This window comes from Gopherus evgoodei, chromosome 16 (assembly GCF_007399415.2).
Source record: "Gopherus evgoodei ecotype Sinaloan lineage chromosome 16, rGopEvg1_v1.p, whole genome shotgun sequence".
In the NCBI taxonomy this organism is placed as follows: Eukaryota; Metazoa; Chordata; order Testudines; family Testudinidae; genus Gopherus; species Gopherus evgoodei.
In genome coordinates, this window is record NC_044337.1 from 266,937 (window position 1) to 338,285 (window position 71,349).

The window sequence follows — 71,349 nt, forward strand, 5'->3', positions numbered from 1 at the left end:
TGTTTCTCCTCCCAACTTTAGTGTCTTTACTCAGCTGCCCACTCACTGGGGTCTCCTCTCTCTCCACAGCTGGTCACCACTAAAGTCTGCATGGGTGTCACCAGAGCTAAGGTAGTTCAGCTTTGGAATAGTCTTACAAGGGGGGCTGTGGAGTCTCTTTCCCCAGAAGTTTTTAAGAACAGGTAGGACAAACCTCTGTCAGAGATAATCTACATATACTTGGTCCTGCCTCAGTAGGGAGAGCTGGACTTGATAACAGCTTAAGGTCCTGTCCAGCTCTACATTTCTAGGATGCCATGAAATATATACGTATACAAACAAACCATACAGAATAAAAACAAGAACACCACAACATAATGTCAGGCAATTCAGAAAAAACAACAACAACAAAATATACTCCACAGCATAAAATGACAATACAAAGGAGAAGAAAACAACACAATGCAAATTAACACAGCCTAGGGTAAAGTACACAATGGGAAAGAGCTTAACTCAAACCAACACAACACAGGCACTAAACAAGCTGAAGCAAACAATGCACCATAAAGCTATGCAACATACCATGGTGCAATCCCAATTCCAAATGGCACCATGTAAAACAGCTCAGCGTACAACAGGGCATAGCACAAAAGAGAATTATTTCAATGTAGGCCTGGAAGGGATCTTGAGAGGTCGTCTACTCCAGCCCGCTGTGCTGAGGCAGGACCAAGTACCCCTAGACATTCCCAGACTGGTGTATCTCTAACCTGGTCTTAAAAACCTCCAGTGAAGGAAATTCCACAGCCTCCCTTGGAAGCCAATGTAAGGCAAACACAGACCAAAATAACACTGCACACACACACACTGGGCTTGAGGTTACGGGGAGAGGCAAGAACTGAAACAATCTGGGTTCAGTTCCCAGTTTGCCCCAAATTCTCCATGCAAATGTGAGCAAATTACTTCAGCTCCTGAGCTTCAGTTTCCCCATCTGTAAAATGGAGAGTCGCCTCCTACCATTGGCCTATTTAGCCTTTGAGCTTTTTGTGACAAGGCCTCTCTGTCCCTGTGGGCATGTCGACACTGCAGTCAGACACCGGCGGCTGGCCCGTGCCCACTGACTTGGGCTCACACGGCTCAGGCTGTGGGGCTGTTTAATTGTGGTGTCCATGTTCCGGCTGGGGCTGCTGCCCAAGGTCTGGCACCCTTCCACCTCGCAGGGTCCTACAGCCTGGCTCCAGCCTGAGCCCAGACATCTACACTGCAATTAAACGGCCCCTTCCCCAGACCTCAGTCAGGGATTCTGCAACTCCTGGTATTACAGGATCCCTGATTTTGTTTGGGGTCCCTGCAGCATCTGGCAAAATGTGGGGGCAGGATCTCTATCAGGGTCTGTGCAGTGCCCAGTACAGTGGTGAAGCGTGATATCGGTCGGGGTCAGTGCAATGCAAGGTCCAACGGAGACACAGATCTCAGTCAAGGTCTCTGAAGTGCCCAGCACAATGGACGCATCAGTTTGGGTTACCGTCATGCGCTGCCTGGCACAAGGGGGGGCATGATCTTGGTCCGGGTTGCAGTTTTACCTGGCACAATGTGGGGTCTGATCTCACTTGCAGTCTCTTCAGCGCCTGACAGAACAAGGCCCAGATCTCAGTTGGGGTCTCTGCAGCATCTGGCAGAAGAGGGCCATGCTCAGTACGATAGGAGCCCTGATCTCAGTCACACACCTGGAGAGAAAACTGGGAAGATTTTTGAGAATTCAATATCTGCATTTCAAAACTGAGGAGAAAATGGGGCACAAACTAAATATTTGCCAATATAAGGGACAAGCATCATGTGGGGAGATTTTATGTCACCATTCAACCACTCAAGAGAAAAGAGGGGAAATTTGAGGGGATTTTACAGTGGTATTGAATCAATAGAATGGGATGGATTCTTCTTGCCTCACATTCACATGGACAGCAGGGAGCTCTGGGTGATGTGGCCTTCAAAGGGAGAGGAGTGGGGCTGGAGTGAGGTCACTGGCTGTGGGGATGGGCTGGCAGCGGGATCTGGGAATGTGACTAGTACAGGGGTCGGCAACCTTTCAGAAGTGCTGAGCCGAGTCTTCATTTAGTCACTCTAATTTAAGGTTTTGCGTGCCAGTAATACACTTTAATGTTTTTAGACAGTCTCTTTCTATAAGTCTATCATATAGAACTAAATTACTGTTGCATGTAAAGCAAATAAGGTTTTTAAAATGTTTAAGAAACGTCGTTTAAAATTAAATTAAAATGCAGAGCCCCCCCAGAAATGTGGCCATGAGGGACACTTGCTCCTCCCTCCCCTTCCTGGCCCTTCCCACACCCTGTTGCCATGAGAGTGGCCCCCTCAGCCCAGAGGTGTCCCTGTCTCAGGGCCCCCCCAGCCTCTGCCCATTAACCCTCTGCCCAGTTCAGAAATCGCTCCAGGGAACCATTTCCCACCCACACAAGGACAAATCACTGCAGGTGAAAATGGGGGGAAACACCCCAAACCTGAGATTTGAACTGGCCATTGGCGAAGGGGAGAGAAAATGGGGCACAATCGGGTGAGGGGAACAGGGAACTTCTCAGGGATTTGAGGGAAGGGGGGGTCACCCTGAGTGTTGCTCGTTGCTCACTAGGGAGAAAAGGGGCAGAACGGGAGAGGAGGGGGAGTCAGCACGAGAGGGGGCAGCGGTAAATCCGAGGGGATCTCAGCCCCCCCCTTTCTCTCCCCGCTCCTCAGGGGTCACCTGCTCTTCTCCCCCCCCCCCGGCCATGTCCGGGCTGCACAGCCATTTCCCACCCGCCCCTTTCCCAGCCCGGTCTCACTCCCCCCCCCAGCCCCCAAGCAGGGACCTCAGTGGGGCCGGGCTCCTCCCCCCGCCACCCCCCGTGGGGCCCCAAGGCAGAGCCTGGCCGGGCCCGGGGGGCGCTGGGCTCCTGCGGGGACAGCAGCTCTGAGTCCCCCGCGGGCGCTGCCCCCCCGGGAGCAGATCCCGGCGCTGCAAGATGCCGGGTCCCCCCCCGGACACTGGGGCAGAGTCACCGCCCGGCCCCGCCCCCGGGGCTCGCTCCGGGACCTGGAGCTGCAGCTCCGCAGCGGGGCGGGCAGAGCCCGGGGCGGCCCCAGGGCGGCTCCAGCGGGGCAGGACCCGGGCCGGGCACGAGGGGGTTAATGAAGGGCTCTCCCGCCGCGATCTGCGCATGCCCAGAGCCCCAACGACACAAACCCTTCTCCTGCCCCGCGCGAGCCAGGCAGAGCCGGAGCGCCCAAGGGTCCTTCGTAGCGCGGCTCCGCCTCCCGCCGATGTCACTTCCGCTCCAGGGAGAGTCAGGAACTACATCTCCCAGCCTGCCTCGGGGCCGCTTCCCCTCTCCAGCCCAGGTAAGGGGGGTTCCCGGGGCCAGCCTGAGCCTCCCCCCACCGCTCATCCTTTCCCCTGGCCCCGCGCCCTCTCCCAGCCGGTGCCTCTCAGACCCCCCCCCGCCTTTTCCCAGGGAGCGGCAGAGCTGGGGGGGGGCTTGGGACCCCCATGTAATAACCATCCCCCCAGCCCTGACCCCCCCCGATAGAAGCGTCCCCGCCCCCCAGGGCCCTGCCGGCCCGCGCTGCCCGCGGGCTGCAGGGCTGGATCAGTCCCCGCGCTGCGCTCGCGGCCCGGGCCCCGGCCCTGGCCCCGCTGCCGGTGTAACGACAGAAAGGCTGGGAGAGGGGGCGGGGCCAGGGGAAAGTATGAGCGGTGGGGGGAGGCTCAGGCTGGCCCCCGACACGTCCCTTCTCTGGGCTGGAGAGGGCGGAAGCGCCCCCGAGGCAGGCTGGGAGATGTAGTTTCTGACTGTCCCCGGAGCGGAAGGGACGTCGCTGGGAGGCGGAGCCGAGTTGCAAACGTGCGCGGGCCGCTCCGGCTCTGCCTGGCTCGCGCGGGGCCGTTGGAGCCTCTCCCGGGGCTGGAGAAGGGTTTGTGCCGTTGGAGCTCTGGGCATGCGCAGATTGCGGCGGGAGAGCCCGTCATTAACCCCCTCCCCCCCCCGTGCCCGGCCCGGGTCCTGCCCCGCTGGAGCCGCCTGGGGCCGCCCCGGGCTCTGCCCGCCCCGCTGCGGAGCTGCAGCCTCCAGGTCCCGGAGCGAGCCCCGGGGGCGGGGCCGGGGTCTGGGCCGGGCGGTGACTCTGCCCCAGTGTCCGGGGTGGGGGAACCCGGCATCTCACAGCGCCGGGATCTGCTCCCCGGGGGGGCAGCGCCTGCGGGGAGCTCGGAGCTGCTGTCCCCGCAGGAGCCCAGCGCCCCCCGGGCCCGGCCAGGCTCTGCCTTGGGGCCCCACGGGGGGTGCTGGGGGGAGGGGCCCGGCCCCACTGGGGTCCCTGCGTGGGGCCGGGTGGGGGCTGGGGGGGTGAGACCGAGCTATGGGGCTGGGAAAGGGGCGGGTGGGAAATGGCTGTGCAGCCCGGACATGGCCGGGGGGGGGAGGGTGAGAAGAGCACGTGACCCCCTAGGAGAGGGGAGAGAAGGGGGGGGCTGAGATCCCCTCGGATTTACCGCTGCCCCCTCCCGTGCGGACCCCCCCTCCTCTCCCGTCCTGCCCCCTTTCTCCCTAGAGAGCAACGAGCAACACCCAGGGTGACTCCCCCTTCCCTCAAATCCTTGAGAAGTTCCTTGTTCCTCTCCCCTGATTATGCCCCATTTTCTCTCCCCTTCGCCAATGGCCAGTTCAAATCTCAGGTTTGGGGTGTTTCTCCCCATTTTCACCTGCAGTGATTTGTCCTTGTGTGGGTGGGAAATGGTTCCCCTGAGTGATTTCTAAACTGGGCAGAGGCTCAGGGGGGCCCTGAGACAGGGACACCTCTCTGCTGGCAACAGGGCATGGAAAGACCCAGGAAGGGGAGGGAGGAGCAAGTGTCCCCCATGGAGATGGCCCAGCCCCAGGTTTCCTAGTCTAGCTACTCCTCCCCCTCTCCCCCCATCACCTGCTAGTCATATTCCCAGACCCCATCGCCAGCCCCTCCCCACAGCCAGCGACCTTCTGACTCCAGCCTTTCCCCTGTGAAAAGACATCACCCAGGGCTCCCTCCTGGCCCTGTGAGTGTGAGGCAAGATGAATCAGTCCCATTCTGTTGTTGATTCAATATCCCTGTATAATCCCCTCCAATTTTCCCCTCTTCTCTCTTGAACTGTTGAATGGTGACATAAAATCTCCCCACATGATGCTTGTCCCTTATATTGGCAAATATTTAGTTTGTGCCCCATTTTCTCCTCAGTTCTGAAATACTGATAATGAATTCTCAAAAATCTTCCCACTTTTCTCTCCAGGTGTGTGACTCAGATTAGGGCTCTTATCGTACTGAGCGTGGCTCTGTTCTGACAGCTACTGAAGATACCCCAACAGAGATCTGGGCCCTGCTTTGCCAAGCACTGAAGAGACCCCAGGTGAGATCAGACCCCACTGTTGTGCCAGGTAAAACTGAAACCTGCACCGAGATCATGGCCCCCTTGTGCCAGACAGCGTACGACTGCGACCCAAAGCACTGCCTCCATTGTTCTGGGCACTTCAGAGACCTCGACTGAGATCTGTGACCCAGTTGGGTCTGGCATTGCACTGACCCTAACGAAGATCACACCCCACCACTGTACTGGGCACTGCACAGACCCTGATAGAGATCCTGCCCCCACATTTTGCCAGTTGCTGCAGGGACCCTAACAAAATCAGGGATCCTGTAATGCTGGGAGTTGCAGAGTCCCCAACTGAGATGAGGCTTCCTATTGTGCAGGGCTCTGCACAAACACTGACCAAGATCAGAGTCCCCATTCTGACAGGTGCGGAAAAGACACCAAGAGTATCTCTACCCTGCTGTCAAAAATCACCAGCTGGTTCCATGCCAGCTGACTCAGGCTCACAGGGCTCAGGCGAAGGGGCTGTTTAATTACAGTGTAGATGTCTGGGCTTGGGCTGTAGCCAGGCTGTAGGACCCTGTGAGGTGGGAGGGTGCCAGACCTTGGGCTGCAGCCCCTGCCGGAACATGGACACCACAATTAAACAGCCCTGCAGCCTGAGACGTGTGAGCTCAAGTCAGCGGGCACGGGCCAGCCGCCGGTGTCTGACTGCAGTGTGGACATGCCCACAGTGACAGGCCTTGTCACAAAAGGCTCAAAGGCTAAACAGGCCAGTGATGGGAGGCGACTCTCCATTTTACAGATGGAGAAAGTGAAGCTCAGAGAGCTGAAGTAATTTGCTCAAGTTTGCATGGAGAATCTGGGAACTGAACCCAGATTGTTTGAATTCTTGCCTCTCCCCTTAACCCCAAGCCCAGCGTGTGTGTGTGCAGCGTTGTTTTGGCCTGTGTTTGCCTTGCATTGGCTTCCAAGGGAGGCTGTGGAATTTCCTTCACTGGAGGTTTTTAAGACCAGGTTAGAGATACACCAGTCTGGGAATGTCTAGGGATACTTGGTTCTGCCTCGGCACAGGAGGCTGGAGTAGACGCCCTCTCAAGATCCCTTCCAGGCCTACATTGAAATAATTCTCTTTTGTGCTGTGCCCTTGTCATAAACAGATAGTTAAGGGTTAATAGAACAGGAGTACTTCATGTCTCTTTTGCCTGTAAAGGGTTAACAAATTCAGTGAGCCTGGCTGTCACCTGACCGACCAGAGAACCAATCGGGGGACAGGATACTTTCAAATCTTGAGGGAGGGAAGTTTTTGTGTGTGCTATTAGTGTTTGGTGGTTGTTCTTTCTGGGTTCTGAGAGTGACCAGATGTGCAACCAGGTTTCTCTCCAATCTCTCCGATACAGGCTCTTATGTGCTCAGAATAGTAAGTACTAGGTAGATCAGGTGAGTTAGGCTTATGTTTGTTTTCTTTATTTGCAAATGTGTATTTGGCTGGAAGGAGTTCAGATTTGTATTTGGCTGAATGGATTTTAATTTGTACTTGTATACTTAGGCTGGGAGGGTATTCCCAGTGTCTATAGCTGAAAGACCCTGTAATATATTCCATCTTAAATTTACAAAGATAAATTTTACTGTTTTTCTTTCTTTAATTAAAATCTTTTCTTGTTTAAGAACCTGATTGTTTTTTTATTCTGGTGTGAGACCCTAGGGGGCTGGGGCTGGATCCACCAGGGAATTGGTGGGGAGAAAGGAGGGAAGGGGGAGAGAGAGGTTAATTTTCTCTCTGTGTTAGGATTACTTTCTCTCTCAGGGAGAGTCTGGGAGGGGGAGAGAGAAGGAGGGGGGAAGGTGAATTTTCCTTTCTGTTTTAAGCTTCAAGGAGTTTGAATCACAGTGATCTTCCAGGGTAACCCAGGGAGGGGAAGCCTGGGAGAGGCAACGGTGAGGGAAAGGGTTTACTTTCCTTGTGTTCAGATCCAGAGGGACTGGGTCTTGGGGGTCCCCGGTCAAAGTTTTGTGGGGACCAGAATGTACCAGGCACTGGAATTCCTGGTTGGTGGCAGCGCTACAAGTTCTAAGCTGGTAATTGAGCTCATGCTGGTAATTGAATTCATGCTGGTACCCCATCTTTTGGATGCTTATGTTCAGAGTGGGGGTTTAAGCCATGACAGCCCTGTTCTACGCTGAGCTGTTTTGCATGGTGCCTTTTGGAAATATGATGCACCATGTTGTGTTGCATAGTTTTATGGTGCGCTGTTTTGCCTCAGCTTGTTTGGTGTCTGTGGCCATGGCTACACTGGCACTTTACAGCGCTGCAACTTTTGTGCTCAGGGGGGTGAAAAAAAACCCTGAGCGCTGCAAGATACAGCGCTGTAAAGCCTCAGTGTAATCAGTGCTGCAGCGCTGGGAGCACGCCTCCCAGCGCTGCAAGATACACCTGTAGAGAATGTGGTTTACGTGCAGCGCTGGGAGAGCTCTCTCCCAGTGTTGGCGCTCTGACCACACTCACACTTCGAAATTTCAAGTGTAGCCACACCCTGTGTTATGTTGGTTTGAGTTGAGCTATTTTGCATTGTGTACTTTTGTCCTAAGGTGTGTTAGTTTGCATTGTGTTGCTTTCTTCTCCTTAGTGTTGTGTCATTTTATGCAGTGCAATGTAGTTTTTTTTGTTGTTGTTTTTTGAATGGCCTGACATCATGTTGTTGTGTGGTTTTTCTATGTATGTTGTTTTATACGTATATATTGCATAGCATCCTAGAAATGTAGGGCTAGATAGGACCTCAAGATGTCATCAAATCCAGCTCTCTCTGCTGAGGCAGGACCAAGTATATGTTGATTATCTCTGACAGAGGTTTGTCCTACCTGTTCTTAAAAACTTCTGGGGAAAGAGACTCCACAGCCCCCGCTTGTAAGACTATTCCAGAGCTGAACTAGCTCAGCTCTGGTGACACGCACACAGATTTTAGTGGTGAGCAGCTGTGGAGAGAGAGGAGACCCCAGTGAGTGGGCAGCTGGGTAAAGAGACTAAAGTTGGGAGGAAAAACATTGATGTGTGCAAGGTCTGTGACAGAGCTAGAACTAGATCTCAGTTCTAGTCCCACTGTGCTGCTGTTTTGGGTACTGAAGATCTCTGCCACACTGGTGTTTTAGGCACTGGTGCAAACCCTTAGTAGAGACAGAATTTACACTAGTGCACTCTGGCACTGGTGCACCGTGTCCCTGTTTGAAGGTTTAAAGTGGTGGGGTGGGAGGGGCAGTAACCTTACTGAGGCCTGGGTCTGGCTGACCAGTGCAGCTGGTAAGGGAGGGGCAGCAGTGAGTGCTGGAGGGATGAGCCAGGAGCACAGCCACACAGGACTGGACACTGAATTCTCCTGACCCATGATACACACACCCAGCTGTGTGCAGGGACCGCAGCTGAGCTGCCCTGCCAAGACAGCCTGTGCATCCATGGACAAACCACCTCTTCCTGCAGCCTAATACAGTGAGGTCTGGGGACCTTTCCAAGCTGCAGGTGATGTGGCTCTGGCGTTAACGGGGTCTGTTCCTGGCTTTGTCCCTGACCTGCTTGGTGACCTTGGGGAAGTCACAGCCCCTCTCCGTTTTCTTCCTACCCATTGTCTCCTTGGATTGTGATCTCTTTGGGGCAAGGACTGTCCCTCTCTGTCTGTGCAGTGCCCAGCAGAATGGGAGGCTGATCTCAGTCAGGTTCTCTGCCATGTGCTGCACGATGGGGCCCTGTTCTCCATCAGTGTCTGTGCAACACAAGGCACAGTTTATAGACTCACAGACTTTAAGGGCAGAAGGTAGAGGTGTATTTCAGATGAGGTCTCATCGGTGCCTTTTATAACAGTACTAACCCTTTCATGTGTCTGCTGGAAATACCTCACCTGATGTATCCTAGGACTGCATTAACCTATTTCATGGCTGCATCACATTGGCAGCTCATAATTATCCTGTGATCAACCAGTCTCTTCCTCTGTCACTTCCAATTGACAAATCCCCAGCTTATTGCAAAATTATGCACTTGGGGACTAACAACTAGAATTTGTGCACTATTCATTTTCATCCCATTTCTATTACTCCAGCTTTCAAGGACATGCAGATTTTCTTGTATGATTTTCCTGTCCTCCTCCATATTGGCAATCCCTCCCGGCTTTGTGTCCCACTCCCACTTCTTGTGCCAAGATCACTAATAAAAGTGTTGAGTAAGATTGGTCCCAAGGCTGATCTGAGGAACTCCACTAGTAACTCCCTCCAGCCTGACAACTCACCGTTCAGTATGACCCCCTTGTAGACTCCCCTTTAACCAATTCTTTACTGACCTTTCGATTCTCATATTAATCCCCATCTTCTCCAATTTAACGAATAGTTTCCCATGTGGAACTGTATCAAAAACCTTACTGACATCCAGATCAGGTGTCTATGGCACAATCTACCTTTTGTAACACCATGTTTTATTTATTTATAGTGCAGAAGGCTGGGAGGAACTGTTAGCAATAGGCTGAGAATGGCTATGTGGAGGTAGGGGAGGGGATGGCAGACAGTGGGGAGGCAGGGGGGGATGCGGCATTGGAGGTGTATCTGGGAATGTGTTTTGTAGGAGTCCATGTCTCTGCTCCCTGTGGCTGTGGTGCATTCCGTACCAAAGCAGCATGTCAGCAGAGCAGACGCACAGACCGTAGCTCTGCCTGGAACACTCAGCGTTCACTGGCAGACGGGCTGGGCAAATTTTCAGGGACCCAGCTTGATATGCCTGGCTGGGGTGGGTTCAGTTGGATGGCGGTCTGGGGCTCTGATAGTTTGCGGTGTTCCTTTTTGCATAGTCAGTTCTTTCCCTTTATTGTTTTACCCCCACCTATGCCCGATGCTGCTCTCTTCTTAACTTGCTTCAGTTATTTCACTTCCAGTTTTTAAATGGGATCTAAGAATTGCAAAGCTGAATGAAAGATAAACAAACAGAACCATTTGAATGTTGGCCCATAGCTGGTAGAACTATACCTAGTGACAGTCGGCTGTAACGACCGGGTTCCCTATAGCGTTTTCTGGTGGGGCGGATAACGCAACGTCAAAGAGCCAAAAGCGCATTTTAGGGTGAAAGGGCTCGTCAGGTGTTAGGTCTCTAAGGAACATGTCACCGGCCAGGGCTGGCAGTCTTTCAGGAGAGGTGCACTGGATTGTATTTAGGAATCATAAAATAAAAGATGAAGATGACTGGTTCACAGTATCCAATGAAATCTTGCAAACAATTATACAAATGAACCCTACTGCTGTTAAAACAACATGGTATTAATACTGATTCAAAACTGACATTAAAATTATGAGAGAAACGCATGAGAAATAAACTGACACCTACTTACCATTTCTTAATGCCTAAAATTTTGACACTCCTTCATACCATCTTTTTTTAAAAGCGATGCACAGCACAGTCAAGTTAATGAATGGAAGCACACCCATTATTGACTGCTTTGTGTTGCATAAGCATCTGATTAAGCACCTAATTAAAACTGTACCACTGTAAGTGGAAATGCATCAACCCAGCTTAGCTCCAAGGTGTTTAGATGGGAATGAAAAGTTTCTAAATTAAATACATGGCAGAATGGTTAATGGAGAAAATACACTGAAATGCTTCTACCCAGTCCTGTTGATTTCTTCTCCCAACCCCCACATGAGTTCTGGCCTCTTGGTCAACTCAGCTCCCAGTCCCACATAGCTGTGCTCTTTCCCAGCCTAACCCATTTCTACTGCAATTGATCACCCTCCTCATCCAGGCAGGGGGTTGGCGCTGCAGCCTCTAAGGTACCTGTGTTAGTCACTGTCTCATATACTGAAGCTATTTAGATTTCAGGGAAAGATTCTCAGAATTACTGACTCTGGGAGGTGGGAGAGAGGAGAGGCTGAGAGGGTGTTTGCTCTTGCGGCCCACGTTCAACTCTGGTAGCTTCCATGTTACCTTGTCCTCCACCCTCCCCCATTTGTCTCTGCTCATGTCAGTGTGTCACCTGATCATAATGCCGCTGGCTTGAGCAGAGCTCCTAGACAGGAGCTACATCAAGAGGGGGTTACAGTACTGAGGGTAAAATACATCACAGGGAGGCTGTAACTGTCCTGAAATGAAACATTCCAGTCTAGGAAGTGAAAGAATTCAAGTACTTCATTACTTAATATTATGCTTGAAAGGATTGGATTTTTATGAATAAATTGCAGTAAATGTTAATTTCACTGTACACACAGATGAAAAAATGTTTATATGGGTAATATACAGAAATGCTTCTGGTGAAAGTGGAGTTTGATTTAAGGATATTTACACTGTATATTTTGGGTGTGACATTGACAATTTCTCTTTGAACAGCTATATGATTTGGCTTTTGGAATCTCAGCAGTTACTGTTATTAAACAATTGTTGTCTGACAACCCCCACAACTTTCCTCAACTCTGAACATTGAAATTGTAAACATAGAAAAAAGGGCTTAAAAATAAATATTGCTATCTGTTGAAATTAAAAGAAAGAAATACACAAAATGAATTTTGTCAAACCCACTTAACAGCAGTTGCAATATGCTAGTGGATGGAAATTCACAACTGAGGCACCAACCTTAATTCTGCCCTGTAGTGACACCAGGCAATTGCCGTAGGGCTATGAATTAGGCATTTTAGTGTATATTGTTCCAGATTACAAATCGGTATGATCTAAAGACACATGAGATCTTTTCCTCAGGATATCATCGTCACTGGGTTGTTTCTCTTATTGGTAATTCCCAGAAATGAACAGATTAATAACATTTTGTCAGTTATGAAGTGACCATTTCAGATATCTGGGGAGTGTCTGTTGTTTTGCGCTAGGGGCCAGGTCCTTGGAGAGACGGAACCTTGGTTTCATTTAACTTCTCCATGCTCAGCAGCTTCTGGAATTTGGTTCAAAGTATTTACATGTTTCCCTACCCTGTTCTTAAAAGTGCTGCTGTAGAAAGTGGGGAAGGGCAGGAACTGACTGCAGGATCAGTAGCTGAGTCCCTTAGATATTTATAGCTCATCGGAAGGAGGACGGGGATTGGTGGGTGTCTGGGGATTTAATAATAAACACAAATATCATTGTTCTTAGTGAATTTTCATCTTCTAATTCCCATAACCTACTGCTTATCCCTGGTTGCCCTCAGCAGTCTGGAGAGGGAGAACTAGTAAACTCTTGTGGCCAGTGTGGAACCGAAGGCACAAGGATCTTTCCGTGGCTGACTCAAAGTCACCCAGAGTGAAATTCACTTCACTGGATAAGGCCCTAGCTGCTGACCTCTGCAGAGAGGTGGGGAGGTGAATTCCATCCCCCATTCTTGAGCATGGACCCCCCCCTCCAGTTCTCACCCTGATCTCAGACATTACCCCAATCTTCCCCTGCCCTGATGGACTCACTTGATGTTGCCAGAGCCATGTGCCATGGGAGCTAGAGAGGACAGAGGCCCAGCTCCAGAACTGCTCCCCCTGCCCACAGCCCCCAAGCTGTGCTAGAGTTACCCTGACTTTCTAATCTGCAGATCAGTCCAGCTGTACCCAGCCTGTGCACCCACCACACACAAACTTTGTCACAACAAACATGCTAGGATTGGGAAAGACCATCTGGGGCTGGCTGCAGTCTCCCTTTGCTGCTGTTAGGGGAATGGGGTGGTCCCTCATATAGGATACAAACATACTCAGGGGCAGAAGGGAAATGTAGTTTCTTCCAGGAGTTTGAAATGTTTGGTTTAGAGTCCTGAGCTCTGTCTTCCTGTTTGTCTCCTTGTGCCACTTTCAGATCTCTTGGAGAGACAAAGTGGGTGAGGTAATTTTTTTAGAATCAATTAAAAATATCTCTTTGCTATCCTGGGACCAACATGGATACAACTTTCCCCTTTGTACCCCCTCCCCATCTCACTTCCCCCTCATCTGAGACTCTCCCATGTGATAGGAAAATAAGGGTTCAGTCCTGCCAGTGGATTGGGTCTTGCCAGCACTAACGGGAGTGAAAGCCTGTGTGCATTAATGACAACAGCAGCTCTGGGACTCGACACATAGGGAGAAGAGATGGGAGTGAGCAGGTTATGTTTGTGCCAGGTGTGAGTTACTCATGTGGGAATTCTGCACCGCTGCGTATGCACAGAATTCACGTCCAGCACAGAATTTCTTTTTTTGGCTTGAAGAAGATACATTCTACCTGAGAGGTGCTACAGTTCTGCCTTTCACCCACCAGAGGCCCCTGTGACACCAGAACAGGCAGCATTCAGCTGGGTTCATCTTGATGGTAATTTGCTGCCCTGAGGTATACCCCAAATGGGGAGAGAGTTAGTGGGTGCAACTTGGGAGAGTCCTGAGACACGGCTGCCTCGGGGGGTGGGGACAGGGTGGTCATTGTCTACTCACAAGAGGGTGTGGAAAGGGCACAGGAGGCGCAAGCATCCCCTATGGAGACTGCCCAGCCCCAGATTATCCAGTCCCAGACGCTTCTTCCCCCACCACACCCCAAACCTCTTCACCCCTCCAACCATCAGTTGCCAGTCTTCCCTCGCTGCTAGCCCTTCCTGACTGGCAGAGACCCTCTAAGCCAGTAGTGTGTCAGGGCTCAACCTTCTGGCTGAGTCCTCCGGGCACTTTCTTCCTCTCTTGGGGTACCATGCCACAGGGGTCCCACAAATCTACTTTGCTTAGGCTTTGGCTTCAGCCCCGGGTAGGGACTCAGGGTCCTGGACTTCAGCCCCATGCGCTGGGACTTAAGCTTTCTGCCCTGGGCCTCAGTGAGTCTAATGCTGGCCTTGCTTGGCCCCCGCCCTGAAACCTACTAGTGGACCCCAGCTGGCCCAGGTCCCCTGGTTCAGAACCACTGCCTTTGCCCACGAATCACAGCAATGTTCAGGTTACTGCCTGTCATAGAATCATAGAATATCAGGGTTGGAAGGAACCTCAGGAGGCCATCTAGTCCAACCCCCTGCTCAAAGCAGGACCAATCCTCAACTAAATCATCCCAGCTAGGGCTTTGTCAAGCCTGACCTTGTCCCAACGAACCAGTCACTTACTGAGGTCAGTTGAGTCTTAGATCTCACAACAAAGACAATACTTGTAGCCAGTCCTGTAATAACCTGTATTAAGACTTATTTAAAAGGAAACAAGAGTTGTTTACGAAATTAAAGAAGGTAATCCTATAGATGCAGACAAGTTACAGTCTTAAATTTCAAAAGGTAATAGAAGCTTCTATAAGAAGCAAGCCCTATATCTTCCATAGGACTAACCCAGGCTAGTTAGGTGGGGATGTCTTGCTTATGCCTAGAAACTTTGCCCCACAACGCCCCTCCCCCCCCAGGGTCCAAGCAGCATACAGATAATCAGTTCCTTCTGTATGTGGTTTTTTATCCCCTTCCTTCCATGTGCTCTGAGCTGCAAACTCAACTAATGGGAAGTCAAGAGCACAACAACAGTCTTTTGTCGTCTTTAACATCACATAATAGTCTCTCTGGTGTTGAACCTTTCCTGCCAGGCAGGGTGTAATGCATTCGGTTGCCAGTCAGCACTTCACCTAGGTAAAGTCTGTCTCCTGTCTGGTGATTTACAGAGCCACAGAGGCTCACAATGCAACTAGTCAGATATTAACCCAGGCAGCAACTCAATAAAGCATTCAATAAAGTGTAAACACATTCTTATAATCCTAATCTCTAATACTAATGCAGGTGAGTCAGACTGATTCCAGCTATGCGTTTGTTCCTGTTCAATGAAGACATGGGGGCTTTTGCAAGAGCTAACACCTCATCTGCCAGTGTCACAAGCAGGATGGACAGGGATAGTGTCTCTAGTCTCTGTTTGCCTGAAGCTGGGAGTGGGTGACGGGGTGGATCATTTGATGATTACCTGTTCTGTTCATTCCCTCTGAGGCACTTGGCATTGGCCACTGAGCTAGATGGACCATTGATCTGATGCAGTGGGCAGCTCTTAGGTTCACAGTTTGTCAGGAGTATCTACTCATTTGTACTCACTGGGGAGCCACAGAAAGAAACAAGATGTGCTGAGGCAAGAAGATCCAGTCTCAGAGCCCCTGAGGTCACACTTCCCAAAGCTAAAACTAGGCCCAGCCCATGAAAGGGGCACTCCTAGGAGAGACTGTATAAAGGCTGGAGCATCAAACAGCTTTGTAAACCTGAGAGAGCTGCCTTGGGAACAGTGACAGGGAGAATCCCCCAGAGTGAGTCCTTTGATTCTGCTCTTCTCTGGCCTTTGGTTCATAGAATTATAGAACTGGAAGGGACCTCGAGAGGTCATCTAGGCCAGTCCCTTGTGTTGTCAGATGCCTGCCGGTGTGGTGCTCTGCTCTGTTCAATGTTGATATCTCTCGGCTGTGTGCGTGTGTTCCCTCTGTGTGCTGTCCCAGCTCTGTGCAGATAGCTGACACAGCAGACCCGAAGAGAACCCCCAATGACCACAGAGTCTAGTAAGGTGCGAAGGCACTTTGCCCAGGTTTATTGCCGTATTGGACACAACAATAGTTCCCTCTAGATTTTTACTCTACAGGACATACTACGAATATATGCCCCCGGTCAATGGACTTGGCTCAGTCAGTGGCGGGACTTTCCATTTCCCCCTCGGCCGGACCAAGACACCGCCCCAGAGATACATTCTTATACACAGGTACAAACAAGTTACACATCACTCCTGACGTATGAGGTGCAACCCCTCCACGTAGCAAGGTACAACCCTTCTACGTAGTAAGGTGCCGCCTCTCACCTTGTACCTGTTGATTCGAACAAAACAACTCTATCCATCATATTACCCTTTTGGCCTTGTCATTGGGATGGGTCAGCCTGTTCCTTATTATCTGTGGAATGTTCCAGCATAGGGTGTTCTGGTACCGTGTTTATACTTTAATACACTAGGTGGATATATGTTTATGCAACATCAGCCTTTTTCTTGCCAGCTTCTGTGAGCATGGCCTGCCTCTTGCTCACCGCCTAACTTTGCTTTAAGATAGCAAAGTCTTGACCATTACTTTAGCTCAGGCCTCATGCTGGGCCTTTATCAGGGCCTTCACTTACTACATTCCCCCACTTTTTGTCTTTTTATGGGGAGGATGTTTACCCATCATCCCGGAAAAGCATAATGCATGGACTAAGGATAACCCAGTGGGCTAAACAGTGTTATGTGGTTACCTTGTTTTACCATCCATACACTAATGCCCCATCTGTCTTTCTAGTCTGCACATTCCCTCGTACGACTGATAGATTTTATTATCCAATTATTTTTTAGTCCCTTATAGTGGGCCTGGGAATGTTAGGCCCAGGACCATAGGTACGCAGGGGTCAGTAGCCTATCTGTTGTCTTACTGAGGGCTTTGTGGGGATATAGAAACTATACCAAGGATATAAATGTAACTTATGGAATATATGTTCTATATATTTGTAATTTACGTATGTATGTATTTTGTCATAACATATTTGTTAGTCAATGTGCCTTAAATCCTCTATGAAATGATTGTTCGGGTGTACCACAGCAGTGTTGATTGCCATTTCCATCCCCTTATTTACTCGACCTCGTAGCTTAGCTTTCTTTGTTTGACGGATCATATAGCAGCACATTCCTATTAAAACTATAACAGTTAGGGCCTGGATCCTCATTAGAAGTACGTTCAGAGTGCGGACCACTGGATGTAAAGTCACATCCTCTGGGATTGCCCACCAGGGTGTTTCCTCCTCTTTTTGCACCCTATCAATTTCAGTTATTTGCTGTTGGATCAATTGAGTTATAGGTATTAGGGATTCCTTAGTTCTTGCTACTAATTCATGTATACCTAGTTGTAAAAAATTTCACGGGGGGAACAGATCAATTAATAAGTTTTGTAGGTATTCATGTAGGATGACCGTTTCAGTGACAGCATTACCCTTTCTTGTTGGCCAAAAGACGTGGGCTCCTATTTGAATAGTGCTTGTCCCAGCACACAGAATCCTGCCTCACTTGTGGGGCAGACATTGCCATCTATGCAGAAATTGTGATATCCTATGGCAGAGGCCATGTCCTGAATTCGCACTACCTCAGTAACCAATTCCTTTTGTACTAGTCGTGGCCAGCCTTTCCTAGTGGCATTCATGTCAATTTTGGCATAGTACTCACACAGCCACCATCCATGATGTTTTGTGCAACACATTTGATTGATTTCTGAGCCAGTTTAAGCTACCAAGCGCACAGTGGGGTAGTGTTGCACATATGTCTTATTTACCAGCGTCCCCACACTGTTTGCATAGTATACCTTAACTGGTTCTTGTACCCATCTGGGCACTGCCATCATGAGGTGTATGCTTTTACCCTCCTCCTGATCCCGTCTTGGAATCTTATCAAATTTAGCAAATAGTAGAAAGATAGGCACCATATGGGTTATGCCCTGTTGTTGTATTTTTTTTATGATGGCTGCATGGTCTAAGATACATGGCCAATTTTGAAGCTGCAACTGCGGAAAACTTTGCTGTACTATATCTATTACCCTATTGCCATAAGCCATACAGACCACTGCCAGTGAAACATCATTGTTTTGTATACTGTTGATAAGAGACAAAATGGTAGCATTTAGGTGTTTAAACCCTTGCACAATTAAATGCATATTATCAATAGTGATTGCATGCTGGTCCAGTAATAGACTACTAATACCTCCCCCTGTTTTAACTGCCTTGCCTATTCCATCAACCATGGTGTTGATTTTCAAATTAAGATTTTCAATATCTGCCGAGTTCCATAGGGACATGCCAAGGCTAGAACCTCCCAGGGCTGTTCCCAATGTATCTCTTCTGTCTCTATTCTGTTGTGGGATAATTTGAGAGCCCTTCCAGAGTTGTAACTGCATCTGCATTTCAGAGTTAAACCAATTCTTATAATGACTGGGACATTGCTCTGGCATGGCCATACCTGCAAAATCCAGTTTTAGTAGCAGGTAAAGCCATCCTACATTCTCCACCATATATTCCATAGTGGGATGTAGGAAGATCCCTGATATAGGCCATGGTTGTGTAATTGGGCATCCTTTCTTCGGGGTAGTATCAATGTGTGGAGGAATGGAAGGAGGTGGCGTGGGGGCTGTTGTGGGACAGGCATCCTTACAGACCTGCACATGGTAAATGCATTTACTGGTACTCGGGGTTATAGACCAAGTCCCTGTGTATGTACCTGCATCTCTTAATTGTATATTGCGAATGTGGATTGATGCACTCCACTTATTTTGCACATTTGTAAATTCCACCCTACTTAGCCAGTCCCCATATGTTTTTACCTGTCCTTCAATGTAACTGATTACTGGGTTTATTGCTCGAAACCAGTCCAAATAGACTGTATTGGTCTCAAGCAGGTGTGGCTGTATAATGCATGTTAGAGTAAGATCCTCCCCCACCATTCCTGTAAGATATCCCTCCATAATTAGCTTTGGTGCCACTAGAGCGCGCTCCGTATCCAGAGTTGCTCGCTTCCTTTCCTTGTTTATATTATGTTCATGGTGTTGTGCAATACCGGGAAAAACGTTGTCGGAAGTTAGATGAGGAAGGGCAGTAATATCAATGGGTTTACAATTAACAACAACATCAACCTTCCAACAGCATGCATACTCCCCCTGAGTCTCTTTACTTAAGGTCAGTTCCTTTTCAATTCGTCTTTGCGCATTCTCAAGCTCTGGGACGGGAACACATTGAATTTGGCTACCGTTCTTAACTGTCCATCCCCATGTCATCAGAATTGCAAAGGGGGACACCCTGAGGATGTTTTCCATTTGTCGCTTTCCCTCAGTTTCACACACCAACTTTAACACAGTCCCCATAGGGTGCTGCTGACTTGCTATCTCCCATCCATCAGAGTTATTTGCTGTCTTGATCCAGAAGGTCCTGGTAACCGAATGTGTTCTATTGAGCCTGACGACATCGACCCATCCCTTTGAGTCTTGGGCTATCACCAAAACGCCTGCCAGGGTCCATATTCATGTTGGCATCTTAACCTGTAAAAATACAAAGTAACACTCGCCTCTCTCTTATGGGTACACGAAAGGTGTTGTTAGGTTTGTTTGTTTGTTTTTATAGCAACAATACTTCATAGCCATAGTATCTAATATAGGACCATTTACATCAGCCACTTCTGTTTCTTTTCCATTGGCTCCTCCTTGATATAATCCCTATCTAACAAAGCCAGTTTGATCTGATCACTTAGTGGATTTAAGAACAGGAATCTTGTTCCTAAAGGGGCGGTGGGTACATTATTAATCCATGAGATGCCTGGCCCTAACATCCACAACGGTGGTTTTCCTACTTGGTCCAGTATCCACACGGAAGTGTCCTTGTTTTTCCACTAGATAGTGATCATATTACCAATACCCCAAGTAAACTGGCCTCTTGCACTTAATTGTCTGACTGGATAAGGTCTTGACAATTCAAAGCATTTCAATTGCCCCCAAGCAACATATAACAATAAGCGGGGTGCAGATGGAGCTCTAAGATTAAAGCTTGTAAAACTTCCATTGTTTAATTGGAAGGTTTCCATGGTACTTACCTTTTTCGCTTATCCTGTGTATTTTTCTGTAAAGCAAGCACAGACATGTAACATGCATATTTGACCCTTATATTCCTTTAATTGCATGGCATGCTTCCATCGTGGCTGTTCATCTATGTCGACCAAGTACAGGCAGGACTCCAATTTATCTAAAATGAACCAGAGCCCAGACCGTTCTTTCTTAGGAAAAGCAGCAAAGAATCCTGTGGCACCTTATAGACTAACAGAGGTTTTGGAGCATGAGCTTTCCTAGGTGAATACCTACTTCGTCAGATGCATCTGACGAGGTGGGTATTCACCTACAAAAGCTCATGTTCCAAAACCTCTGTTAGTCTATAAGGTGCCACAGGATTCTTTGTTGCTTTTACAGATCCAGACTAACACGGCTACCCCTCTGATACTTTCTTAGGAAACCTTTTCTTGGGAGGTGGTTCTACTTTGGCCATCAGCTGATCTCCAATTTTCCATTGTCTGATGTCACTATGTCCATCAAATGCCTGACTCATTTTTTGCTGTTCCATTGCTTGCTGTGCTGCAGCCGCTCCCTGGACAGTACCCAACCAATACTTAAAGCTATTGATCCAAGTTGTGGTGGCCAATGCTGTAAGAGTTTCCCATTCTGGGGGATACAGTAATTTTTCCCAGTCTGGCATTGGTCTTCCAAAAAGAATTTCATATGGGCTAAATCCTATCATGCGGTTTGGCCGGCTGCGGATCCTCATAAGGACCCAAGGGAGTACCACGTCCCAGTTTGTTCCTAAGTCATTGCATACTTTAGACAGTTCAACTTTTAGAGATTTATTCATCCTTTCCACCTGTTCCCCTGCTTGTGGGTGGTAGGGAATGTGTAGCGGTAGGGGAATACCAGCCCAGGTACCCATATCACGATACACCTGTCCTAGAAAAGCAGGGCCATTATCAGAATCAATGCTATGTGGCTGCCCCCACTGTGGAAAAATCTCAGTTACTAATACTTTCGCTGCAGTCCAACTAGCCTCCTGTTTGGTAGGAAATGCTTCTACCCATTTACTGAAGCTATCTACAGTTACGAACAAAAATCTATGTTTTCTGGGGGTAATAGGTAGGGGCCCCACAAAATCCACCTGTAATCGTTGCAGGGGTCCCTTTAAGGCTTGATGCTTTAATTCTCCTCGTCTTTTCCGTCTAGCCAGATCCTGCTTAGCACATGTTAAACAGCCATGAATATACAACTTCAAATCCTCCCTCATTTCCGGCCACCATCCCAGTTTTTTAAGCTTTTCCAGTGCCTCCTCGAGTTATGAGTGACCTCCCACAAGTGACCCGTGTACCCATCTTAACAGAAGGTACTTTATTTGTTGTGGGATTATCAGCACCCAGTCATTGTCTGGTTTAGCCAAGATAAGCTCTCCCTCTTTCTTTAAGGGGACACCCCACCACTGTGAGGGGCATTCAATTATCCATTGCTGGATTGAATCATCTTTTACCTGAAGTTCTTGTAAACCTTGTACCTCTTTCTGGTGGTTTGCTTCATTTTCCTGTTTTAATTTTGCCTGTTCTCTAGTGGTTACCGCCACAGGCATTGGTTCCCACAGTGTGACAGTAAGGGCTGCCTCCTTAGCCAGTGTATCTACTTGTTCATTTCCCCACTGCAAGGGCCCTTTTTTCCTATGGGCTTTTATTTTAACCGTTCGGATTTTTGTATAATGTCTTGTTAATGTTTCTATTTGCTGCCATAGGGTTTTGTGCTTAATTTATGAACCATCAGTTCCTGTAAACCCTATACTTTGCCACCATGGGAGGTAAATAGTGGTGCCCTTACACATGGTACACATAATCAGAGTCAGTTCCTATTACAAGCTCAGATTGCTTGCCCTTCATTCTATTCAAAACTTCCAAAACCGCTGACACCTCTGCAGCCTGTGTTCCTCCTTTAGCCAATTTATACTGGACGAACTCGCTGCTCGGTTCCTTCCCATTTAAACAAATCCCTGCAAAGCCAGTGACTCGTTCTCCTTCCTCATAGTATGAGCTACCGTCCACAAACCAAATGGTTTTCCCAATCACTTGGTCAATTGGCGCTGCCTTAAACACAGGATGCGCCTTCGCTTCCCTTTGAGGCTCACGTACGTGTTCCTGACCATTTACAGTCAGTCCCCATATAGATGTCTCTGGTTCTTTTAGTGGAACTAATTGAACATTCTCTGACATGAGAGCAAAGACCCATTGAATGGTTCTATCAACTCTCATGTGTCCTTTTGACAGATTTTCCTGACTGAGTAACTTCCCCAGTGCATGGTGACTTTTTACAATCACCTTGCTTGCTCCAACAATTGCCTGGGATTTTTGTAGCGTCCAGTAAGCAGTAAGGGCAGTTTGCTCACAAACCCCCAGTTTACTCTCTGGACTAGTTAGAGCCCTGCTATAATACGCAATGGGTCTTTCCCCAGCACCCGTATCCTGGATAAGCATGCTAACGATACAGAAATTCTTAACACTAGGATAAAGTATAAAGGGGAAATCATTGTTAGAGGCGGCCAAGGTAGGTGCCTCCATTAATCCCTGTTTTAGACTTTCCCATGCATTAGTTGCCTCCGCTGTCCAGGTTCACTGTGGTCTTTTTAGTACCTCATACAGGGGACCTGCCTTTTCTGCGTATCCAACCATAAATTCTCTGCAAAAGTTAGTGAGTCCCAAAAAGGACTGCAAAGATTTGGTGTCTACCTGCATAGGCAGGTTAACAATGCATTTTACTCTTTCCTTATCCACAGACCTTCCCTCCGAACTGAGCTGAATTCCCAGATGCTGCACTTCACTTCTCTCTGTTTAGTCTGAGACTTAGAGGGGTTAAGTTTTAAGCCATAAGCTTGGCAGCTAGTTAGCAGCTGCCGCATTAACTCTTCATGTTCCTGCTCTGTTTTACTGACTATTAAAATGTCATCTGCATACTGAACAATTCTTCCCGTTTGTAGTAGCCCCTCTTTCTCCAGCATATTTCTCACTACAGTATGGAAGATTGTTGATGCGTCACAGTACCCCATTGGCAAAACATTCCAGCAATATTGCATAGCTTGGAATACAAAAGATGTTTGATATTGAGACTCTGGGTCTAAGGGTAAACTCCAAAAGCCATTTGCCACATCAAGGACTGAGAACCACTTCATGTCAGGGGTTACCACCTCCAACAGTTCAGGATAAGCTGCCACTACGGGTGCCTCCCGCTTGGCAGTTTTGTTTAGCCCCCGATAGTCAATAGTTAACCTCCATGTTCCATCAGGTTTTTTAACTGGCCAAATTGGTGCCGCGTTAGGCGCTGAACACCTTCTGATTAAGTTTTGTTTTTCTAATTCCGTTATCACTTGTCTTAGTGATTCTTTTGCTTCCTGGGGTATTGGGTATTGTTTTATGAATGGAGGTATGTCTCCCTCTAATGTAACAGAGGTCTGCATTTTGCCCATGTCTAGGGAATCTGCTGCCCAGACGGTTTGAATTTCAGTCCACCAGCTCTCCCAGCCTTTTGGTGTGGGAGGTGGTTGTTTAGGCTTTATTGCTTTTACCGTCTGTGTAGCCAGTCCCACAGAGATCAGATTAATATCATTTGTGCCTTGTGTTACAGTGAGAGTTTGTCTAATACATGTTTGGAAAATCCAAGATTAATCCCAGTCATTTAATAGTTTCTGCCCCAATTAGATTCTCTCTCCCTGCAATAGCGCACTTCTCGTGAACGGTATGCATCCCAAACTGGAGGGGAAGGGTTTTAATATTATACGTTGGGTTAGTTCCAGATATTCCCTGTATTTGCACCGACTGTCCAACTGGATATGCATTAAAGTCATCTTTTACTATAGGAATTCCAGCCCCTGTATCCAATAAAAAATCTACTAGCCCCTCCCCGACTCGAATGCTTAAATGGGGGCGCCCCCAGACATTTATTGTCATGGGTTGCTGAAAAACGCATTCCGAGTCGTGGATAGGGCTGTCCTATGCCACTGTATCAGGATTAAACGACCCAATCGTTACTGATGTCAGGACCGTCGCCCTAGCTACCTTCGTCGCTATCTTATCTTTTTCCTGTTGAGACTCCTTTCCAATCATACACGCCTGCAGCTGTCCCTGCAGTCTCTCAATCTCCCCTTTCAGGTTCAAATTTTCTTGTTTTAGAACTCCAGAAGGTACCCACGCACTCTCTCTATTACCTCCACCTCTATTTAGTCCACGACCTCTCCAACCCTGGCCACGACCACGGGGGGAGTATCCAGGACCCTCTGTTTTCCACTGTCCTAACTGAGTACGCAGCTCATTAACAGGAGTTCCTTCCTGCTGCTTCACTGTCATCTCTACCTTTGCAATCCATTCATCCCAAGGTACCTCTTTGCCTCCATTCTCACACCAAGCATTCATCCAGTCTAACACACCGGGAGGCAGCGCCTCCAGAACAAGCTGCTTCAAATCTTCCAAGTTAGCAAACCCTGCTGTTAATCTAGTTTAAGTTTGAATCCTGTCAGCCAGCTTGGCCGGAGCTTCCCCTGGCTATCTTGCAATTCCTTTAAGGGCTGCCAACTCACTGGATAACTTAAGATGCTTCTGAGCCACGCATTTAAGCATCTGCGGAACATCATCATCAAAACCGAGGGTATGACAGTTGAGGGGTCCCAGAAGGGTTTGCACCAGAATTGGTTCCTGCAACATGTCAATTCCTACTGCTTTGAGTAATTGCGAGCCTTTATGGAGCCATGCGATAAACTCATTGAAATTTTCAGAGGGGAGAGGTCCAACAGCTCCAGCTAATGCAGTTAGTTCATTAATCTTTAAAGTGTCGAGCCTGACTGTTAAGCCACTCACGCGTGGTGGATGAGGGGTATATGTAATTTTATGTTCCTGATTCCTTTCCCTTTCTGCATAGTTACGGCAGGGCCATGGCTCCCTTAACCGATCAGTTAATTTTTTTTATTGTAGTTCCCACCTCGTTCCATAACTTTAATGCAGGGGGACTATCTGTATGTGGGATAGCATCAAGGGTAAAGTGGGGAATAGGATTTTCAGTGGGGCTTTCTGTCCCTTTTTCACCCATTTCTCCTGTTTTTACTGGAATTGATCTAGGTTTTGGGGAGGGCTTGCCCAGAACCTGGCTCACATCATAAGGCGGCGGTTGCGGTGTGGTAGCCCCTGCCCATGGGTCAAGAAAGGATGGCTCAACAGGGTCATTCCACATGTCCCCATTGCAATGCCCATCCCAACTGTCCCATGTTCCATCTTTTAATTTGGCAAGAGCCACTTGTTTCCATTTCTGTCCCCATTCCTCAGGCACCGTAACAGCACTTGAGGTACTTTGAACACCAGGGGATGACACTTTTTGCTTCTGCAGGTTTACTACAGCTGTCTCCAATTTTTTATCTTCCTGCTTTACTTGCTCGAGTATATCATGAGTCTGGACTGCCTGTTGCCCTGCTAAAAGAGCTTGGGCTTTCCAGTGTTCGACTGCCCGGGTTGCCTCTTCTACTTCCCCTGTTTTTTCTGTTACTTGTTTGGCCAGCATACTGTCTAAGCCACCTTACTGCCATAGACATAAGTTGCAAAATTCTTGCTTTTTAACTTTTATTACTATTTTTCAGAGCCTTGGTTTCTACCATCGCTGTACATATGCCAGTGCAAGTCTTCCCACTCTCTTTTTTAAATTCATATGGATCACTTTTACTGGCAATCCAGCGGGTCCAAGAGTTCTCAAACTCCATGGGGATCATAAGGGAGAGGACAGGGGGTTCCCTAGCTCGAGGTTTTCTGCCATGTTAGATCGCGATTCCTATAGCGGACAGCTTGCTTACTCACCAGATCAGCGGTCGGAGTCACAAGTGTTGTCAGATGCCTACTGGTGCGGTGCCCTCTCTGTTCAATGTTGATATCTCGCGGCTGCGTGCGTGTGTTCCCTCTGTGTGCTGTCCCAGCTCTTTGAAGATAGCTGACACGACAGACCCGAAGAGAACCCCCAATGACCACAGAATCTAGTAAGGTACGAAGGCACGTCGGCCAGGTTTATTGCCATATTGGACACGATAGTTCCCTCTAGATTTTTACTCTACAGGACATACTACGAGTATGTGCCCCTGGTCAATGGACTTGACTCAGTCAGTGGCGGGACTTTCCACTTCCCCCTTGGCCGGACCAAGACACCGCCCCAGGGATACATTCTTATACACAGGTACAAACAAGTTACACATCACTCCTGACGTATGAGGTGCAACCCCTCTACGTAGCAAGGTACAACGCCTCTACGTAATAAGATGCCGCCTCTCACCTTGTACCTGTTGGTTCGAACAAAACAACTCTATCATATTACTCTTTTGGCCTTGTCATTGGGATGGGTCAGCCTGTTCCTTGTTATCTGTGGAATGTTCCAGCATAGGGTGTTCTGGTACCGTGTTTATACTTTAATACACTAGGTGGATATATGTTTATGCAACATCAGCCCTTTTCTTGCCAGCTTCTGTGAGCAGGGCCTGCCTCTTGCTCACCGCCTAACTTTGCTTTATGATAGCAAAGTCTTGACCATTACTTTAGCTCAGGCCTCAGGCCGGGCCTTTATCAGGGCCTTCACTTACTACACCCTGCACTCAAGGCAGGACTCAATATTATCTAGACAATCCCTGATAGGTGTTTGTCCAGCCTGCTCTTAAATATCCCCAGTGATGGAGATTCCACAACCTCTCTAGACAATTTAGTCCAGTGCTTAACCACTCTGACAGTTAGGAAGTTTTTTTCCTAATCTCCATCCTAAACCGCCCTTGCTGTAATTTAAGTCCATTGCTTCTTGTCCTATCCTCAGAGGTTAAGAAGAACAATTTTTCTCTGGCATCTTTGTAGCAATCTTCTTTGAAAACTTGAAAACAGTTATTGTGTCCCCTCTGAGTTTTCCCCAGTTTTTTTCTATCTTCTCTCATAGGTCATGTTTTCTAGACCTTGAATCATTTTTGTTGTTCTTCTCTGGACTTTCTCGAATTTGTCCACATCTTTCTTGAAATATGGCCCCCAGAACTAGACACGCTACTCGAGTTGAGACCTAATCAGTATGGAGGAGAGCAGAAGAATTTCTTCTCCTGTCTTGCTTACAATACTCCTGCTAATACATCCCCAAATGATACTTGCTTTTTTGCAATACTGTTGACTCCTATTTAGCTTGTGATCCACTATGACTCCCAGATCCTTTTCCACAGCACTCCTTCCTAGGCAGTTATTTCCCATTTTGTATGTGTGCAACTGATTGATCCTTCCTAAGCGGTGTATGTTGCATTTGTCGTTATTGAATTTCATCCTATTTACTTCAGACCATTTCTCCAGTTTGTCTGGATGATTTTGAATTTCAGTTCTATCCTCCAAAGTCCTTGCAACCCCTCCCAGCTTGGTATCGCCCACAAACTTGATAAGTGTAACAGAGAAACTCTGCTGAGGGGAGGGTTTCACCATGTGTCAGAGGGTTACAGCCTGGTAGGAGGGGGCTAGGCCTGTACTGGGATAAGGTCACTCTGTGCTTCAAAGTGTGGCAGAACCTAGATTGTCCATTAACAGGGGAAAGTCCTGGGGGGAATCGACATATGGAAAGGAGAGAAACCCTGTCTGAATTCTCTCACATTGCCCTTCTCCCACTGGCAGGCTACAGATTAACGTCTACCTTTTGCTCCAGATCATCCCATCCTCCTAGGGGGAAGGAAATGGCTTCAACGGAGCTGGTTCAGGTAAGGGATTCTCAGGGAGCTGATAGTGGGTTCTTCTTCGAGTGCTTGCTCATATCCATTCCAGTTAGGTGTGCACGTGCCACGTCCACGTTCGTTGGAGATTTTTTACCCTAGCAACATTCGGTGGGCCAGCAGGGCACCTCCTGGAGTGGCGCCGCTATGGTGCCGGATAGATACCCCTGCCGGCCCCTCCGCTCCAGTTCCTTCTTACCGCCCATGTCGGTCGTTGGAACAGTGGAGCGCAGCTTAGCTGATCTCCACCTCCCTAGCGATTCCCTCGTTTCTATTGTAATAGTGTATATAATTCGATTTCTTCAAGTATATTTAGTGTTAGTTATTAGTTCTGTAGTAGTTATTGTAGATAGTTAAGAGGGATCGGGGGTTAGCCCCTTCCCCTTGCCCGGTACTGGGGCCCATGCCCAGTTCACCAGGCTTCAAACCGTGCTCAGCCTGTCATAGGCCGGTGCCCACAGGAGACCCTCATGACTCCTACCTTAAGTGCTTGGGTGAATCCCATCTTACGGACAAGTGCCACATCTGTAAGGCGTTCAAGCCCCGGACTAAAAAAAAGCGGGACATTTGCCTAAAACAACTTCTGATGGAGGCAGCGTTGACTCCCCAGTCTTCGGCACCGCCAGCAGCACCGGGAACAAGTGCCTCCTCGGCACCAGAGCGCACGCCGACGGTGAAGGCTCCTCGACATCAACCATCACCGACCCAAGCTCCTACCCGGCACCGTTCACTCTGTTGTACAGACAAACCCACACAGGATCGTTTTAGGGGTCAAGACAAAGATGCCACATTTATTATTGATCTATAACTACTAGCAAATACCTCAATGCTTGTACACACACACACACACACACACACACACACACACACACACACACACACACACACACACACACACACACACACACACACACACACACACACACACACACACACACACACACACACACACGTTCTGCAGCTGCTGGATAGTTACCAGTCCTGATTGTGGCTTGAGTTCGTGGCTTGAGTTCCCAGCTTGGGATCATAGCTCGTGGCAGCGAACTGGCCAGGAACGCTGAGCAGGAGGAGGAGCTGGGTCTCTGTCGGGCGCGCACCGATGCCCCTTGATGTTGATAGCAGAATGTTACCCAAAGTCTTTCATCTCACCCTTCCTTTTTATAGGCTTTTAGTTTGGATTCAAAGTCTATAGGTCTTCTGTGTCATGTCGCCTCTGGGTTTGGTGCTGGATCACCCGTCAATTGCAGGCGTGACTTTCAGCCTCGGACCTGGCTTTGATTTTCCTTTTGTTGTTTCTTTTATCATTTTCTTTTTAGGGTGGATGCTTCTTACTTTGCTTAGGGCTGTTGTCTAGGTCTTCAGCCGTTGGTATTTGATCTTTATCTCATTAGGACGGGCTTGGCGCTGGAGGTTGATTCTATCACCCATACATACCTCATTCACACATTTAAACTAGACTAATAATATTACAGCATGGCTTGCAAAAATGGGGGCTGCAGCACAAGCCTTCCACAAAATGGAGTAAGTATTTTAAAATGTGTTTTGAATTACAATAGTGCGCAGAAGTTACAATGTAGGCAAAATGGCAATTGTAATGAAATGGTGAACAGAAGTTACAATGATACAGTGAATAACTAAAAACAATTTCATTCACATCAGTTCTACAGCTCTCACCACGGAGCAAGAAGCACAAGCCTCCTGCGGCTGCTATGTCTACACCGCAGTCTGAGTGCTTAGCCAAGTCGGACCTCCTGGCACCGTCAACTGCCGCGGCACCGACATCCTCCGCACTGTTGATTCCGGCCTCACAAGAGCCGTCGAGTCCGGTGCTTACCAGCTCCCCGGCACGCACTGTGGTTGAGCTTATCGTGCCCTCCACTCTGGAGACGTTCTCCACGGCACAGGACTTGATTGCCTTGACGGAGCCTGAGCTGCGTCAACCCCCGGCGCCGCCGGTGCGGGTTCCTCAGTCCATAGGCAAGCCGACCCTCATGAGACCTTCTTCGCCCGGTACCACAGAACGCCGCTGGTCCCGATCCAGGTCCCACAGGCTATCCTAGTCCTGCGGCCGCTCGCAGTCCTGGTACCATTCCCCATCGAGGTACCGGTCGTACTCGCTGCACCATTCGAGGTCCCGGTTGCCGTCCAGGTACTATCGGCACCGCTCCAGATCTCGGCACCACTCGCGGCACTGTACTTCTCACAGCCGATCTCAGCATGGTGATTCCAGGCACCGGTCGACCTCCCGGCACCGCGCTGGTTGCAGGTCCTGGTCCCACTCTCGGCACCATCACAACTTTCGGTACCGTTCTCCGGCACCGCGTAGGGACGGTTCGAGCAGACGCAGAGACCCACATCAAACGGTCTCCGTCCCCCCGAGGCCGTCTCGTCATCCGTCGACCTCCTCCCATGCAGACACTGCATCATATGGGGATTCGGATAACCACCAGGGACCTCCTCAGTGGCCCTTTTGGACACCTTGGGCCTACCACCAAACCCAAAGTGATCCGCATATACCATCGCACTCCGGCCCTTCTGAACATCGGGCGCCAGAGACCACAGTGAGCAGACCTCCCCCGGCGGGTACGGAGGAATCTCCAGCCCACGTACCAGACCCATAAGATCCACCGCCTCAGGACATCCCCCAAGACCAGGAGTCAATGCAAGACCTGCTTGTCCCTGGGGTTTCATCCTCTTCTTCCTCGGATGAAGCAGTGGCGGGGACGTCTACGTCTGGACCGCCCCCAATCGACCTCAGGTCACATCAGGACCTTCTGTGCCGCGTCGCCCTCAATATGAACTTGCCCGTAGAGGAAGTTCCTGAGGTGGATGACCTGGTTGTCAGTATACTGTTGCCGGAGGCTCCAACCAGGGTGGCCCTCCCCTTCATCTACTCAATCCAGGCTAGAGCGGATACCATCTGGCAATCCCCAGCATCCATACCGCCTACAGCCAGAGGGGTTGAACATAAATACATGGTACCCTCCAAAGGGTACGAGTACCTGTATATACACCCTCCTCCTTGTTCATTGGTGGTACAGTCCGTCAATGAAGGGGAGCGCCATGGCCAGCAAGCCCCTGCTCCTAAATCAAGGGAGGCCAGGCGTATGGATTTGTTGGGGAGAAAGATCTATTCCGCGGGAGGCCTCCAACTCAGGGTGGCGAACCAGCAAGCCCTCCTGAGTAGGTACAGTTACAACACCTGGGAGGCAGTAGGGAAGTTTGCAGAGCTCTTCCCGCAGGACTCCCGCCAAGAATTCACAGCTCTCCTGGAGGAAGGGAAGAAAGTTGCGCGAACCTCCCTACAGGCTTCGCTGGATGCCGCCGATTCGGCAGCTAGAACCGTCGTCTCTGGAATTGCCATGCGGCGTATATCGTGGCTGTAAGTGTCAGGCCTGCCACCTGAACTTCAGTACACTATACAGGACCTACCTTTTGATGGCCAGGGCCTCTTCTCCCAGAAGACGGACCCTCGGCTACAGAGTCTGAAGGACAATCGCGTAATTATGCGTTCACTGGAAATGCATACGTCGCAGACTCAAAGACGATCTTTCCGGTCGCAACCTCAGCGCTCCTACCCCCCACCTTGGCCAAGGCAAGACTTCACCAGAAGGCGAGGTCGTACCTCTCGCAGACGACAGTCTGGGCCTCGGGGTAACAATTCTGGTCCCACCAAGCCACCAGCGGGACCGAAGCCAAACTTTTGAGGGTGCGCCAGAGAGCACTGTACCAATGACCTCCCAGGATCCTTTTCAGTTCGCCAACCGCCTTGCCGCATTCCTCCCTGCGTGGTCCCAGCTAACTTCGGACCATTGGGTCTTCCGTACGGTGGAGTGTGGCTACCATCTTCAGTTTGTTTCAACCCCACCTTCCCACCCTCCCTCCTCGTCCCTGTTCAGGGACCCCTCTCACGAGCAACTCCTCATCCAGGAGGTTTTGAGGCTCCTTGCGATGGGAGCTATAGAGGAGGTTCCAGAGGAATTAAGGGGCAAGGGGTTCTATTCCAGATATTTCCTAATTCCCAAGGCAAAGGGGGCCTCTGGCCTATCCTGGACCTGCGAGGACTGAACAAATTCATGAGAAAGTTCAAGTTCCGCATGGTATCCCTGGGAACCATCATCCCTTCCCTGGATCCCGGAGATTGGTACGCTGCTCTCGACATGAGGGATGCATATTTCCACATCGCGATTTACCCTCCGCACAAACAGTACCTACGCTTTGTGGTGAATCATCAACATTACCAATTTGTGGTCCTTCCCTTTGGCCTCTCCTTGGCCTCTCGGGTATTCATGAAGTGTATGGCGGGAGTCGCCGCCTTCCTTTGTCATCGTCGAATACATGTCTTCCCATACCTCGACGACTGGCTTATTCGAGGGACCTCCGAGGCTCAGGTCACCGCTCATGTAAACATCATCAAGGCCCTATTCAACCATCTAGGCCTGATAATCAATCTGAACAAATCCATTCTGCTACCTACGCAGAGGATAGAATTCATAGGGGCCATGCTGGACTCCAATCTTGCAATGGCCAGCTTGCCCCCACCGCGGTTTCAGGCTATAGTCTCCCTTATACAACGACTACAAAGCTTCCCAGCAACCTCTGTCCGCACCTGCCTCGGCCTTCTTGGTCACATGGCAGCATGCACCTTCGTTACGAAGCACGCGAGACTGCGCATGCGTCCTCTTCAGACTTGGCTCGCCTCAGTCTATCGTCCACGCAGGGATGCCATAGACATGATAATCATGGTTCCACCAAGTGTTCTGGGCTCCCTCGACTGGTGGCTGACACCCTCCCTGGTGTGTGCCGGTCATCCATTCCATCCATCGCAGCCCTCTGTGTCCCTGACAACAGACACTTCTCTCAGCTGGGGCGCTCACTTAGGGCACCTTCGCACCCAAGGCGTTTGGTCCTTGCAGGAGCTGGCACTTCACATCAATGTCCGCGAACTGAGAGTGGTCCGACTGGCGTGCCAAACCTTCCAGCATCACCTACAGGGCCGTTGTGTTGCAGTATTCACAGACAACACAACGGCCATGTATTACATAAACAAGCAGGGAGGGACGCGATCTTCCCCCCTTTGTCAAGAGGCGATGCAACTGTGGGACTTCTGCATAGCCCACTCGATAGACCTGGTAGCCTCCTTTCTCCTGGGAGTCCGGAACTCTCTCGCGGATCACCTGAGCAGATCCTTCCTGTCCCACGAGTGGTCCGTCCGTCCAGACATCCTCCTTTCAGTATTCCAGAAGTGGCGCTTTCCCCAGATAGACCTCTTTGCCTCCTGAGAGAACAGGAAATGCCAGGTGTTCTGCTCCCTGCAGGATCGCTCCCCAGGCTCCCTCTCGGACGCATTCCTAAATCCCTGGGAAGATCGTCTACTTTATGCCTTTCCGCCCTTTCCCCTAGTCCACAGAGTCCTGCTCAAGCTCCACAGGGACAGGGCCCAGCTAATCCTGATCGCTCTGGCGTGGCCGAGGCAGCATTGGTATACCATGCTGCTTGACCTATCTCTAGCAGACCCGATACCTCTGCCACTCTGCCCAGACCTCATAACACAGGACTTTGGCAGACTTCACCACCAAACGTGCAGTCCCTCCACCTGACAGCATGGCTGCTGTCTGGTTAAACCAATCCGAACTGCTCTGTTCCACCCCGGTGCAACAGGTCCTACTGGGAAGCAGAAAGCCTTCCACATGAGTGCCATATCTCGCTAAGTGGAAGCACTTCTCCCATTGGTGCGCTCAGCATAACTTTATTCCCGAAGGCGTATTGGTCCCCATTATCTTGGACTACTTATGGTACCTCAAGGAGCAGGGCCTGGCGCTCTCTTCGATAAGGGTGCATTTGGCCGCGATTTCCACCTTCCATCCTGGGGAATCTGGCTGTTCGACCTTCTCTCACCCTATAGTTTCCAGATTCCTTAAGGGCTTGGAGCGGCTCTACCCTCAGGTTAAGTGCCCTTCCCGTACCTGGGATCTCAACCTTGTATTAGCTAGGCTCACAGGCCCTCCCTTTGAACCGTTAGCCACATGCTCACTGCTGTGCCTATCCTGGAAGACAGCCTTCCTCTTCACTATCACCTCGGCCAGACAAGTATCGGAGCTTCGTGCTTTGATGGTAGATCCCCCATATACGATATTCCATAAGGACAAGGTACAGCTGCGACCGCACCCGGCTTTCCTTCCCAAGATGGTCTCTGACTTCCACATTAATCAAGACATTTTTCTACCAGTCTTCTTCCCGAAGCCGCATACATTACGCTGGGAACAACAGCTACATACCCTGGATATCTGCCGGGCCCTCGCCTTTTACGTCCACAGGACTGAACCTTTCAGATGCTCACCACAGCTATTTGTAGCAGTTGCGGAGTGCATGAAAGGCATGCATATCTCTTCCCAGAGGCTCTCATCCTGGGTGACATCCTGTATCCGGACATGCTTTGACTTGGCCCGCGTTCCGACTGGCCATCTCACCGCTCACTCTACCTGGGCTCAAGCCTCGTCTGCCGCTTTCCTGGCCCACGTTCCCATCCAGGAAATATGTCGCGCAGCTACCTGGTCTTCTGTCCATACTTTTGCATCCCACTATGCACTGGTCAAGCAGTCTAGAGACGATGCTGTCTTTGGCTCAGCAATCTTACATTCCGCAACGTCTCGCTCCGACCCCACCGCCGAGGTAAGGCTTCGGAATCACCTAATTGGAATCGATATGAGCAAGCACTCAAAGAAGAAAAGACGGTTACTCACCTTTGTAACTGTTGTTCTTTGAGATGTGTTGCTCATATCCATTCCACACCCACCCTCCTTCCCGACTCTCGGAGTAGTCTGCAAGAAGGAACTGAGGAGCGGAGGGGCCGGCAGGGGTATATATCCGGCACCATAGCAGCACCACTCCAGGGGGCCCCCTGGCAGCCCACCGAGTGTTGCTAGGGTAAAAAATTTTCCGACGAACGTGCATGCGGCGCACGCACACCTAACTGGGATGGATATGAGCAACACATCTCGAAGAACAACAGTTGCAAAGGTGAGTAACCGTCTTTTCTGCTTGGAGGGAGAGAAGCAGTAAATGTGTAGCAGGGTGGTAGCCAGTGATGAGCTGCCAAAATATTAACAACAGGTTCCCTCCTCCTCACCTCACGAGGAGGTCATGCCCCCCCCGGGGTCATCCCTCATCCAACCCTCCCATGCTCCTTGACACCCCCCCTTTGGGGACCCATGACCCATCCCCCCCTTCCCTGTCTCCTGACTGCCCCCTCCCGCCTCATCAAACCCCTCCTCTCATTCTTGATGCCCCCCTGGAACCCTGCCCTATCCAACCACCCCTTCTCTCTGTCCCTGACTGCCGCTCATCATCTCATCCAACCCCTGCTCCTTCCTGACTGCCCCCCGGGACCCTTGCCCCCATTCAACCCCCTTGTTCCCTGCCCTCTGACAGCCCCAACCCCTATCCACCCCCCCACAACCCACCGAACACCCCCTCCCTTCTCCCTGCCCCCTTACCACACTGCCTGGAGCCAGGACTGGGTCAGCTCTGCCGGGACCACGACTGGCGCCGCAGGACCCGACTTTCCCGAGCCAGGCTGGAGCTGCTCAGGCAGGACCAATGCTGCGGGGCCCGTGCTGGGCCGGGTCGGAGCCGCTCAGCCGGGACCAGCCTGAGTCAGAGGTACTTGGCTGGGACCCGGCTGGGGCGCTCAGCCGGGATCAGGGGGAGCCACTCAGGTGGAGCCGGACTGAGCCACGCGCACCATCCCTCCCCCCCTGCCGCCCGGCTTACCTGCCTGCCACTTGTTTCAGGCTTCCCGCGAACATTTGATTTGCGGGAAGCAAGGGAGGGGGACGAGAAGGAGGGCGGAGCGTTCACAGGAGAGGGTGAGGTGAGCTGGGACCAGGGGCTGGGTGGACAGCTGCCCGAGCCTTTGTTAAATTTAAAAACTTTTTTAGAACCGGTTGTCCTGGAACAACCGGTTCTAAAAAGGCTTCTAAATTTAACAACCGGTTCATGGAACTGGCTACAGTTTACCACTGGTGGGAGCTGCTAGAGGTGGTGGGAGGCAGGAAATAATTTGGGTGGAGAAAGGAAGGGGACAGGATGTGACAAACCTGCTGAGACTTGTGTACTCTAGGGTGTGATGGGTTGTCACCCTGGGATGCAGTCTGAGGGGCTTCTGGGAACCACTGTGCCCTCTAACCCTCAAGCTGTGCTGGCCCTTCTCACGCTGCTTTGCTGGAGATTCAGCCAGCCTCTCCAGGGCCTGTTATCACCCAACACGACAGCAGGTGGTGCCATGCATCCAACTAAGCTACCTGAGTGCGTTACCTAAGCCACTCAAGGGGAGAGAGAAGACAAACAGCCAATTTCACATATAGTGCCACTCCTCCCCCTGCACGACCTGTTCTGTCCTTCCGATATGTTTTTACCCCGGAATGATTGTGCCCCATTGATTGATTGCTCTCAGTCCACCAGGTTTCTGTGATGCCTATTATATCAATATCCTCCTTTATCGCAAGGCACTCTAGTTCACCTATCTTATTATTTAGACTTCTAGCATTGGTGTACAGGCACTTTAAAAACTTGTCCCTGTTTATTTGTCTGCTCTTTTCTGATGTGCCAGTTTCTTTTTTATGTGACTGTTTATCATCTGATCCGGCCCTTACACTATCCTCTTCCGTCCTCTGTTCCTGACTATAACCTGGAGATTCCCTATCATCAGACTCTCCCCTACGAGAAGTCTCTGTCCGATCCACATGCTTCTCTGCAGGAGTCGGCTTACCCCCATCTCCTAGTTTAAAAACTGCTCTACAACCTTTTTAATGTTTAGTGCCAGCAGTCTGGTTCCACTTTGGTGTAGGTGGAGCCCATCTCTCCTGTATAGGCTCCCCCAATCCCAAAAGTTTCCCCAGTTCCTAATGAACATAAACCCCTCCTCTCTACACCATCGTCTCATCCACACATTGAGACTCTGAAGCTCTGGCTGCCTACCTGGCCCTGCGTGTGGAACTGGGAGCATTTCTGACAATGCCACCATAGAGGTCCTGGATTTCATTCTCTTCCCTAGTAGCCTGAATTTTGCTTCCAGGACATCTCTTCTACCCTTCCCTATGTCATTGGTACCTACATGTACCACGGCCACCGGCTCCTCCCCAATGCTCCACATAAGTCTGTCTAGATGCCTCGAGAGATCCGCAACCTTCGCACCAGGCAGGCAAGTCACCATACGGTTCTTCCAGTCATCACAAACCCAGCTATCTACGTTTCTAATGATCGAATATCCCATTATTAACACCTGCCTTTTCCTAGCAACTGGAGTTCCCTCCCCCAGAGAGGTAACCTCAGTGTGAGAGGCAACCCCAGCACCATCTGGAAGGAGGGTCCCAACTGTGGGAAGGTTTCCCTCTGCTCCCATTGACTGCTCTGCTTTCCTGTGCCTTTCTTCCTCCTCAACAGCACAGAGGCTGTCTGAGTGGAGGTGGGACAATTCTACAGTGTCCCGGAAAGCCTCATCAGCATACCTCTCTGCCTCTCTTAGCTCCTCCAGTTCCGCCACCCTGGCCTCCAAAGCCCGTACGTGGTCTCTGAGGGCCAGGAGCTCCTTGCACTGACTGCACACATACGCCACCCGCCCACAAGGCAGGTAATCATACATGCTACACTCAGTGCAGTGAACTGGATAGCCCCCACTCTGCTGCTGGGCTTCTGCCTGCATTGTCTCCTAGTTAATGAAAGGGTGGTTTAAAGAAAGGGGTTTTGGAATATGGTTTGGAATATAAGTTTTAAGGGGATTACAGGGGAACAGGTAGGACCGACAAGGGACCCCCTCCTCTTCCCACTCCCTTTCCAGACTCCCTTGCAAAACTCCCTGTTAGCAGCCCCTGTTTGCAAAGCTCCCTGGTCGCTTGTGCGCAGCTTTCTAAAGCCCTGGCCTGAGTTAATGCCCCACCCACTGATTTAGGCTCAGCCAATTACCAGAGGCTTCGAGCTTTCAAACTTGCCTTTGAAGCTCATGGTCTCCAACTGCCAGCCACAGCATACGGCCCCACAGATGCTGTATTTGCTCCTCCTTCACCTGGAGAACTCCCTTGCGAAACTCCCTGTTAGCAGCCCCTGTTTGCAAAGCTCCCTGATCGCTTGTGCATGGCTTTATAAAGCCCTGGCCTGAGTTAATGCCCAGCCCACTGATTAAAGCTCAGCCAGTTAACAGAGGCTTCGAGCTTTCAAACTTTCCTTTGATGCTCACGGCCTCCAACTGCCAGCCACAGCACACGGTCCTTCAAACAAACAGACAGACAGACAGACAAACAGGCTCAGCACACAGCTCACAGCAAGTAACCCCCAAACACACACACACTACAGACAGTCACTTACCCCACAGATGCTGTATTTGCTCCTCCTTCACCTGGAGAACTCCCTTGCGAAACTCCCTGTTAGCAGCCCCTGTTCGCAAAGCGAATCCACATGTTCCATAGAATCTCTATGGATAGAGATGTCATGCTCTAATAAAAATATAACATTAGGGATCTATTATCGACCACCTGACCAGGACAGTAATAATGATGATGAAATGCTAAGGGAAATTAGAGATGCTGTCAAAATTAAGAACCCACTAATAGTGGGGGATTTCAATTATCCCCATATTGACTGGGAACATTTCACTTCAGGATAAAATTTCTCAATACTTTAAATGACTGCTTCATGGAGCAGCTGGTACGGGAAACTGCAAGGGGAGAGGCAACGCTAGATTTAATCCTGAGTGGAGCGCAGGAGCTGGTCCAAGAGGTAACTATAGCTGGACCGCTTGGAAATAGTGACCATAATACCATAGCATTCAACATCCCTGTGGGGGGAAGAACACCTCAACAACCCAACACTGTGGCATTTAATTTCAAAAGAGGGAACTATACAAAAATGAGGGGGTTAGTTAAACAAAAGTTAAAAGGTACAGTGACTAATAAGTGAAATCTCTGCAAACTGCATGACACCATAATAGAGGCCCAACTTCAATGTATACCCCAAATTAAGAAACACAGTAAAAGAACTGAAAAAGAGCCACCATGGCTCAACAACAATGTAAAAGAAGCAGTGAGAAATAAAAAGACTTCCTTTAAAAAGTGGAAGTCAAATCCTAGTGAGGCAAACAGAAAGGAGCACAAACACTGCCAGCTTAAGTGCAAGAGTGTAATAAAAAAAAGCCAAAGAGGAGTTTGAAGAACAGCTAGCCAAAAACTCCAAAGGTAATAACAAAATGTTTTTTAAGTATATCAGAAGCAGGAAGCCTGCTAAATAACCAGTGGGGCCCCTTGACAATCATAATACAAAAGGAGTGCTTAAAGACAATAAAGTTATTGCGCAGAAACTAAATGGATTCTTTGCTTCAGTCTTCACAGCTGAGGATGTTAGGGAGATTCCCAAACCTGAGCCGGCTTTTATAGGAGACAAATCTGAGGAACTGTCACAGATTGAAGTGTCACTAGAGGAGGTTTTGGAATTAATTGATAAACTTAACATTAACAAGTCACTGGGACCAGATGGCATTCACCCAAGAGTTCTGAAAGAACTCAAATGTGAAGTTGCGGAACTATTAACTATGGTTTGTCACCTGTCCTTTAAATCAGCTTCAGTGCCCAATGACTGGAAGTTAGCTAATGTAATTCCAATATTTAAAAAGGGCTCTAGAGGTGATCCCGGCAATTACAGACCAGTAAGTCTAACGTCGGTACCGGGCAAATTAGTCGAAACAATAGTTAAGAATAAAATTGTCAGACACATAGAAAAACATAATCTGTTGAGCAATAGTCAACATGGTTTCTGTAAAGGGAAATCATGTCTTACTAATCTAATAGAGTTCTTTGAAGGGGTCAACAAATGTGGACAAGGGGGAGCCAGTGGACATAGTGTACTTAGAGTTCCAGAAAGCCTTTGATAAGGTCCCTCACCAAAGGCTCTTAGTAAATTAAGCTATCATGGGATAAAAGGGAAGGTCCTTTCGGGGATTGAGAACTGGTTAAAAGACAGGGAACAAAGGGTAGGAATTAATGGTAAATTCTCAGAATGGAGAGGGGTAACTAGTGGTGTTCCCCAAGGGTGAGTCCTAGGACCAATCCTATTAAATTTACTCATAAATGATTTGGAGAAAGGGGTAAACAGTGAGGTGGCCAAGTTTGCAGATGATACTAAACTACTCAAGATAGTTAAGACCAAAGCAGATTGTGAAGAACTTCAAAAAGATCTCACAAACCTAAGTGATTAGGCAAGAAAATGGCAAATGAAATTTACTGTGGATAAATGTAAAGTAATGCACATTGGAAAAAATAACCCCAACTATACATACAATATGATGGGGGCTAATTTAGCTACAACAAGTCAGGAAAAAGATCTTGGCATCATTGTGGATAGTTCTCTGAAGAAGTCCACGCAGTGTGCAGAGGCGGTCAAAAAAGCAAACAGGATGTTAGGAATCATTAAAAAGGGGATAGAGAATAAGACTGAGAATATATTATTGCCCTTATATAAATCCATGGTACGCCCACATCTTGAAGGCTATGTACAGATGTGGTCTCCTCACCTCAAAAAAGATATTCTAGCACTAGAAAAGGTTCAAAAAAGGGCAACTAAAATGATTAGGGGTTTGGAGAGGGTCCCATATGAGGAAAGATTAAAGAGGCTAGGCCTCTTCAGCTTGGAAAAGAGGAGACTAAGGGGGCATATGATAGAGGTATATAAAATCATGAGTGATGTGGAGAAAGTTGATAAGGAAAAGTTATTTACTTATTCCCATAATACAAGAACTAGGGGTCACCAAATGAAATTAATAGGTAACAGGTTTAAAACAAATAAAAGGAAGTTCTTCACGCAGCGCACAGTCAACTTGTGGAACTCCTTGCCTGAGGAGGTTGTGAAGGCTAGGACTATAACAATGTGTAAAAGGGAACTGGATAAATTCATGGTGGCTAAGTCCATAAATGGCTATTAGCCTGGAAGGGTAAGGAGTGGTGTCCCTAGCCTCTCTTCATCAGAGGATGGAGATGGATGGCAGGAGAGAGATCACTTGATCGTTCCCTGTTAGCTTCACTCCCTCTGGGGCACCTGGCATTGGCCACTGTCGGTAGACAGATACTGGGCTTGATGGACCTTTGGTCTGACTCGGTACGGCTGTTCTTATGTTCTTTCCCAGCGATAAGTGTTAGCAAACATATCAAAGCAGATGACTAAGCAAATAACCAAAAACTCACACCAAGCCTAACATACTATCTAGATAGAATTTGAATTAGCAATTTTTCACCCTGACTGATGATAGAAGCAGTCCACTAAGTTTCCATACACAAGCTAGAAATCCCTTTACCCTGGGACCAGCACTTCTCCCACTTCAGTCTTTGTTCCTCAGGTGTTTCTAGGAGTTCTCTTGTGTGGGGAATGAGGCCAAGAGATGATGTCACACCCCACCTTATGTAGCTTTTCCATATGGCAGGAACCCTTTGTTCCAAGCTCAGTTCCCAGTCCAGTTTGTGGAAAAATAGAGGTACCAAAATGAATTTCATTGTCATGTGGTCTGGTCACATTTATTTGTTGATGAGCCATCAGCCCTGTCTGGCTTCTTCGTTGTTGTACCTGAAAGGCTCATTGTTGCTGTTACCCAGAGTAAGCACATTTGAAAGACAGATACAGAGTCAATATCCATAACTTCAGATACAAACATGATGCATGCACACAGGTAGGATAATCATATTCAGCAAACTTTTCCAGTGACACCGCACATGACTCATCTTGTACAAAATGCCTCATGTCCTAATCATATTATAATTCTGCCACTATGCTGAATATGGGCTATAGTGTCAGATAGGTCCTAATTTCAAAGCACAGGTGTTGGGAATGAAACTTCCCCTCTTTGTGGAACAGGAAATAACCCTGCAGCCAGGGCTGGGACAATTTCCCAGACTCCCAGGGCTGAAACCTGAACCTACTGACACTTCGTTAGTTACCCCCACCCCCAGTCTTGGTGGCAACTGCAAACATTATCAGTGATGATTTTATATTCTCTTCCAGGTCATTGATAAGAATGTTAAATAGCACAGGGCCAAGATCCAATCCTTGCAGGAACCCGCTAGAAAGAAATCCACTTGACCGTGGTTCCCTATTTAAAATCCCAGTTTTTCATCTATTTAATGTATGCTGTGTGTATTTTGTATCTTTCTAGTCAAAATATTGTGCTGAACCAACTCATATGCCTATGTATATTATACCAGTACTATTTGCTGCAACCAAACTTTTGATCTCATCCAATCAGGATATCCAGTTAGTTTGATAGGATCTATTGTGTCTAAACCTTTTTAATGGGTACTAATTATATTACCCTCCTTTCTTTATTAATGAAATCCAGTATCGGCTGCTCCATTTTCTTGCCCAGTATCGATTTCAGTATCGACTTGTAATTAGCTGCATCATCTCTTTTATACTTTTTAAATACTGGCACAGCATTAGCTTTATTCCAGTCTTCTGGAATTTCCCAAGTGTTCCAAATCCTAATTAAAATCAACATTAACAGTCCACCACGCTCCTCCAGCAGGTCTTTCAAAACTCTAGTTATCTGGACCCACTGATTTAAACATATCTAACTTTAATAGCTGCTATTTAACATTCTCATAAGTTACTTTTGGAATGGAAAGATTGTCAGCGTCAACATCTTATGATACATCATCTGTTTTTCTCCAAATCCAGGAGAGAAATATTTATTGAACACTTTTACCTCTTCTGCAGGATTGTTGATAATTCTGCCATTTCCATCTAGTAATTTACCATTACCATAGTTAAGATTAATTTTGTACTTTTAAAAACTTCCTTCTTTTTTTCATTGGTTGATCATTGATTTCTGATAGCTTCCCTTGCCAGCTTTCTACAATTCTGACCATCGAACTTAGATTCTTTACTATTGACTTCCCCTTTCTTCCATATATTTTATTTGGAGAGTGTTGGGATTCCTACCAGGGAGCCACCAGCAGGATCCAGAGACAGCCCCATCTCCTATATTAAGCTCTGGCTAGTAGCTATGTGATAAATGTGATGACCCTGCCTCCATCTGTCAGCTGGGAGACACAAAGTTTCTCTCTTTCCGCCCTCTGATGCCTCCTGGCTGCTCTAGGCAAGGTGAGGTGGGACTCTGTTAACATGTGCCTCCCGGAGCTTCCATTTCCCTGGTGCTGCTGTTCTGTGAATAGTGGGACTGTGAGTGGGGCAGCAGGTCCTGAGTGTTGGACTCTTTCTCTTTCAGGGCCAGTGACTTTCGAGGAGGTGGCTGTGTATTTCACCAAGGATGAATGGGCTCTGCTGGACTCTGTTCAGAGAACCCTCCACAGGGATGTCATGCAGGAGAACTGTGAGACGGTGACCTTGCTGGGTAAGGAGTTCTGTCCCCTGGGTTATTAAAAGCTGTGGGGTCTCTAAAGAACCTGAGCAGTAATAACTTTATACCTTTATTCATCATCCACGTTTTGATAAGTTTCTTTGCCCCCCTTTTTTTCCTTATCTCCCATACGCTAGGAGGCAGAAGGGAGGGACGAGGTAATGAGAGACGAGGAGGGAACAGAAAAAGCTCCCAAGGTGCCAGGAGGTGGTGCCGGCTCTGAGTAATGGGAAGATGGAGAGGGGAGTGTGGAGGAAGGGCACCCAGGAAGTGGGCTGGGTGGGTCATTGGGAGGGAGGAGAGGTTTAGGGATCTGGAGCTGTGAGGGATCTCAGACCTTTAACCCTGAATCCCTACCCAAACCTCAGGTAAATCCCTGACTTCGGCATAACCACTCTCACAAAGCCTCAACTTAATATAAGGCCCTGAACTGTAGCAAGCTTAGGCTACGTTTACTAAATCATATCACTAAGTTGACCACGGCTAGATCAATCTCAGAGCGTCAATCCCGGCTGTAGTGTCGACCTGCCCTTTAGAACCCATTTCTTTATGTTCACCTCCTTGCCCTTCCACACATGTTCCAAGCTAATAAGCAATACTCTGATCATGACATCTTACCTCTAGCGAGTATAAAATTGCCCACAAGATGTGAGACTAGGTCATAGATCACAAAATCAGGTCAGGGTCAAGAAGAGTGAGAGTTTGGAGAGAGTCTTGTCCCCCTCTCCCCTTCTGCAGCAGCCACAAGCTGTCTTCCCTCCATGCTCCTTGGATCTTTGAGCCTGTCCCTCCTGAGGTTGCATGGCCCAGTTCTTATTTCTTACATTCTCCTTTTCCGGAAGCATTAGAGGCTGTTGCTCCTGAATTTTAGTGTTTAATTCCCCAGCCTTGTCCTCACACTGGGGGAGTTTAATTCTCCCTCCCATTACACCTGAGTCACTAGATTTCCTAATGCCCCAAAATGTGCTTTTGCAATGTATCAGTTCTGGGATAGCTAAGCCTTTGACCTGCCTCCATGGTCTGCTCAAGGAATGGCCCTTTAGGTATCAGGTCTCTAGCCAGCCCTTCTCTATGGGTAAGGACCCACATGCCTCTCCTTTTTGACCAGTGTGTGAGGATTTCAGCTTGTCCTCCACTGTGTTTGCTGGACTAACATCCAGTTCCTGTGCTTTGCTTTCTCTCCAGGGGCTGTGAGCAGTGTATGTGAGATAAAGGTGGGACTTTTGGTGATGCTTGTATGATGCCAATACACACCTCAGTTTCCTGCTGTGATTGGTATTACTATGATTATACAGAGCAGGAGATATGAGGTGTTTTGTCACGTAGCTGTCATGGGGTGATATGAATGGGTCATTAAGGACTGGCTGGGAGTAACCTACATTAATGGAATACCCGACAGAGACAAGGGAATGACTGTCACCCAGGGCGGCATGACCCCCTTACCAGCTCTGACACCGCAGAGCATTTTCCCTATGTCCTCGTTCCCTGTTCCTATTCCCCCTCCTGTTTCACTCAGTTTATATAGTAATTTTCTCAGCTGTACCTTTGCTTAACCAATCATTGTACTGAAATTTAATTAACCAATCCTAACACACTGAAACATAATTCTCTAACCAATTGTATGCTCCTACGCCAATAACTTAACCTAGCAAAAAATTTATACAGCAGACAAAACCAATTAGAGAATCAGACTGATTAACATTGTAAAGTGGTTGGCCGTAAAGATAAAACAATACAAAAATGAGGGTTTCACAGCCACAAGCATTGAGAAGTGATTTCTTGCTAAACAGGCTGCTATCAATCTTAGGGTGTTGCTACACTTGAAATTTCAAGTGTGAGTGTGGTCGGAGCGCCAGCGCTGGGAGAGAGCTCTCCCAGCACTGCACATAAACCACATCCTCTACGGGTGTAGCTTGCAGCGCGGGGAGCTGTGCTCCCCATGCTGCGGCACTGATTACACTGAGGCTTTACTGCGCTGTATCTTGCAGCGCTCAGGGGGGTGTTTTTTCAGACCCCTGAGCACGAAAGTTGCAGCGCTGTAAAGTGCCAGTGTAGCCAAGGCCTGTTTTCTTTAACCATCTTCAGATCTGTTTCTTTATCTGGTGGTGACGGGCACTATCAGGACAGGATCATCTTCCTAACAGCCCAATAGCACCTTATTTCAGTGTGACTGGTTTGGGATGTGAGGATGTGACTCTTCACTTCCCAGCTTATGGCTGCCCCTGCTGCTTAGCCAAAGGCCTTAGCCTAAGAACAAGGCCTGAGACTGTCACAGTAAGAGATGGCCCTTACAAATACAGACAGTGACTTTGATCCTTTGTTTTCATACTCCTATAAGTAGCGAAGTGATAAAAATACCCCTAAGTTCTTAAACTATAGGCTTTAAAGGCTGGCCTGAATATCTGTATTCTAACAGTGGGTTCTATTCCTTCCCCCATTTTGTGTCTGTCTTGTGTATTTAGATTGTAAATTCTTCAGGGAATGGGCCATCTACTATTCTCTGATTGTACTTGTCCTAGCACAATGGGGACCCACTGTTAGTTGCTCCTTAGGCGCTAAGGTAATGAATATGATTTATTATAATCATAACTGTCCTGCTACTTTGAGCCAAGGAAGCTGGCCTTGGGATGTTACTGCTTAAAAATGAGCTGGGGATTAAAACCATGGACTGTTCTTTGTGACAAGTATCCCACAAATTCCACTGACCTCCCTGTTTTTCTTTGCCTGCAGTAGGGTTTCCAATTTCCAAACCTGATGTGATCTCACAGCTGGAACGAGGGGAAGAGCCATGGGTCCCAGAGCTCCAGGGCTCTGAGAAAGAAGTGCTTCCAAGAGCTGCCTTCCCAGGTGAGGACTTGATTAAACCAACTCAACAACTATGTGGGAATTCAGGAAACATTTGGGATGCCCTACAAAGACCCTGTGAGCTCTCCAAGTTCAAGATTGTTCCCTGCAGATATGTAATCATTATGGCAGATGTCACTCATGGCTTCCCTCCTATTCTGACTGACAACTGGCAGCAGGTCGTTCCCCAATCTCACTTTCTCCTGAGTGTTCTCATGAGATGCAGAACAAAACTGATCCCTTCCTCTCTCCTCTGGGGAAGGTTTTGGGGAAAATCAGCTCCTGATAGGTTTGATCTCTCCCACACATATTTTGGATTGTTCATCCCATTTTCCATTCCTCTCTCTGAGATTTTCTTTCTTTCCGGTGCAGGTAGTGATCTATGTCTGGATTCTCTCTATCTCCCATCAGGTGATGGGATGGTGAGTCAGAATGAGGAGGAGAAACCCCATCAGGAAGATGCTGAGCAAGGAGAACCACATGGAACTTTATCAGGAAGATCCAAAGGGAATGTTTCCGGGAGTTGTGCACTCTCAGAAAAAACAAAAGCCTGTGAGACTCAGGGGAGGCCAGAGGGAAACTTTAGTAGCCTCTCAGACCTTATAACAAGTTACAGAATCAACTTGGAAGAGACACACTACAGGTGCCATGAGTGTGGGAAAAGCTTCCATAAGAGCTCACACCTTATCAGACATCAGACAATCCACACAGGTGAGAAATCTTATGGATGCTCTGAGTGTGGGAAATATTTCTTTAATCGTTCAGACCTCATCTTACATCAGAGAATCCACACAGGGGAGAAGCCCTACACATGCTCTGAGTGCGGGAAAAGCTTCAGTCGGAGCTCACACCTTATCAGACATCAGAGAATACACACCGGAGAGACCCCCTACACGTGCACTGAGTGTGGGAAAAGCTTCAATCGGAGCTCAAACCTTATCACACATCAGAGAATCCACACTGGAGAGACACCCTACACGTGCTCTGAGTGTGGGAAAAGCTTCAATCACGGCTCTACCCTTATCACACATCAGAGAATCCACACAGGAGAGACACCTTACACGTGCTCTGAGTGTGGGAAAAGCTTCAATCACCGCTCTACCCTTATCACACATCAAAGAATCCACACTGGAGAAAGGCCCTACACATGCTCTGAGTGTGGGAAGAGCTTCAGTAAGAGCTCACACCTTATCAGACATCAGACAATCCATACAGGTGAGAAACCTTATGGTTGCTCTGAGTGTGGGAAATGTTTCTTTAATCGTTCAGACCTCATCTTACATCAGAGAATCCACACAGGGGAGAAGCCCTACACATGCTCTGAGTGCGGGAAAAGCTTCAATCCACGCTCAAGCCTCATTAGACATCAGAAAATCCACATGAGAGAGAATTGTATTAAATACCTTGACTAGGTTGGCCAAAAAAATTTTTTTTAAAAAATCACATTTGCTAATCCCCACATAGTGATTTTTGCATGATTTGCACCGTGGTCTCTCAACTCCACCAGATGAGTTGCCTGCTTCTGCCTTTTGCAGCTCATCCTTCTTTGGGGTCAGTCCTATGATCTTTTCTATCAGCTCCTTTCCTTTTGAGTCATAGGAGTGTGTGTCCTTCCAGCCAGGAATGTTCATCACCTCCGGGGGGGGAGAGAGGTTTGATCCCAACAGGGTACACTGAGGCAAAAACTACCTGTGCCTTCCATCCACTAGGACTGTACATGGCATTGGCTCCTCAAGTTAGTGATATTGGTGTAAAAAGTTGTAGTGCAGATGCAGCCCAGGTGCAGTGGTTGGCATTAGCTTTTCCCGTGACCTGACCTAAACTCCATCACTTTTCCTAGTCTAAACAAACCCTGAGCATCACGGTTATCCTGTTCCCCCATTTCAAAGCAATTGTTAGTCATCGAGTTCTCCCTTGGAGAACAAATTGTTTCATTCCTAGTTCTGTTGTTGCTTCAGGTTGTGCTGGAGAACAGATATTTTTATTATCATTTTCTGCACTTAAAATATATTGAACTATAACAAAGAGCAGAAACAGGGCAGGGAGAAATGTCATTTCACCCATTGTAACAACAGACGTAGTTAGGGCAAGTCAGAGGGATTCCCTTATTCCCCATCACTATCCTCCTTCAATCCATGCTAGAACCTAAGAATCCTTTTCCTTTCCCCAGTTATGGGATGGGAGACTTCCAAAAGTGCTCCCTGTACTATAGCACATGGCTAAGCTCAGAGAATAAACCCCAAATCTCCCCTGAGCTTTGCTTTTTTCCGTATTTCCGATTACTTCAAGCCTGGGCATTGTGATTATTTACCAGTTTCTCTAGCACTGTTCCTACCACTGTTTCTGTAACATTTTTTGTTTTCTATGGGACAGGGTTGTTAGTCCTTTGCCTAACCCCAACCTGGAAGGCCAGGGTGTCTGTTTTCTCTGGCCCCTCCCCTCAGACAAATCTGACAGGGTTGAACCTGCCAGGAGCAAACAAAAAGCCCCACCGATCACACACACAAAGCAGATAGACACACAAAAGACACAGAAGAAACTGAATTATTTGAGCTATCAACATTTCCACTTTCCCACAGCATGTTAGTTCTGAAGGTTGTTTTAATTTGTTTCTTTTCTTGGAACCAGAACTGGGGAAAGAGAACACTGGAGTCAGTGGAATTACAGCAGGAAGGGATAAGTCTCGTGATTCGTCACTAACCAAAGGCTTTGTAAACAGAGCGATAATGTTACTGAATGGTCTGGCTAACCCTGCAGTTAGAAACAATCAGCTGTATGGGTGGTAAATTGACAGGGGCTCTGCTGCTGATCATTAAATAGCAGCTGTTGAAAGATAATGTGCTTCTATTTCACTGCCTCTGGAAGTACAGAAAACAATGATCTGTGTTAAAGGAAAGTTGTCATTTCTCAGAGCCCCGATTTCTAATGTGTGTGTACAGGAAGGTTTGAATGTGTAGCAGGTAGTTTGGTAAAGCTTAGCTATTTTGTGTGTGTAACGCTCCTGCCCACCTCCAGCAGAGTTTTCAATCACATACTATGGCAACTTACCGAATGTCACACAAATTAGTCCATTCCTCCCCATATTCAGTCTCTGACTGGAATGATAGAATGAGGCAGAGAACGAGGAAAGTATCACAGTAGGAATACATTAAAAAGTGGGATTAATCAGAGCTGGGGTGCAGACAGAGCCTGTTCTACAGCTGGTGAAGTGACAGGTACACACTCCACTTAGTGCTGGTTCTGAAATAACAGCAGAAGCAGATCGAAGAGAATGAGCTCATGTGGGAGCTATGGGCAGCTGCCCTGTCAGTGCATCACTCACCTGGCAGGTGTTACACAAAACACAGCACTTCCCCTCTGGAAGAGAAACACTTCGCCCCCACTGCCACCACTTCATTATACTGTCCATGAGGCTGTTTGTCCTGCAGGACTTTGATCTCTTTGGGTGGTCCATGGTGATTCATAAAAGAGCCATTATGGGGACCAGGAGTCATCCCAGTGGAAATCTCTTCACTTCTTTCTCAGTGTTATCTTCTTAGCCCTGGCTTTGGAGATGACATTAGCCTTATCCTGTCTTGATTTTAGGTAGGATTTTGATCACCTTCTGGGGCTTGGCAGTTTAGAACTTTTGAGGGCTTTTCTCTGCCTTTTTGGTCCCCGCTGCAGTCAGTACATTCTAGACATGAGCATGGTGACCTTCCTGAGGATCTTGACAGCTTTAGCCAGCTTCTTGGTGGCTATTTTCCTGCTCACAGCCACTGTCTTCTCATGTCTTGTCCTGCGGGCCCAGCCGCTGGTTGAATGTGAAAGAGCCAAAGTGCTGGTGACTTTAGCCTGCACCAAGTTGCCTTTGCTCGTCAGCTCCTGAACATAATGGAGAATGGAAATGAAAATGTTTTCCCTTTGTTCAAAAATAAAAATAAGAGGCGTATTAGAGGACACTTGGATTTGAAACAGGGACCTCCTGAGCTGCAGTCAAACACTCTACCACTGAGCTATATCCCCATGAGAGCAGATACCTTCCCTGTTGTAGCTGAAGCACATCAGTGATTCCAATAGCAGGGGCAGGTTCTCTCTGGGGCACAGAGATTTTTCGGGGAGTTGGTGGCTCCTTTCTTACCTCACCCTGGAGTAAACTCAGCTTTTTATTCCATGGTACATGTTTTATGGACTAACAAAAGCATCTTGAAGAAAGAGGAGAGTGAATATCTCAGCCTTCTTAGCCTTCTAAGGGCTGAAGGTGGCCTCGTCCCCTCTGTCTGACCGTTGCCATTGCAAGACAGAAGGTTTCAATGGAATTGAATGCCCTGGCTCAGACTGGAGACACAGAAAGGTTTTGCTGTTCATTGAACGGCAAAGGAAATTATGTCTCTGTGTGAAACTGAGAAGGGAAATGAAACACCCACAGAATGGCACAATGCCCTAAGCTAAGGCAGGAGGGTGAAGGAATGGGACAGAGGAATGACTGAAGTGGACTCACCTGGGATTGAAATAACATTTGTTTCTGTCAATTAGTGGGAAATGTGATATTAATTCAGATGCAGAGTTGAGGCTTCTTTAGCTCCTTGTAGAACTTGAACTTGATTTCCCAGAAGGGAGAAAGGGAAAGTCTGGGGCTGCCTTTAGTCCCTGGCTGGAGCAGTGTATAAAAAGGCTCCAGAGACGCAGCTGGCAATTGCAGGCCACTAAGGCTAACTTCAATACCAGGCAAATTGGGTGAAATTATAGAGCCCAATTATTAGACACATAGGTAAACAGACTTTGTTGGGTGTATCTATTGAGTTTCTGGGCACTGGATGGGCGGAAGCCCACCCAATGCTAAAGGATCCCCCTCCAGCCTAAGGGGAGGACCCACAGGACCACAGAACCCACTGATTACGGGGGACAACTAATAAAAGAATAGGGACAGGAGTGCGGTCAAAGGGTCATAAGAAGGGAAGACGGGGACACCGAGCAGAGAATCCCGGACAGCACCCACTGCTTCTTGAAGGTGTCAAGGGAACCAGTGGACGCCGCCTAAAGGAACTCTGCCCGACACGTGAACGGACCATGGATCGGAAACAAGCCCCACAGTCACTGGAGTCTCCATCGGCCAACCTCCTCTCCTTGGTCGTGTAGATGGCCATTTTAGCCAGGGCGAGGAAGAGGCGACCAGGAGATCACGTGACTTCGTGGGGCCACGATAGGGAGTGAGTAGAGAAGGAGGTGAGGGGAAAAGTGCAGCCAGAAACACAACAGGAGATTAGTGAGGAACCAGTATAGGGGCTGCAACCTGGCACACTCCAAGTAGACGTGCGCCAGGGTCTCCGTCACGCTGCAGAAGGGGCAGGTGTCTGGGGCAGGTGTAAACCACGCCAAGTACACACCCGTGCTCACGGCCCCATGAAGGAGCCACCAACTGATATCCCCGGCAGGCCACGGGACCAGGGTAGAGTATAGGCTGGCCCACCGGGGCTCCTCACCCTCCAGAGATGGCAGGAGGTCCCGCCACTTTGTATCGGGGCGGGACACGAGGGTGAGGAAGTGAAGGGTGTGGAGCACGAGCGTATAGAGTTGTTTCCTTGGCGTGGTTTGGAAACGGACCGGCTGAAGGTCGTGCAGCCAGCTTGCGGAGAAGGGGCGGGGGGGGCGGGTCGGGCCTACGGGGCAGAGGCCCGATGAAAAGGTCTGGAGGGCCTGGGGTAGGGGGTGGGCAGGGTGTGACCTCCCGCAGGACCCGGTCGAGGTAGGCCCGAGCAGCGGGCAGCAAAGCGGCCTCCACCTCCTGGAGTACGCGCCGGGGAGTGCAAGGTCTGGAGAGCCCCATGCGTTGAGCGAGCATCAGGGGATCCAGCCAGCCTCTCTGGTCGTAGTCCAGGAGGTCTCTGACCCTGGTAGCTTCTGCCAGGACCAACATCTGGCGCACTGCGAGGGACTTCACCACCTGCACACGGAGCTGGGGATTGTGTAGCAGGGGCTCTGCGAGGAGATCTGCCCCCTCGGTGGCCGCCACGGACCTGGTCGCAGAGAACAGCTTCCAGGTCTGGAGATGGTCCTGGTAGAAGACCAGCAGCCTGGAGAGGTCTTGTGGAAGACCCCTCGATTCGAGGTAAATGAGCTGCCGGTCGTATCGGAGCCCTCGGAAGTGGTGCAGGAAGGCGTGCACCAGGGCTCTCCACGCTGGACTACCCACACCATAAAGAAGCCTCTGCAGTGCCTGGAGGCGGAAGACGTGGTCGTGAGTGCACAGGCACTTCAGGCTCTGCCCTCCCTCCTCCAGGGCCAGGTGGAGTACCCCTGCAGAGACCCAGTGCAGTCCTGGCCAAAAGAACTCCAGAACCACCTTCCGGAGGTCGGCCAGGAAGCCCGGGGCCGGGACCAGGGTGTTGAGCCGGTACCAGAGCATGGACAGGACCAGTTGATTGAGCACCAGTGCCCTCCCTCGAAGGGAAAGGCACTGGAGGGGTCCTGTCCATTTCCTGAGCCGCTCCGCCACCCTGTCCTGCAAACCTTGCCAGTTCTCCGATGGAGACGGATGCGTGGGGGAAAGGTAAATGCCAAGATAGAGCAGCGGACCTGCGCTCCACCGGATGGCCTGAAGGACGGGAGGGAGGGGGCTCACCTGCCACCTGTCCCCGACCACCAGGCCAGAACGCTTGACCCAGTTGACCCGGGTGGAGGAGGCCGCCGAGTACACCACCTGGCAGGCCTCCACCCGCGCCAAGTCGCCCGGGTCCTGGACCACAAGGAGCACATCGTCGGCGTACGCCGACAGGACCAGCCGCAGCTCCGGTTCCCGAAGCACCAACCCCGTCAACCTCCAGCGGAGGAGACAGAGGACGGGCTCGATGGCCAGAGTGTACAGCTGGCCCGAGAGGGGGCACCCCTGCCGCACTCCCTGCCTGAAGCTGACCAACTCAGTCAGGTCCAGACACTCTGACCAGACACTCTGCGGAAGCGTACAGCACCCGGAGAAAACCCACAAACTGGGACCCAAAGCCGAACGCTCACAGAGTGCCCAGGAGATACCCATAGTCCACTCTGTCGAACGTCTTGTCCTGATCCAGGGACAGGAGGGCGAACGATAGACCATCCCGGCACCCAAGCTCCTAGAGATCCCGGACCAGATAGAGGTTATCGAAGATGCTACGGCCCGGGACGGTGTAGGTCCTGTCTGGGTGGTCACGACCTCCAGCACAGCCCCTAGCCGCAGCGAGATGGCCTTGGCTACGATTTTGTAGTCCGTGCTGAGGAGCCAGACGGGACGCCGATTCTGTAATTCGCGGAGGTCCCCCTTCTTCGGCAATAAGGCGAGCACGGCTCGCCTGCCCGAGAGAGGGAGGACCCCGCCCTGCAAGGACTCGACCCAGACACTGGCCAGGTCCGGGCCGAGGATGTCCCAGAACACGCAGTAGAACTCCAAGTTCAGCCCATCCATGCCCAGAGACTTGTTGGTGGGCATGCGACGGAGGGCGTCCGAGAACTCTGCCAGAGAGAGAGGCAGCTCTAGCCGGTCCCGGTTGCCCACGCTGAGCGTCGGGAGCCCGTCCCAAAGCACTCTGCGAGCGGCAGGATCAGTCGGATCCGGGGAGAAAAGGAGTGCGTAGAAGATCCGAGCCCTCTCGCACATCTCTGCCGGATCCGTGAGGGGAGTGCTGTCCTCTGCCAGAAGGCAGGTGACGTGCTTCTTGGCCCTCCTCCATTTCTCCAGGGCGTAGAAGAAGCGGGAGCCGCGATCCATCTCCCGAAGGAGGCGGATGCGGGAGCGAACAAAGGCGCCCCGAGCCCGATGGTCCTCAAGGACCCGGAGCTCCTCCCGCCTCTCCCGGCACACTCCACAAAAGGATGTATCCTCAGGGCTGGCGGCCAGACGCCTCTCCAGCTCTAAGACCTTCCTTTCCAACTGCCCTATCGCCGCATCCCTCCGTCAGCTGACGCCCCGGGTGTAGTCACGGCAGAAGAGCCGGGTGCGCACCTTCCCCACATCCCACCAGCGCCGCACCGAGGGAAAGGCGCGCCGCTGCCCTCGCCAGGCCAGCCAGAACTCCTGGAAGGACGCCACGAATCCCGCATCCTCCAGCAAGCTGTTGTTGAAGTGCCAATAAGCCGGCCCTGGCCTCTCCGCACTGAGAGAGGCCGTCACAGTAACGAGGTGGTGGTCGGAAAAAGGGGCCGGACGGATGCTGGAGGACTGGTCCCGTGAAAGGTGGAAGCGTGACATGTAGATGCGGTCCAACCGGGAGTAGCACAACCGATGGGCTCCCACCCGGACATAGGTGAACGTGGAGACATCGTCCGGATGGTGGTCGCGCCAGATGTCCACCAGGGAGTGATGGTTGACAGTCTCCCGGAGGACGTCCGCAGCGGCCGGGATCTGCTCGGTCCCCGAGCGGTCCCGCTCCTCTAGAATGATGTTGAAGTCCCTGCCCAGGACCAGGCACTCACGAGGATCCAAGGATCCGAGGAAGGCAGACGCCTGCTGATAGAACGGCCGCCGCTCCGGGGCCGATGTCAGGGCATAGTTGTTCATGAGGTTGACCACAAGCCCGTCCATGCGGACCTGGAGGTGCAGCAGGTGGACCAGCACAGCCTCGGCAACCCCCAGCACCTCCGGCCGTAGGTCGGGGGAGAACAGGATAGCCACTCCAGCACTACTGGTCGTGAGATGGCTGAAGTAGACCCCGTCCCCCCACTCCAGCCGCCAGCTGGCTTCGGCGGCCGGATCCGTGTGGGTCTCCTGCAGGAAAACCACAGAGTACCCCCCCCCCGAAGGAAGGAGAGCACCTGGCTCCTGCAGAAACCCACCCTACAGCTCCGGGTGTTCAACATGGCAAAGGTGACGAGTGCCATGAGGAGGGCTGGGGGGGATCCTCGCCGGCAGGGACGCCCACGGCCCCCATTGGGCCGCGCAGCAAGACATGACCCACCCCGAAGGTGAGCAAGGCGTCATGGAATTTGCGGACCCGGTAGTAAGACGCGGCGCCCTGCTTCCCAGTCCTCTTGCCCTCCCCCATGAGGGCCCTCATGGCCCGAGGATTTGGTGGAAATCCCCCCAGCGCTGTAGAGCAAGCCGTACCTTTTTGCGGGAGCCACTGACATCGTCCAGGAACTCCTGCAGCTCCTCTCGCAGCGCATGGAGGGGTGGGGTCACTGGCCCCCGGTGACCCACCAGTGGGGCCTCTGGCACGGCCCCGGGGCCTACGGAGATGGGAAGGCAAGGGGCAGACCCGTGACGTGGCGCCCGATGGGCTTGCGCCCCATGGTCCGCCTCAGACCCCAGCTTGACGGGGGGCGGTGGAGGGAAGAGTTCAGCCCCTAGGGGGTCAGGATGGTGAAATGTAAAGGCCGCCCCCTGGGGGTCGCCCTCAGGGAAAGGGAAGGGGACAGCCCCAGGGGTGGCAATAATGTCGTGGGAGGTGGAGGGGACAGGGACGGGGTCAAGGACAAGGGCGGGGCTGAGGTCAGGGATACGGACAGAGACGGATCCTGGGCCGCTGGAGCTGAACTGGCAGGAGGTGGCTCCTCACGGCCAGGTGCGGGTGTTAGGGGGTTAGGGAGGGGGTCCCCAGTGATGCCGGGCTCAAGCTCAACGGTGGGCGCCCTAGCCATGGCAACAGGAGATGGAACACCATTGGTGGGGCCCCCGCCCAGGAAGGAACTCAGGTGTCCCGCACCACCGAAGGAAACCCCAGTTAGCCCATCTCCCGGCTGCGAGGCACCGGCCATCGCCCCAGCGGGCTCGGCGGCCGTTAGCGGGGTGCCATCCATGGCCAGGCAGGGCAGGGAGTCCAGGGGACCTTCGGAGGCGGGAGTGGACACAGCAGTCAGGAGGAGGGAACACGGGGAAAGGGGAGCAGGGGTGAGGTCAGCTGGGTTGAGGCCCGCTGGCAGAGGGTCATCCTCCCCCGGGGTGACCGGGGTCAGACCCAGGGCCTCAATCTCCTCAAAGATGGAGAGGGACTCGCCTCCCACCACCCCGGGGTCCTCCCCACTAGTGCCCGAGGCATTGAGCACCTCAAGTGTTGCAGGGGGCGCAGGTGCCAAGGGAGCAGGGGGGACCGCATCCAAGGCCCCCTCAGAAGGGGATTGCGGAGGAGGGATGGTGGTACCCTCCGGTGCTGCCACGGCTTCCCCGGCCGGCACTGGCGGACGGGCTGACCCCGAGGGCACAGCGGAAGGCTCGGCATCTGCGGCCCCGTTTCTGGTCTTACAGGGGGCCCTCGCATCAGGCGGTAGGAGTGGAGCTCGAGCCTTCCGCTTGCCCCGCCTACCCTGGACTTGGGTCCAGCCCTCCATGGCGTCGCTCATGGGCTGGTTAACTGGTCAGGTCAGAGGGCAGGTTTTGTGGGTCGCGGACTTGGAGGGGCACTGGTGGGACAGCCGGAGGAAGGGAAGATACCCCCTAGGGAGGGCCCTCTCCCACGCCCTGCGGTACCCCTGCCTCTCCCTCCTCCACACACCCCGCCAGAGTGCAGGCAGCGGCGGCGGGGCTCTCCCGCTCGTCTGGGCATGCCAAGGGAGGTACCCCTGCAGCCCAAGTGGGAGCAGGGATGGATTGAGGGGAGGAGGGGCGGCCAGGGGTGCTGGCGATGACGGGGCCGGCACCCTGCCAGGGCTCGGGGGTCCCGGGCGCTCCACTGAGCCGGGCCAAGGTGCAGTCCCTCCGGACGTGCCCCGTACCCCGGCAGAGGTAGCACCGGGCCTCCCCCGTTGAATAGTGCACCCGGTAATGGGCCCCCTGATAGGGGACCAGGAAGGACCCCTCGAGCGCCTCTCCGCCACGCGCTGCCGGCCGCAGTTGAAGCTTCACCTGCCAGCAGAACGAGAGGACATGACGGAGGGTGGGGTCCTTGCAGCCCAAGGGGAGAGGGCTTATGACAGAAATGGGCTTCCCCAGGGTAGGGAGGGCGGGCAACAGGGCAGCGTTGGGGAGGAAGGGGGGGGGACAGAGATCAGGACGACATGGACCCAGCGGCTCCGGGGGGGATGAACACCCCCCCCACTGCCAGGCCTTTCTCCACTGCCTCCTGGGCGGTGGCCTCCGAGGCAAGGAAAAAGACAACCTTGCCGTACATTTTGGAGGCCGCCACGATGGCCGTGGGCCCCACCACCCTCGCCAACGCCCGCACGTAGGTCTCCACGTGGGGCGAGGTGGGCACCAGGGAGCAACGGACACCGTGTTTCCTGGTCAAGGTGGGGAAGGGGCCCCAGCCGCTGTAGATGGTAGCAGAGGCGGCAGGCTGGGGAGATGATGTAGCGGCAGGCAGGGGAGCTGCCGCCACTTGGGTGTATGCCCTTGGGGCCGGAGGAGAGGCACCCACAGAGCTGGTGGAGGAAACAGCAGGGAGAGGCGCCGCGGCCGGTGGTGAGGCCGCGGCAGAGGTGACAGGCTCCGCCATGAAGGACTTAGTTTTCCTGGCGGGGCCCTTTCCCTTCTTCTTGCCCTGGCCCTTCCCGCCAGCGGGGGGGGGCTCCCCCAGAAGCAGAGGGGGTGAGGGACGTGGCGGCAGCAGAGGACACCCTGTCCCCCGCCGCTGCCGGTGCCTCAGCTAGAGTGGTGGTACATTGTCCGGCAGCGGTAGAGACCAGGGGGGTGGTCGAGGGAGCAGGCGGGACGGGGGGGCACGGGTCGTCCCAAGGGTCCCACCCACTGCGTCCCCTGTGATGAGCAGGGATGGAGGGGGAACACTGGAGAAAGGGAGGGGAGGGGAAGCAGGTCAACCACTCCTCCCCGTTAGGCTGTGGGCAGGGGAGGAGGGTGCTGAAATGTGGGGGGGCGGATAGGGGGACTATGAAGGATGTGGGGGAGGGTCAGTCACCGACATGGAAGGAAAAGCCGGCTCCTCTAGCTGCACTAGGGGAGGGGAGGGATACAAAAGCAATTGGGGGGTGCAGTGTAAGAGGGGAAACAAATGGGGGGGCACAAGTGCACAAAAGGGGCACAGGTGCACGAGGGGAGGGACCGATCAGGGCGAAGGGGCCGTAGGGAAGGGGCACAACAAGGCTGGGAGTGGGGCAGAGGGACCAAGGGGCTGGGGCTAGTTGCAGGGCTGAGGCAAGACAGACAAGGCTGCAAAGGGAGACGTGCGGGGCAGGCAAACAAACTAAAGCTGGGGAGGGGGTGGGCAAAAGGCTACAAGGGGCACTGGGGAAGGCAACAAGGGGAAAGGCTAGGGGGCCTGTCATGGAGGGGAAGAAGTCAGGTGGGCGGGCGTGCACCCATGAGCACTCGTGCAAGGGCAAAAAGGTTTGGCTGGCTGCTGCTGGAGGCCCAAACGGTGACAAAAGGGCATGGCTGGCCAGGCAAGCAGCTGAGTCCCAGAGGTGGGGACCAAGGCAGATGGTAAGCAGTCTGGGGTGGTGGTGGAGGGGGCAGCGGTGGTGGTGGGGGTTGGGGGGAACACAGATGGACCAGGGGGTAGGCTCCACCCCACACCCCCTGTGCCCCCACAAACACAGTCTACACCCCCACCACTAGAGCACAGTCAGAGAGTTACTCAGTCCTGAAAGGCCCCCTCCACGGCGGTCTTCAGAGTCCTGTGTGCTCCCCCAGCAGCCGGTGGTCCTCTCAGTCCTCGCTTTCCTCCAGGCTCCAGCAGCTCCGCAGGCAAACACAGCAGCAGCAGCAGCTCCTCCGCCAGCAACCCAGGTGGCCAGGCAGGAACGACCCCGCACAGGTGGTAGCAGCGGTTGGGGGGGGGGTCCTGGCTTCTCCCTCCAGAGGTGGAGGAGTGGGGGCTGGCCAGCAAGGCCCCCCCACCGCTCGCTCAGCAGCAGCAGTCCAGGAGGGGAGCACTCCAGCAGCAGCAGTAGTCCAGGAGGGGAGCACTCCAGCAGCAGCAGCAGCAGTAGTCCAGGAGGGGAGAAGGAGCTCCAGCCAGCAAGGCAGCCAGAGAAGGGGGAATGCTCCAGCCAGCAGGGCAGCCCAAGGAGACAGAGCGCTCCCGGTAGCAGGGGGTGACTCTGCTCCTGCCCTGAAGGGCTTGAAACAGTCCAGGAGGGGGCTGTAGCTGGGAGCTGCTAAGCTGGGCTGACTGGGAAGAGGCTGCAGGTGGTCTATGTCCCAGTCAGGTCACTGTGGCCTGTATAAAGAGGCTGTTAGCCAGGAGCTCAGCAGTCTCCCTCTGCCTGTAGAGGGAGAAGGGCCTGGCTGTAGGGAGCTAGAGACAGTTACCTGAGTGGAGCAGGGCTGGGGAAAGGCAGAAGAGCTGGGGAGCTCCAGCCAGGAAAGCCCCAGGCTGCAGCCTAGCAGAAGGCAACAGGTACAGAGGGTTGCACAGGGCAGCCCCTCAGCTAACAGGGCACCAGAGTCCAGAGGAGGACATGGGGGCTGGAGGACAGGCAGATCACTAGCCTTCAGAGGGTGCTCCAGAGCTGGAAATCGAGCTAATTCCCTGGGAGACCAGCAAGAGGTGCCGCAGGGGTGAGTCTGCACATCTACACCATCATATTGTATGTATAGTTTGGGTTATTTTTTCCCAATGTGCATTACTTTACATTTATCCACATTACATTTCATTTGCCATTTTGTTGCCCAATCACATAGGTTTGTGAGATCTTTTTGAAGTTTGTCACAGTCTGCTTTTGTCTTAACTATCTTGAGCAGTTTAGTATCATCTACAAACTTTGCCACCTCACTGTTTACCCCTTTCTCCAGATCATTTATGAATAAGTTGAATAGGATTAGTCTGAGGACTGACCCTTGGGGAACACCACTAGTTACCCCTCTCCATTCTGATAATTTACCATTTATTCCTACCCTTTTTTCCCTGTCTTCTAACTAGTTCTCAATTCATGAAAGGACCTTCCCTTTTATCCCATAGCAACTTAGTAAGAGCCTTTGGTTAGGGACCTTGTCAAAGGCTTTCTGAAATTTAAGCATACTATGTCCACTGGATCCCCCTTCTCCACATGTTTGTTGACCCCTTCAAAGAACTTTAATCAGTAAGACGCGATTTCCCTTTACAGAAACCAAGTTGACTATTGTCCAACAATTTATGTTCTTCTATGTGTCTGACAATTTTATTCTTTACTATAGTTTCAACGAACTTGCCCAATACTGATGTTAGACTTACCCATCTGTAATGGCCGGGATCACCTCTAGAGCCCTTTTTAAATATTGGTGTTACATTAGCTAACTTCCAGTCATTGGGTACCGAAGCCGATTTAAAGGACAGGTTACAAACCTTAGTTAATAGTTCCACAACTTCACATCTGAGTTCTTTCAGAACTCTTGGGTGAATGCCATCTGGTCCCAGTGACTTGTTAATGTTGAGTTTATCAATTAATTCCAAAACCTCCTCTAGTGACACTTCAATCTGTGACAGTTCCTCAGATTTGTCACCTACAAAAGCCGGCTCAGGTTTGGGAATCTCCCTAACATCCTCAGCTGTGAAGACTGAAGCAAAGAATCAATTTAGTTTCTCCGCAATGACTTTATCGTCTTTAAGCGCTCCTTTTGTATCTCGATCATCCAGGGGCCCGGCGGGTTGTTTAGCAGGCTTCCTGCTTCTGATATACTTAAAAAACATTTTATTACCTTTTGAGTTTTTGGCTAGCCATTCTTCAAACTCCTTTTTGGCTTTTCTTATTACACTTTTGCACTTAAGCTGGCAGTGTTAATGCGCCTTTCTATTTTCCTCACTAGGATTTGACTTCCACTTTTTAAAAGATGCCTTTTTATCTCTCATTGCTTCCTTTACATGGTTGCTAAGCCCCAGTGGCTCTTTTTTAGTTCTTTCACTGTGATTCTTAAATTGGGGTATACATTTAAGTTGGGCCTCTATAATGGTGTCTTTAAAAGCGTCCATGCAGCTTGCAGGGATTTCACTCTAGTCACTGTACCTTTTAATTTCTGTTTAAATAACCCCCTTATTTTTGCATAGTTCCCCTTTTTGAAATTAAATGCCATAGTTGAGATTTTCTTCCCACCACAGGGATATTAAATGTTATTATATTCTGCAGTTTGTTTTGAGCAGCTGCAGTTAGTTGGGAGAGTACACACAGGCAGAGTTTCCCCTCCTGAGGTAGGTCTCAGTTAGATAAACAGTTAAGGCAAGCATTTATACCTTTTATGACATACAGTAATGAGCAACAACTGCATTTTGTTTGTACATATTCCTTTCTGATAGCTTACTTCTCTCAGCAATTCCTGCTACAGTCTGCATTCTGTTCTTATCTAACACAAGGTCAAAAAACAGCATCTCTTACAGTTCTTTTCCACTCGCCCAAGCCCTGCTTGGAAGTCTCGCATTATTAGCTGTTAGAGTTAGCCTGATAAATATCAAATCCCTGAGAAAACACAGTTATACAAAGCAAAATGAAATCACAAACAGAAATGTCATTGGAAATACAGAAATAAAAAAGGGAAATGCAATTCCCATCTCTTTATCGTGTCTGGGCCATTCCTGTATTGAGAGCACCCACTAAGGTCCCTGTGTGCTTATGGGAAACCTGGAGGAACTCATACCACAGCCTGAACATGAAACTCAACTGCTCCCAGGTGCCACAGTAAAACCCTTTCCCTGCTGTGATGTTGATGATTTTATGAAAATATGCTAATGAGTGTGAATATAATGTAACTGGAACATGCTTCATGCAAAAGGTCTCTTGTGTCATAAACAGATTGTTAAGAGTTAATGTCTCTTGTACCTGTAAAGGGTTACAAACAGGGAACTGGACAGCTGACCAGAAGACCAATCAGAAGACAACATACTTTTAAATTTGGGTGGAGGGAAGTTTTTGTGTGTGTTCTTTGTCCGTTGTGTGTTCTTCTCTCAGAGGGTCTGAGAGAGACCAGACTTTACTACAGGCTCTCTAAGTTTCTTTTCTAATAGTAAGTAAAAACAGGCGGTTTAGGCTTTTTGATTGTTTTACTCTATTTGCAATTGTGGATCTGGCTGGTTAACTTTTATATGTGTAGTTGCTGGGAATATTTTGATTTGTATTGGTACTGGGGGGGAAAGCCTCTTTCTGGTGTCTGTAAGTTATAGGACCCTGTAATATTTACATCCTGAAGTTACAGAGATAATTCTTTACTTTTTCCTTTCTTTTATTAAAAGATTTTTTTTCTAGAGAACCTGATTGATTTTTTTTTTCCTTGTTTCCCTTGTGTTATTCCAGGGGATTGGGATAACTCACTAGGACGGGTGGGGGGAGACGGGAGGGGGAGAGATAGAATCTCTCTCTGTTTTCCTTGAATCTGTTTGCCTCTTTGTGGAAGGGAAGGGAGATGCTTCTCTGTATGGTGACTTAAGAGGTTGGATCAATATCTCTCAGGATAGCCCAGGGAGGGAAATTCTGGGAGGGGGAAAGGTGGGGGGAATGGTTTATTTCTCCTTGTTTTAAGAACCCAAGGGATCTGGGTTCTTGGGGTCCCCAGGGAAGGTTGGGAAGGTCAGAGTGCCCCAAAACACTATATTTTTGGGTGGTGGCAGTGCTATCAGATCTAAGCTGGTAATTAAGCTTAGAGGATTCAGGTGCTAGTATCTCATTTTCTGAACTCTAAGGTTCAGATCTGAGAGCTTATTATCTATTGTGTGTGCTCCTCCTATTTGTATGAACTGATCATTCTTGTATCTGAAACTAGAAATATGAAAGCAGCAAAGAGTCCTATGGCACCTTATAGACTAACAGACATATTGGAGCATGAGCTTTCGTGGGTGAATCCCCACTTCATCGGATGCATGTCATAGAAATATGAACTATAACTCTGAGGTCCTGTTGTAATGATGCAAAGTGTGGGCCATTAATAGTGGTTTGGACTCTTGATGGCTCCCATTAACCAGGACAATTGACTGGAGATCGCTCTGTCCTGCACTATCTGTGAGTCAGGCCAGGAAGAATGAAGGCTTGGGGTCTCCCAGGACATGTGACCATGTCACCTGATATAGGAATCCATCTTAAACCTGGGGCTCTTCCCTAGGAGAGAGACAAAAGATTCCTGCCTTGTACAAAAGCTGCATAAGGGGGTGGAAGAGAAGAAAGGTGGGTGCAGTCATGAGACATCCCCTAGCTATCACCTGAGCTGGAACACGGACTATACCAGGTGAAAAGATTGGGCCCAGACAAGAAATAAGTCTAGTTGTTGCAGATGGGACCTTTCCCCCCAGTGCTGGAGGATTTGCCCTTCTCATCTACCATTGTCCCAAGCAGCACAGCTGGTGAGAATCTTAGATGTACAGAGGTGACTTAGGAGCAGAACCCCCCCCCCAACCTTCCATTCAATTGGCACTTGCCCCTCACTCAGCAGGACTGAGATTCCTGCAGGGTCACATCCCAGCTGGGCATGAGCAAAGCAGCAGGGTGAAAAGAACCTGGAGATGCTGGGGATTGAACCCAGGACCTCATACATGCAAAGCATATGCTCTACCACTAAGCTACATCCTCTGATGGGCTATGGGTTACACTCAGATCCCTTCTGTTTCCAGAGCATCCAGTGACCTAAAAGCAGCATGGGGGACACATTCCCTGCTCTGAGGGCCAAACCTGCGGTCCTGGAGGTTGCTGGTTCTTAGGGTCACTTTTCAGCAGGGCCAGATTCGATGTGTGGGGCAGAGAGAGTGTGTGCCCTGGACTCAGGGTGCAGAGATACACTCAACCCTCTCCCCTGCATTGGGTGGGGGGTGCTGCCACCCCCTTCTGAAAGGTAATGGGAGGGGAGGGGCACTGTGAGTCGCTCAACACCTGACTCTGGTGGCAGAAGTGCTGTGGGGAGCTCTAGGTGTTTCTAGGATCTGCTCTTTCCACCTGCCTGTGAAGTCCAGCTTTCCCCAGCACATTTACTGTGGTGCAGTTGGGTCACTGTTTCCATAGCTGAACAGCAAAGAATCACTCCCAGTTTCCCTTCTATCTGCAGCAGGATTAGCCTGGGTCAGTGGTTAATGAGGTGGATCTAGTTGCAGATTGTTATTCATTTCCCAGCTTGACAATTCACACAGTCCCTTTCCCATGCAGATTCCCAGCACCTCAGTGATCCCGGTAGCAGGGGTTGGGGCCTGAGACTTTCAGGGTTCTTTCCCCCTCCACCTGGAAGTGAACTCAGCTTTTTCCCCATCCCAGACAATCCATGAAATAACAACAGGGGCATAAAGAAAGAGGGGATGGAACATCTCACTGCCAGGGCTGGATGTGCCCAGGAACCCCTGCTTGTCCATTGTTTCCATGGAATTTGTCCCCCTTCTTTGTGCAAGGGACAGAGAAAGATCTTGCTGTTCCTGTGTCTGTGCAAAGAATATTGTGCTTCTGTATGAAAGAGAGGAGGGAAATGGCCCCATGATGGGACAATATCCTCAGGATTAAGACCTAAGGACTCAGGCTGAGAACTGTTAGAACTCCATCCACCTGGGATTTAACAAATTATCTTCCATGGAGACACAGGAACTTGTGACATTGATCCAGACTTTGGGTGTTTGGGCTGCTTTAACTCTTGGCAAAAGCATGAACTTGATTCTGAGAAGGGAGAGAGGAGAAGCCCGAAGGTGACTTTAGTCCCAGGCTGGGGTCTCCTGAATGGTGGGAAACATCCTTGGCTGCTACCCAGGGACAGCAGCTACTGATGACATACTAGGACTGGAATGAGAGGGGAATGTTACATGGACTTTATCATACAGGGCTCATCCTGCTTCTCAGAGCCCACAGGTGAGAATCTAGAGAAGGACAAATCATTTCTCAGCTGTATTCTCAGGAAAAGCCGGTAGCCGTCCTTGACCGGAGACCCAGAGGAGCAACCACGGCAGTTCTGTGGAGAGCTCTGGCTGCCAGGGGATCCAGCTAGGAGAGGGAGTGCTGGGGGATCTGGAGGACTAGTCCAGTAGGGCTGTCTCAGGAGTCAGAGGTGGCTTTGCCAGTGGGGAGGCACTAGGTCACATGTTGGTCGGGTGGGAAAGTAGGGACTATAGGATGTGAGACTGGTTAAAATGAAACTGCACAAAAACCCTCCCCCTTTGCTCCAGCTAAAGGCCCTATTTTGGCCTCTTCCCTTTCATAAAAATCTCCATATCTACCCTGGCTCTCAGAAAACCCCTTTTTCCCATGGGTATTTTCATGGTTTCTTCCTTTTTTCATGGTCTCGTACAAATATTTTTGCCATGGAAATGATCAAGTACATTTAACATGAGAAAAACAATCAAACACATGTGTGTCTCCTTCCCCAAGCACGATGTGTCTCAATTTATCTACTGAAAAGTCTAGACAGGCAGAGTTACCCCTACACTACTTAAGGGAGGGATAGCTCATCGTTTGTGCATTAATTTACTAAATGCAAGGTTGTGAGTGCAATTATTGAGGGGGCAAAATCAGTCCTGCTAGTGAAGGCAGGGGGCTGGACTTAATGGTCCCTTCCAGTTCTAGGAGATAGGTTACCTTCATTGTCTTTCCTTTCTTACTTCACATCAGACCCAGGACTTGCACCCAGCAGTTCTTGGGGCCGTGGGACAGAACTGAGCTGCACTGGCAGCAGTGAGGGAGAACGGTTGGGACTGAGCTGTCTGGGGAATATTTTAATCCTTATCTAATTTTCAGAGGATTAAATCAATGCAGCTTCCACTTCTCCGTCTCTCCCAAGGAAATGATGTTTCTGTGCGAAGTACCCAAACCTTTTAACAATAAGAAGTGAAATGAAATGGCCACATGATGGCAACAGAACCTAAGACATTTGTTAGTCTCTAGGGTGCCACACCTACTCCTGTTCTTGAGGATACAGACTAACATAGCTGCTCCTCTGAAACCTAAGAGCTGAGAAGGCATGTTCTTGTTCAGTGTGCATTGGAGCTGAAAAGGGAGATGTTTCCTCTTTGATTCCTAAGCCCCCAACTCTAATCCACTAAACACACCCTTCCTCCCACAGCCAGGACTAAAACCCAGGAGTCATAACTAGTAGCCCCCCTTAAACTTCTCTCTGTGAGGAAGAAGAGGCTCTGAGACCCCTGTGCTGTCCCCTTGCCACCGTGCCTGGGCTGCACTTGAAACCCAGTGGGGTTTCCTTGGGCAGTTTTGAATCTTGCTCCCAGGAAGGGTGTAATTTTAGGAGCAGGTTCCAAATAGTGCAATTAACCAGCCAGAAGAGACAGCAGGTATCAGTGTAGGAGCTACTGAAATAATCATAGCAAAGTAGTTCAGGGAAACTGTTATTAATGAAGTGTGAATGAAAGGTGAGAATCTGATGGTGTCAGTGTCACACTAGAGGGCGCTGTGATGGTTTTAAATTTGTCATCCAAACCCAGCCATCACCTATCACATTTTAACCTCTTCTTCTCTTACTGTTGCTCCTTATTAGAGAAGGGGAGAGAGCAAACGAGCAATAGAAACAGAGACCTAGTGACCGAAGCAAACATTTCTTTTCTCCTTGCTTGGCTCTGTCAGTTATTTGGGTACAAACTCACCCTCCACCCACTGTCTGTGCTGGGCTCAGTGGGCAGGAAGAGCTCAGCTGTCAGTGGGACTTGGGGAGCTCGGGACATTACTGGGAGCTGCTTGAATGTTTAGGTGAAAACCACCTAAACACGGACACAAGGTCTAGGCTGCAGTAACTCAACTTGCATCTGCAGCTGTTGAAGCTACAAGGCAGAGTACTAGGTACAACATTGAAACTTATGTTTGACCTAGTATAAATAAAAAATGTCTGTGAAAAGAGGGGAATCGAGTTCAATCCCTTGTCACCATCAATGTGCAAACCAGGAACCTGTTGCTTTGCATTCCTGATGTGTCACCATCATGTGGCTATTCTGTCTCAGTCCCTTTAGTTAAAAAATTGTTGTTGTTTTTTTCATAGAAACTATATTTTCCTTGTAGAGACACAGGGGCAGCTTAATCTACAAAGGGAAGGTGATTCCAAGGCAGTTCTGGAGGAGAAGGGAACGTTTTCAGCATCACTAAATTATTTTGTTGTGCTTCACAGAAAGTGAGAGAGAGAAAATAAACCTATTAATTTGTGCTACCAACATATTTCACAGCATGAAATACACAATTTTGTGTTCAATGAATTGTGTTAATTTACATAGTATGAAATCTATATTTTGGGCAATGCATGAAAATCTCACTGCATTGAACAACCCACTTGATCTAGTTTATGTACTACAGAATATTTAAAGAAGTTAAGAAAGATGTGCTTATAAATTAACGTGTTGTGCCATTTACACATGCACAAGACACAGAAGAAACTGAATTATTTGAGCTACTAAAATTTCCACTTTCTCACAGCATTTTAGTTCTCAAGGTTGTTTTAATTTGCTTATTTTTTTGGAACTAGAAATGGGGAAAGAGCACGTTGAAATCAGTGGAATTACCACAGTGAGGGATTAGTCTCATTATTTGTCACTAACAACAGCCTTTATTAACACAGAGTTAACTTTGACTGTGAAGATCTCTTACCTTCCAGAACATCGAGTTCAGTAAAACTCAAACTCTGGATAAACAGGGAATACAGAGTGAGGGTACATGTCCAGATAACCTTAACTCTGCCCTCTAGAAGAGAATCCCTGATAGCATATGAGAACAAGGAAAGGTTTGGGGACAAATTACAGCTACTTCCCAAGAGTTTGTTTCTTCTGTAATAAATTGATCCTGGCCCCATCAATTAATCCTGGCCTGGTATCTGGCCATGGAATTTACTGTTTACTATCTTTATCCCAGAATATTTAAAGGCAAAACTGCTTTACAAAAGCTCCGTTATTCTAGGTTACACAAACAGGTCACTTCCCCACCTATTTCAAGGAGATGGAATTTTCGTGACCCACAGAGAACTTAAACTAACATGCTCAAGATCACACATTCCTTAGGAGAAAACGAAGGGGAAAAAAACAAAACCCACCAAACCGCTGCTGTTTCTACCGAAATGATCAATGAGACCAGAAAGAGAGACTGTGCAATTAACTGTCTGGTAATACACTGACTCTGCAGTTACTTGGATGCAGACACACCCAGCTCTACTGTTGGTAAATGTACAGAGACTCTGCTCCTGCTCATGAACTAGCAGCCCATGACCTCTAAACAGCTGCCATTCGAATGTATCTGAAAGTCACAAGGAACAACGAGCTGTGTTAAAGGAAGGCTGCCATTTGTTAGAGCCCCAGTTGATACCGTGCGCACAAAGAGAGGATTGAATGTGTAACAGGGAGTCTGGTAAATCTTGGTTATTTTAGTTTTGTAACAGGCTCCTGTCCATCTCCCGTAGAGTTTTCAGTTCCAGTGGCAACTTACTTACCAAATGTAATACAGACTAGTCCATTCCTCCCAAGTGGATGTGATTCTTGTTCTTCTGCACATTGTAGCCCATGGACCTGCAAATTTGCCTTCATGTGCTTTTGTTTAGTTGATGAAAACAAACCTAGAGACTTAGAGGATTGGAAGTGATTTCAGCTGGGGGACACGTTTGCTTGGTTTGTATGCATTTGCACAGGAACATGTTGAGCGTTTGTACTCATTTCAGGGATCCCTATCCAGTGAAACTCCTGAACATAATGGGGATGGATATGCAATTATTTTAGTGAAGAACCAGGCTTATAAGGGGGCACTTGGATTTGAACCATGGACCACTTGAGGTGCAGTCAAACACTCTACCACTGAGTTACACCCCCCTGACAATGCCATTGGCAAGTCAGTGATCTTAAAGATCTTGAAACCTGAGCGTGGAGTTCGTTTCTCCCACCCCAGTATTGCTGTCTGTGCATTCCGGAGCTACAGGGTGAGTGGGAAAGGCCCCCAACTAGCTTGTCAGTATCAGCAAAGGAGCAGCCAATATCAGGACCAACGAGCCGTGTTGGTGGCCCATTCAGAAGAATCCACTCTCCCAGAGACTTCTCGGCGAGGGCTCGGTACACACGGTACCTATCCCCAACATCCCAGCAAGGGTCTTTCTAGTCCCACTTTAGTGTTACCCAATTTGTAATCAGTCTTTGGCCCAGATTCCCTCCCTGAGCGGCACCAGCACATGCCTGGGCTCCCCCACCAGTGTTAAATCTGCCTTGAGCTGGGACCCAGCTTGGCAAAGAGCCTGTAGCCCCCTCTGTGCTGGAGGAGTGAGAGCAGCCCTGGCACAGGGCAGGGCAGCCCTGAGGGAATGAACCCAATGTGCCCATGAGAACCTGATCCAGAACCTCTGCCATGCAGCTTGTGCAGCTCCAGCTTCTCTCGTCTCCAGTGAGGATTCAAAGCTTCTCTGCTCCAGGGGAACCCCTGGGAGAGGGAGGCAGGACTCCTGCAGGATAAATCCTCCAGCTGGCAGAGCTCCGGTCCCCTCCTCATGGGCACAGGGCATTGCACACGGCTCCCACCACATGCACACATCCCTCTGTGGGGAGAATCAGCTCTGGGATATTGGGGTCAAACCCTTCCCACCTCGTCCCTGCAAACCTTCTCCTGGCGTCAGTGAGCAAATGGGGGCATGAGGGGCTAGTGTGGTAACAGCAGCAGCGTGGCTGTGGGGCTTGGCCAGTGGCTGGGGCCAGTCGCCTAAGCATGAGCCCAGCCGCTCCTAGGAGATGGACCCGGGTCACCAGCCCAACCCACCGTGTGGCTGCTGCCACTGCCCCATTAGTGCACGAGCTCCCACAGACCACGCTGGGGAGAGCCCCCAGTTGCAGGGGAGACGCCCCTGAGCGCCTGGCATGGCCCAGCTCCTGGCTGACCTGCACTGCTGGGGGTAAGGGTGCTGGGTGACAGGGGGCTGTTGGCTCTGGGTTGGGACTGTCACTTCCCTCCACCCATCCAACAGGATCACAGCAAATGGAACCAGCTCAGCCCGCAGGGGAGGAGTTCAGTCCAGGGCCTGGTGCATTCTGGGAGCATGGACGGTGCAGAGAAAGGGTAGATACAGGGTAGCTCTGAACACTCTGCACAGAACTGCCTGTCCTGACCCGCAGCCTCTGTTACAGGGGGCTTTTAGCCATAGTTTTAATCAGATCAATAAATTGAAACAAACCCCCGTTAAATCATTTCTTCGCCGGAATCCTTCACCCACATTCCTTAGGGCGTTGGGCCACCACGTGGGCGTTTCATTTCCTGCCTCAATTTCACACAGAGACACAATTTCCTTTGCACAGATCCGTGAACAGCAAAACCTCTCCATGTCTCTGGTCTGAGCCAGGGCATTCGATTCCAGTGAACCCTTCTCTCCTGCAATGGCGATGGTCAGACAGAGGGGACGTGGCACCTGCATCCCTGACAGGGAGATATTGGCTCGGCTCTTTCTTTCTGCTGCTGTTGTTGTTAGTCCATGAAACATCAGGGATGGATGCAAGGCTGAGCTCACACGCCAACCCCCTGAAACATTTCAGTGCCCCAGAGAAATCCTGCCCCCTGCTATTGGAACGATGTGCTGGAGATTTGACTAGGAAAGAGACTGTCTGAATTATCAGAGTGGGGAGTGAACAACCATCTACAGCAATGTCGTTCACACAAACACACTCTCATCCTGCTCCAGCCGGAAGGGAAATGGGCAGGAATTCTCGCTGTTCAGCCAAGGACACACTTACACTGATGCGCAGCCATGAGTGTGCTGGGGAAGCTGGTGTGAGCAAACAATTTGAAGTGACAATTCCATGAGAACAGAATCATTGTGTAGTGAAACAATTGTACCCAGTAGTTGTGGCCGAGTGGTTAAACTGCTAGATTAGAAATCCATTGGGGTCGCCCTGCACAGGTTCAAATCCTGCCAACTAGGCAAGCACTGTGCTGTTGTTATTATTGCAGTCTCAGTGCCTGAGCATCCACAGTGTGAACTGGAACCAGATCTAGTTTCACTCTGTCTACAGTTAAAACACTGCTGTGGCACTGCTATAGCACTCTGGAGCAGACAGCAACTGAAGGGTTTTTCTCATCCCTGTAATAGCTACATTGACAGGACAATTCCCCCTTTTCTTTAGCACTATCTAACCAGGGCTTAGGTCACGTTAACTCTATGGGTTTGGGGCAGGGGTCACACCCTGAGAGACATCGCTTTGCCAGTTCAGTGCCCAGCGTACACCAGCCCTTAGATCCCTCTTGGCATTTCAATGCAGGCACTGACCTGTGAGAGGAAAACATCAGCTCACAAACACAGAGACTGAATTCCCCACATTTAATCTCTCTGCACTTTCCAGAAAGTCACAAAATTCAATTCATTCTTGCTAGGACAGAGAAAAAATAAGTGACACTAAGTTTTTGGCTTGGTTACATAAAATTAAGTGTTTAATTAATATAGTAAAAATCTGTACTGATTCCTCTAACACCACAGCGTGAAATAGGAACAGAGACAACTCTTGTGAGTGACAACTAATTTCGCAAATTATCTTCCCAGGTCCGGGCATCTCCAGTGTCATAGCTCTGCATTCACCTTCCCCTTAGAATTGTTCTCAGATATTCGCCTTCCTCTGCAGCGTGGGGCACAGGGGTCACTTGCTGGAGAATTCCCTGCACCTTGAGGTCTTTAAGCCACGATTTGAGGACTTCAATAACTCAGACATAGGTCAGGGGTTTGTTACAGGAGCGGGTGGGTGAGATTCTGTGGCCTGCATTGTGCAGGAGGTCAGACTAGATGATCATAATGGTCCCTCTTG

The 71,349-nt window shown here is 49.9% G+C and overlaps 1 protein-coding gene and 3 non-coding genes across 4 annotated transcripts; 1 reads left to right on the top strand and 3 right to left on the bottom strand.

Moving 5' to 3' along the window:
* Positions 1-3,762: 3,762 nt before the first annotated feature.
* Positions 3,763-47,499, top strand: LOC115635996 (zinc finger protein 436-like). The gene is made up of 6 exons (XM_030535537.1): positions 3,763-3,939; positions 5,288-5,432; positions 27,509-27,592; positions 42,863-42,988; positions 45,725-45,841; positions 46,250-47,499. Exons 3-6 carry the CDS (start codon positions 27,568-27,570, stop codon positions 47,248-47,250), a joined length of 1,269 nt encoding a protein of 422 aa, XP_030391397.1. The 5' UTR covers positions 3,763-3,939; positions 5,288-5,432; positions 27,509-27,567; the 3' UTR covers positions 47,251-47,499.
* Positions 47,500-49,771: 2,272 nt separating this feature from the next.
* Positions 49,772-49,843, bottom strand: TRNAC-GCA. The gene has a single exon. It is a non-coding gene; the product is annotated as a tRNA-Cys (tRNA).
* A 13,290-nt stretch (positions 49,844-63,133) lies between these two features.
* TRNAA-UGC lies at positions 63,134-63,205 on the bottom strand. The gene has a single exon. It is a non-coding gene; the product is annotated as a tRNA-Ala (tRNA).
* Positions 63,206-68,319: 5,114 nt separating this feature from the next.
* TRNAC-GCA lies at positions 68,320-68,391 on the bottom strand. The gene has a single exon. It is a non-coding gene; the product is annotated as a tRNA-Cys (tRNA).
* Positions 68,392-71,349: the final 2,958 nt, after the last annotated feature.

Bases quoted from the DNA above. Each gene is read 5' to 3' on its own strand.
- LOC115635996 (XM_030535537.1), top strand. From the start codon at position 27,568: ATGGCTTCAACGGAGCTGGTTCAGG. The intron at 42,989-45,724 runs GTAAGGAGTTCT...CTTTGCCTGCAG, and splicing joins TGAGACGGTGACCTTGCTGG to TAGGGTTTCCAATTTCCAAA. The intron at 45,842-46,249 runs GTGAGGACTTGA...ATCTCCCATCAG, and splicing joins TCCAAGAGCTGCCTTCCCAG to GTGATGGGATGGTGAGTCAG.